The sequence below is a fragment of the Schistosoma mansoni genome (genome assembly GCF_000237925.1).
Source record: "Schistosoma mansoni, WGS project CABG00000000 data, chromosome W unplaced supercontig 0115, strain Puerto Rico, whole genome shotgun sequence".
In the NCBI taxonomy this organism is placed as follows: domain Eukaryota; kingdom Metazoa; phylum Platyhelminthes; class Trematoda; order Strigeidida; family Schistosomatidae; genus Schistosoma; species Schistosoma mansoni.
In genome coordinates this window covers 717,716-789,804 of record NW_017386021.1, presented here as the reverse complement: position 1 = coordinate 789,804, position 72,089 = coordinate 717,716, and the positions used below count along the sequence as shown (strand labels likewise).

At 37.7% G+C, this 72,089-nt stretch overlaps 6 protein-coding genes across 7 annotated transcripts in view; 2 read left to right on the top strand and 4 right to left on the bottom strand.

Annotated features, from left to right (window-relative positions):
• Positions 1-12,338, top strand: part of Smp_137550 (dynein heavy chain, 3' fragment) — a gene marked incomplete at both ends in the record, with an annotated part of 48,595 nt that extends 36,257 nt beyond the window's left edge. The window contains 4 exons of the mRNA XM_018791004.1: positions 571-878; positions 2,888-3,239; positions 8,744-8,920; positions 12,126-12,338. Coding sequence (XP_018645794.1) covers positions 571-878; positions 2,888-3,239; positions 8,744-8,920; positions 12,126-12,338 — 1,050 coding nt within the window. The remainder of the gene's footprint in view (positions 1-570; positions 879-2,887; positions 3,240-8,743; positions 8,921-12,125) is intronic.
• A 1,543-nt stretch (positions 12,339-13,881) lies between these two features.
• On the bottom strand, positions 13,882-14,017 carry Smp_028450 (hypothetical protein; the record flags this gene model as incomplete). Its single annotated transcript, XM_018791003.1, is given in 2 exon segments — positions 13,882-13,953; positions 13,958-14,017. Coding segments are annotated over 2 exon segments (132 nt in total), but the record flags the coding sequence as incomplete, so codon positions are not given.
• A 13,485-nt stretch (positions 14,018-27,502) lies between these two features.
• Positions 27,503-32,782, top strand: Smp_028440.1 (adenosylhomocysteinase,putative; the record flags this gene model as incomplete). 2 transcript variants are annotated; one of them, XM_018791001.1, is made up of 7 exons in its annotated part: positions 27,503-27,539; positions 28,805-28,899; positions 28,942-29,261; positions 29,294-29,506; positions 29,543-29,737; positions 30,841-31,254; positions 32,553-32,782. In XM_018791001.1, the coding sequence occupies exons 2-7, from the start codon at positions 28,875-28,877 to the stop codon at positions 32,682-32,684; spliced, it is 1,299 nt and encodes a 432-aa protein (XP_018645792.1). In that variant the 5' UTR covers positions 27,503-27,539; positions 28,805-28,874. The 2 variants fall into 2 exon arrangements, with proteins under 2 accessions (XP_018645792.1, XP_018645791.1); XM_018791002.1 differs by having other exon boundaries at positions 27,503-27,718; positions 28,942-29,506; positions 32,553-32,684.
• Positions 32,783-34,750: 1,968 nt separating this feature from the next.
• On the bottom strand, positions 34,751-38,735 carry Smp_028430 (Anaphase promoting complex subunit 11 homolog; the record flags this gene model as incomplete). The annotated part of the gene is made up of 2 exons (XM_018791000.1): positions 34,751-34,993; positions 38,670-38,735. 2 exons carry the CDS (start codon positions 38,733-38,735, stop codon positions 34,751-34,753), a joined length of 309 nt encoding a protein of 102 aa, XP_018645790.1.
• A 3,532-nt stretch (positions 38,736-42,267) lies between these two features.
• Smp_137540 (disulfide oxidoreductase, putative) lies at positions 42,268-57,099 on the bottom strand (the record flags this gene model as incomplete). The annotated part of the gene is made up of 7 exons (XM_018790999.1): positions 42,268-43,304; positions 44,526-44,557; positions 44,699-45,027; positions 45,722-45,961; positions 46,169-46,526; positions 54,629-54,864; positions 57,074-57,099. The coding sequence occupies 7 exons, from the start codon at positions 57,097-57,099 to the stop codon at positions 42,450-42,452; spliced, it is 2,076 nt and encodes a 691-aa protein (XP_018645789.1). The 3' UTR covers positions 42,268-42,449.
• A 1,916-nt stretch (positions 57,100-59,015) lies between these two features.
• Positions 59,016-59,799, bottom strand: Smp_028410 (Transmembrane protein 167A). The gene is made up of 5 exons (XM_018790997.1): positions 59,757-59,799; positions 59,600-59,709; positions 59,521-59,555; positions 59,371-59,476; positions 59,016-59,334 (listed from the first exon to the last, which is right to left on the bottom strand). Exons 1-4 carry the CDS (start codon positions 59,757-59,759, stop codon positions 59,406-59,408), a joined length of 219 nt encoding a protein of 72 aa, XP_018645788.1. The 5' UTR covers positions 59,760-59,799; the 3' UTR covers positions 59,016-59,334; positions 59,371-59,405.
• Between the last annotated feature and the right edge of the window lie 12,290 nt (positions 59,800-72,089).

Below are 72,089 nucleotides of genomic sequence, written 5' to 3'. Positions count from 1 at the left end.
AGGACTGCAACTGGTCAGTCTCTAATTGGCATATGTGCATACTGTACGTATTGCCTCGATATAGCCTTAATTCACAAGCATGGTAGGCAGAGATGGATAGTGGCCAGCAGTGGAATCCAGGACGCGCGTTTCGTCCTATTTGGGACTCGTTAGCTGGATGTACCTGCATCTCAGAGTTGATGTTCACTCTGGGACTCGAACCCAGTACCCTCGCTTCTCTATGTTTTAAAGAGACTGCTGGGAAGTCATACAAAACTTAACATTTCACGTAGTTGTATAAGCTTTTTAAGTCAAATATTTGCTAACAATGATATAATATCACAACAAATTACAAGTTGATAATTTGCCTACTGGTTATCAAGCAGAATGAAATAGAATTTTCTTGATGATTTAATAAACACAACCAATATATGGCTTAAATTTGAATTTCCGTGCCTAGTTGAATGTTATTTCTTAAGAAACTTATTGGTTAGAATTTATTACGTATTTATCCTTATTAACTTTCTATCATTTAAATTTTCCACATCCTCATAGTTTTTTTTACTTGATGACTAAAAAATAAAATCATAGGTATACCTTGATTACATTCGAAGTTTACCAATTAATGACCCGCCGGAAATATTTGGATTACATGAAAATGCTAATATTACATTTGCTCAAAATGAAACATTTACACTATTAGGCTATTTATTATTGTTACAACCAAAAACATCCAGTACATCAGGGCATGGAAAACAACGTGAAGAGATTGTTGAAGAAATTAGTCGTTCATTATTAACAACATGTCCACAATTATTTGATTTATCAAGTGTAATTCATAAATATCCAGTTATGTATGAACAGTCAATGAATACAGTCTTAACACAAGAAGTTATCAGGTAAGAATCGATATGTGCGTACATGATAGATGGGTTGATATATATTATGTCTTATAAAGTACCGATATTTCGAAAGTAAACCCAATACTAATTAGCGGTAGTAAATATAATTTACATTCAGGAATTGCCTCTACCTTGGTTGTTTCCTTTTGATGCTACTCTGTACAATAAATTAGAAATAGACAGCTTTTTCAGCCATCATTAGCTGTCCTCGGTGAGGCCTGGTCTATGAAGTAGCGTTTTTAATTGGCATTGAAAAGACTCTCCAAGGTATGTGGTCGGAAAGATCATTTAGCCGATGCTAAGATTTATTGTTCATTTCATCAGAACTTTAGTCAACAGAAATAAAAATGTTAGGTTTGTTACATAACTGTTATGAATTTAAAAATAAAAGACCGTATGCCAATTTTTTATGATTTCATAAAAGAAAGCTGTCTCCAATTTGTTGTTATTTTATGCCCGGCTTTTTATCACGTGAATTATCCACCAATCGGAATACGACTTTTCCAATCTTAACACTGTGCCAAAAATAATTACGTTCGACCGGTATGAGCAGTCTAGCGTCCTTTTTTAGTCTTTTGTCCGCCTAGCCCTTCCAATTGAGTCCAGAACATCAATTACAGCTTCTGCTATACGAATCATTTATTTCAAGCATACTCGGTTTATATACCAGACATACAGACCGCATCATACCATAAAATAGAAAATAATATTTGTACAAGATCAAACCAAATGTGGCTGTGATCATGGGAGACAATAATCAATAAAACTAAACATAATTTAGGAACGGTGATTCGTATAATAATAATCCATAGGTCAAAATGAAGCTTATAATAATATGAATATAGATATACACAATCTAATCACTGAATAGTTATACAATAAGAATATATAGAGAGAGTAATCGTCCATTAATAGATCCCGAAAGTTATCCGTATTTACGTCTTTGCTAGGATATAACAATAACCAGCAACTTTTCCCCATGATTTAATTCTCTAACACACAAGTGACAATAAGGTGTAAGTCACTATGGTAAAATTTTATATTTAAGTCATGATGGGGTTGCCGACCCCAACCCTCCTTCTTTTCCCGGGCTTGGGACCCGACAGTAACTCTAGAAGAGCTACAGGCGGATTTAAGGAAATAAGGTAAGAAAAGATTAATCAATTATTAGTGGAAACCTGTATAAAAACCTAAGACCGACTGGATCCTTTATTCCACAACCATATGGCCTCTCTAAATACAAAACGAAAATATCCTTCCACGTTCTGTACTGGATATGAATAACTCACTATACCGTGCTATTGCTAAATGACTAGTTAAACTGACAAGAACATGAAGTGGGTGACTTTAGTTTAATGAGCAGCACTGGACGGGCGTTCTTTGCAAGTATGGGACACTCAGCAGTGTGCAAGCACTACCCCATAGCCCATAAAACATTGGATCCCAGCCCAGTTATCTAATGACTAAGCGTTTGTGTGCAAAACTAAAGGTCCTGGGCCCAGACCTCAGTTTCAGAGTAATGGATGCTCATTCCCGAGGACGTAACGGTTGTTCAATGCTACCAGGTTTTCAATGGTTATCTAATTTAGATAGGTTCGTGATTTCAATAAAATTATTGAAACTGTCCAATGAACGATGTGTAGATTATTTGGTAAGACTACTGTTTATGGACGACCTTTGAGAGACGCTAAAGTGTCCTTGGGAAAACTCATCTACCTACTAGTGTAAAAAGAGGACTACAAATTGTTGTTGATAATTCTAATTAAGAGTTAGAAGATAAGTTAGGAACTAGAATTTTGACTACAAACATCAGCTATAATGCCAAAGTGATATGCAACTATGCAGACAGATGAATTTTGCGCTAAAATCCTAGACTTGCTGTCTTAAGTTTCATTGATTTGTCCAAAAATTATAATCTCGCCGATGGTTCGATTTCATTCTTATTTATGCTTTAGTTCAAGTAATTGACCTTCTCCGTGTTTCTTTCATTCATTGAAAAAATACAGATACAATAACTTATTATCAACTATACAAACTACACTGAATGATTTAATGAAAGCATTAAAAGGTTTTGTAGTAATGTCAGCTAATTTAGAAGAAATGGCTAGATCATTATTTGATAACCGTGTACCAACCATGTGGGCTAGTAAAGCATATCCAAGTTTAAAACCATTAGCAGCATGGATAGAAGATTTAGTGATGCGTGTGAAATTTATTCAAGAATGGATTGATCATGGTGTGCCTAGTGTATTCTGGATAAGTGGGTTCTTTTTTCCACAAGCATTTTTAACTGGAACATTACAAAATTATGCTAGAAAAAAAGTTATTTCTGTAGATACAATTTCATTTGATTTTAAAGTAAGTAGTGCGTTTGTTGTTTTTTCGACAATGTTTAATGTTCAGTAAATAGATAATTATAAATTTAGGAGTATATACTTGCTTGACCTGTTTATAATCTACTCGGCAAGTAAAAAAAGTCTATTACTGACATACGTCTGTTACCCCTCGTGGAGGAGCACAGATCGCCCACCAGCATTCTCCATCCAACTCTGTCCTGGAGAACCCCTTCCAGTTGTTTTTAGTTAATATTCATCCTTTTCATGTCTACTTCCCATTCCCGACGCAATGTGTCCATTGGCCTTCCTATTTTCCGTTTCCCTTCAGGATTCCAAGTTTACTAACTTGCTTCGTGATGCCGTTTGATGATTTCCTCAATGCGTCCTATTCACTTCCAGCGTATTTTCCTAATTTCTCCTTCATCTGGAAGTTGGTTTTTTCTCTCCCACAGTAGGTTGTTGCTGATGGTATCCGGCCAACGGATATTGAGAATCTTGCGTAGACTATTTATAAATACTTGTACCTTCTTGATGATGGTTGTAGTAGAAAAAGGTCTATTAGCTTGTCATTTTATAAACTGTGGTCAGCTAATCAGTGACAAGAGTATGAAAATAGTACTTAAGCCTAGTATAATTGAGGCAATTAGATTAGTGTTACTACCACGCTTTAAATACTGAGCCAGCATCAACGATAAACAAGGGGAATCTGATGCAGATGTGAAGCTACGGATTAGCAAAGCAAGGGGAACATTTCTACGACTGGAGAATGCCTGAGAGTCGAAAGAACTATCATCTAAAACCGAAATCAGAATTTTTCATGCAAACGTCAAAAGAGTTCTATTATACGGAGCTGAAACTTGAAGAACTACTATGGATATTATCAAAAAGTACAGGCATTTATGAACAGCTGTCTATGCAAGACGTTACACATCCGTTGGCTGGACAACACTAGCAACAACTTACTCTGTCAGAAAACTTCCATTTGAGGGAGAAATTAGGAGAGGACGCTGGAGTTGGACGCGACTCATATTACCCAAACCATCAAACTGCATCACGAGGCAAGCGATAACTTGGAATCCCTAAGGCGTAAGGAGAAGAGGCAAACCAAAGAACACATGACCCCGGGAATAGGATGCAAGCATGAAGGCCACGTGTATCATTTGATAAGGACTAGGAAGAAAAGCCGAGGACAGAATTGCCTAAAGAAACCTGGTTAGTGGACTATGCCCCACTAGGCTTAATAGTAAATAATCTTGAAACCTGAAGTTCGACAGTTCGAACGGATTTTGTGCGTACTTTCTCACCGGGTATCATACTATATACTATTAAACAGTGTTCAGGTCGGAACACCTTGTACAATAGGAGATAATTATATGGGATTTACGCCACTTGGTTTTTCACGACTATTGATATGGTATTCTGACTGTTGTGCAACCCATCGATGTAAAACATTAACAGGTATTAGTCCAAACAAAATTAGTGACAACCTTTTTATATTTTTCGGTTACATTCCTCATAAACAGTTAGATATACACTTTGACTAGATGAAGTCTACTTTAAAGTTTTTTACTCAACATTCACTTATGAAAGATTACTTCTCTCTACGTTCTATCTATTCAGAATACTGAAAGTAAGTTCTATATAATACATTTCTTAGTGCCAGACTGACACAGTAGTTTGACAATATAATAACAAGGAATTGGACAAAAAACTAACTGATTACATATACGATCATTATGTGTATGTGTCAGGTTAATTAACAACCAATTAACCCTTTACAATGAACTTTAGACCAACACTTGGTGAGATGATAAATTTAAAGTTCAAAAGTCAAATCATTAAGGAATTCTACATGTTGTAACTACACAACTATTCAGAACAACCAATCACAACCTTCATTTTACAGGTGAACTACTTAACTGATCTCAGGGAAATTTTGATAAACTGAGCTTATTTTTAGGATTTGTTCATGATATTTTCTTGGATTATAATAAGGACAACACTCAGATTATATCAAGGCCTTCAACGTCACTCAACAAGTATAAGAATAACAATAGGTATGAAAAGTATTTGTAACTGAAACGGAGAGTTCTGCAGATATTCAACTGTCTAAGCTGAATGAAACTAAGGACAAGCGCTAATTTAATGTTTCTATCAGAATAGCATGAATTCATTTTATTTCGTTTGGTTCATGCTTTTACTAATACGCTCTCTACTTTAAACAACACCATAAATTGAGATAGACGTCTTTCCATGTATTACTTTGGACTCAGTCAATTTAGTTCGTGAAAGTTCATAATTTAACCTAATGGTTTAATTTTCTCCCGTTGAACTTTACACTTAAACATTTTACTTCCGATGAACCCAATATATCGAATAGGCTGCTTCATGAGTATGAAATGTAATTATTCAAAATAACGTATATGACGTTCATGAACGCAAAAGGCAAGAAACTGAACTTATATGTCAATCCTGGCGGTACTTCTTAAAAAAGTCCATCTTCAACTCCTAGGGGAAGTAACTCAGCAACGTGTCTCCTTAGTCCATTGAAGAGATAAGTAACCTACTGTAGAAAAATGATAAACTTCTTCATAATAGTCAATAAGATTTTTAATTTAAATTCGGCTAAAAAATACATTTTTAAAGATTATTAAATACTTTTCATTATTTTATTCATGTAAAGGTAATGAAGGAGAACAATGAGAAATTGAATAAATCACCTAACGATGGAAGCTATATTCGTGGTTTGTATCTAGAAGGCGCTGGTTGGGATTCCACACTTAATTTGTTATGTGAATCACGACCAAAAGAATTATTTGTCAATATGCCAGTCATATGGCTTATACCAACAGAAAATCGTAAATCACCAAGTCAAGGAATTTACGAATGTCCAGTATACAAAACTCTAACACGTGCAGGTAATGTCTATTTAGTTATGGTTAAGGAATTTATAATAGTATATGAAATATAAATTTTATGATGAGCTAGTATGCATTAAGTAATTAATAAAAATAAGGAAGCACTGGATAGATGTTTTGTCCCACTTGGGTACTTTTCAGGAATGTAAACCCATTACTATTTACCGTTGAATGCTTGAAACCAGATATGAAATCGACCCCCTGTAGAGTTAGGAGTGCTCACTACTAAGACAACTGTTCTTTTCGCTTTTATTCTCCGACTGGCATCAGTTCATCATATATATATATATATATATATATATATATATATATATATATATATAGGTTTACTAAATCTTTACGTTTTAAGAGGTATGCAGGAATCAAAACAAGAGTTAGTGATCAGATAAAATTTGTCAATGACATTTACGAGACTATTACTTAAGAAGGTATCCCAGTCTGAGAAACTTACCAGGGAGTTCAGGAGGCCCCAGTCAACATGCCTATAGTTTCTGTAGTCATGGACTTTTTGTATGGGTTGATTATAAAAGGGACATAGAGAGCAACAACTACTATTTTATGGTCACTGCTTTCAAATTTATTGTATAGTTGTATAGACAGTCGGATGATATCTCAACAAAATATTAGATCAAGTACACCTAATGATAACGGATGCACATTACAGGATCCGCAAATACTAACACGTCATAGAGGACCAAAGGATGAAGCTACAAAGGACACTAACGTCAGAGCACTTGGAAATCTTGACAACAGCCATCAAAGTATCATGCAAATGACAGAGAATAAAGAAGAAACATCCTAAAGAAGAAAATAATCAAAATCTCAAAACCAACCATGTAAGAAAACATGAACAACTGCATGGTCAACCTGTCAAAACAACCACTAACAAACATACGACACCTACTCCAAAAGAGATTAAACTACAGTACAAGCGACGCCTCAAAACTGGAATTCTTCGCAGCACTAGAGCCATCACTTAAAACTTCCGGAATAAGTGAGGAAACGTAACAAGAAATAAGACAAACTATAGTACCACTAACTCAAGGGATGAAGGACAAGAACCAACTGACTTCACAAGAACAAAAAGCTTTGAAAAAACTAACTAGAAAAGATATTGTCATCGTTCCAGCGGACAAAGGGCGCATCACAGTGACTATGGACGAAGAAGAATACATCAAGAAAGCCGAGGAACTACTCAAGGATAAAAGCACATACAAACCGATGGACATAAAGCCAGTCAAAAAGTTAGACAACCGAATGTCAAAGACTTTAAACAAGCTTGTCAAAGCGGGAGAAATAACAAAGCAAGATCAATGGAGAATGGAATCCAATGGACCAGTGCTCCCTCGATTCTACGGCAGGCCGAAGATAGACAAACTAAACATCCCACTATGTCCAATTGCAGCACTACGCGGAACGCCAACATACAATTTGTCAAGAGAAATTTCACGAATATTGAAACATTTAGTGGATTCATCGAACCATTCCATCAAATCCGCCACACAATTCCTTGGTCAGATTAAGGACATTCAAATCAATGACGACGAGCTGGTGATATCCGTCGATGTAACAGCGCTATTCACCTCAATTGAACCAAGCTTAGCAAAAGAAGCGCTATCCCTACTTCTCATCAACGACGAAAATCCTGCAAAGTACACGAAGCTTCAAAGTCAAAGTCTACTAAAACTCATCGATTTATCCCTAACGACATATTTTCAATTCAACAACAAAAATTCTCGAACAAACAAAAGGGACACCGATGGGATCACCAATATCACGACTTTTCGCAGAAGCAGTGATGCAGAGACTAGAAGCCTCGATCTTACTAATGATCAAGCCAAAAAATTGGATTCGCCATGTAGACGACACATTCCTCATAGTCAAAAAGGAGTAGCTAGAACACACCTACAAGCTGATCAACAACGTCTTCAATGACATCAAGTTCACAATGAAACAGGAGTCAAATGACAAGCTACCATTCTTGGATATATTAATCACCAGAACCAACACAAAGAAACCGGAGACTCAAGTGTACAGGAAGCCGACCCACACTGATCAAATCCTCAACTATAATAGCAATAACTCAAGAGCTCATAAAATCAATTGCGTACAAATCTTGTTCAAGAAGGCGAGAACACACTGCAATACAATTACAGCACGAAAAAAAATGAAGAAAAATACTGGATAACCATCCTTCAAAATAACGGCTACCCAATCTTCGTCCAAAAAAACTAGCCACACCCATCATCAGAAACAAAGTCAAGTACAGAAATCAACAAAAGGATAACCCTACCATACACAAAAGGTATATCAGAAACGACAAGACTGCTGAAAACCTTCGGAATAGGTGTTGCGCACAAACCAACAAAATCCCTTTCATTCAATCCTATGCAAACCAAAAGATGAAATGACAAAAGAAGACAAACCAAACACCATCTACAAAATAAATTGTGCCAACTGCGAAAAACACTACATCGGATAAAGCGGACGCCCTCTTCAACTTCGTCCGCATGAATATCAATTAACAGTCAAACGCCACGACATTTCTTCACTCATATCAATACACGTGGACAACTGTGGACACACATCCGACTGGAAAAATGTGGAGATTTTGGATAAAAGAAATTCCGAAAACACTAGAGAATTTTTAGAAACTTGGCACTCAGGTCAATCAGCAGTAAACAAGAACATTGAAATCAATTCAATTTCTCAACCAATCAGGAAAATTATGCAGAAACATAGAAACAAAAATCAAACAAATGGGAGATACAACCAAAACAAAGAAGTAAACAATGACAGATTTAAGGTCAACAAGAATCAATCAATATCGAGGTGTACAGGACAAGCTGTGAACCACATGTGGAGAAATTCGAACACATCACTTCTACCCGAAGTTTGTGCTGATGTCGTTCAGAAGAATGATGAAAGCTCCACGACAAAACCATCCAGCTCAGAGAACAAAACTCCATTAAAATCATCCACCTGAGCTATACATCTTCACCATCTCAAAGTCTCTGTAGTATCGAGCAATAGGTATTATTAATGTTAGCACTTATCAAACTCAAATTTTTATGTGAATATTTCAATGTTAATCCAGTGATAATCGTGTTTCGTAGGGATGAATAGGAAGTAAGTTTAATAACTTACGAGAAGTCCAGCATGAATGGATGGATAGTGAGAAAGATTATGAATTATACTAAAAATTCTAGTTGTGTAATTAAGTACGTAAAATACCTCAATGATTTAAACGTTTGAAATAATTTATTATTATTATATTTTACTCTAAACTTGCAGGAACTTTATCTACTACTGGTCATTCAACAAATTTTGTATTTTCTATTGAAATTCCAACTGATCAACAACAAAAACACTGGGTCCAACGTGGTGTAGCTTTATTATGTGCATTGAATTATTAAAACAATTAACACATTTGTATTGTTTAAATACAGAAAATACAAATCAGATATGTTTGAGAGGAATGATTACAATATTGTTATTATTATTAACCATACATAGGTATCTATTCTTTGCATTCACTATATTATTTTAATTATAATCATCACATCTTAAAAGAAAAGAATTAACATAAGAGAAATTCAAAAAAAAATTAGATAATGGTGCAATATGTGTGCATGTAACATCGGTTTCCACAAACAGTTCTATTCTCGCATATATAACTGCCGGGAGGCAAGCACTTATAACTCTCGCTTATAATAACTGGATAGAAGTTTATTTAAAGGTTTAGACTAGTTTACTTTCCAAGTACCTGGATTTGAGCCACATAGTATGAGGACTAATGATACTATCTGGTTGCCCAAACCAGAGGTCGAACCTGAGATTCAGCGACTGAAAGTCGAACGTCATAACAAATAAGTCACCGCTTAAGACGTTTATACATATATGTACACATATTATAAAAATAAATCTCTTGTGAGCTTTTGTTGATTGATATGTTTACGTGTGTGATCACCGTTTATCGCCAGAGTGTAAAGATGGGAGAGGAAACTTTCAAAATAATATTACGATGACTGTAGTACATAAAGTCAATTACTACTGATGAGCGGATAGTTCAGCCCAATATAATTGTCCAAAAAGAGCAAGTGTATCAAAAGTAAATAAACTATTAGCATATTCAAAACAAACGTTATATTTACAATAAACTGAAAAATTATAACGAAATACTAACAAATACAGTACAAAAACTGTCAATTATAATAAAAAGAGGCTTTCTTTCCTCTCAATATTACAAAAACAGCCATTGAACAATTAAGTTAATAGTATAATGGAAACAGACATACTGATTATATACAACATTCTCAATGTCCAATAAGTGTGACGTAACCAGAATTTTTAGCTGTTTTTCTGTCCATTAAGTAAATTAAAGTATCGCACTACAGTGTAATTTTTATTGGAGATTTCACTTCCAGCCTTAACATTTTATATGTAAGTGTTTGTCATCTGAGGTTTTAGCCAGCGTTAAACTAGCGTTTTCATTGCATACAACTGGAGATGCTTGAAATGAAATCTTTAGGGAAAACTAAACTTTGATATACAGTATAGAATAATTGAAAAAAGATGGACGGAAATGCTGGATAAAATACACCTTTCATACATTGAAAACGTTGGAGATAACTAGAGCCTGATATTATTCTTAGTTGCTTTACGTTGATATATGTAATACGTAAACAAATTTACGAGATTTCATTTAATGACTTTAATTGTATATCTTTTAAATTACTAACTAATTGAACACGTTGTTCTAATGACCATTGAGGATACCAAAAATAAAATAAACGTATTTGACATTGAAATATATCTGATGAATCCAATTTTTCAACTAATTCTGAACTAATTTGCAAATTCGTATTCATTAAATGTGCTAAGAATGTATCATTCATTTGATGATCAATAGTATTGTTCTGACGAATAGAATCATTATCATGCTCACTGGTATTCATTTCACTTATTATGGATAATGAATCATCAATAGATAAATGATGATCCACTGTTTCAAGACAATTTAATGTAGAAAGAAATAATTCACGTTCACAGTTGTTCCATTCAGAAAACCAATGAAGAACTAAACGTACCGCCTGAATTGAAGGTATTTGTATATTCATTGAAATTACTGAGTTCCAAGAAATTTTGATAAACTGAATGTTTCGAAATTTAAAAGAGGAAAGAAAGTTAAAAGTTTAGTGGTATTCAACAATCACTTCTTATCAATTGAGAACAGACTAAATTTATGAAAAAAATATTCACATGCCGATGGAGTTCAGACAGAAATTCAGTAAGATCACCAGAAATTTAGTGGATATGAAGTAAAAAGCGCTAGAGGATTTAGAATAATTAACGAATATCAAACGCGTTACTTATTTTCCTTTGTAGAGGGGATTAGTATTATTTTTTCCGAAGGGATCTATCTATACAGTAAGAAAACGTGGTAAATCACACTATATCCTGATAAACATACTTAACACCAGATGGTTTCACTTACAAAATTCCTTTGACGACCCACTGACCTTTATTCATCTAGTAAACTTCACCTTAGTTGTGTTGTTTCATCGTTTGTAGATTCATCTCCTTTACTTCACATAGTTAGATTTCCAACATAAAGATCCTCATCAGTCATAACTGCAATATTCACAAACACTAACTGACAGCATCTTACCAGATTTTTTTATCTAATTCTGAAGTTCCCTTTTGAAAATAATCCACTGAAACATGAAAATCTTTTTATAGGTAACTATAGTCTGTATGAAAATGATGATAGGTTTTCAAATACAATTTGACTTCATTTTTTCAACAGAAAATCTTGTTCTTAGCCTTGACTAAACATTATAAAATGAAATGTATAAAGTAACTTCTATTTATTAGACAATAATTGTACTTAATAAAATACACTAGAATATTTTCACTAGTCAAGTGGATACTAATTCAGTAAAAATGTTTGGGTATTCAGAATTACCATATTTGGACATGTAAAATAGTATCCAAGTATTATTGTAGCGCTCACTTCTTGTCTGGTTTTTATGATGAAATTGTTTTCTTCATCTAGTCTGTTATATCGAAGATGTTATCTATTTTCCTTAACGATTTCTAGCAATAACATGAGATCTCACCAAAAGTTTTTATCGATCTCAAACAGAATATGGCTTTTTCTATTAAAGACACGGACAAAACAGTATAGATATTACGAATAATTAAGTCACGGAATTCAAAGGAAACAACACAAAATCTAATTATGTTTATATATATAACTCACCTATAGTCTATTTGTAGTGTTCAAATTGAGTTAGACAGTTATTTGCAACTATGCAAGGATCATGTGATAGTAAAGGGAATTCATCAGTTTCTACGATATCCTGTCAAACTCGATGTTAGCAAATACTAAACCATTACAGTTGAAAGTAATTGAGCTGAGTAGAAAAAAAGAGTATAAAAGAGAACATGAACCAGTGATTTGACACAAAAAAGTTGGATTATTAACAGAATAATGAAATATTGGTATTATCATGTTAGGCCGGTGACGTTGCGTGCCGCAGCAAGGTTACACGTTATGTCTTTTCGAACAATAGACCCAGAAATTGATCACCTTATCACTGATAACATGTTACTTTAATTCCCTCGCTAGTCAGTCATCATTATTCATCTCATCGTCCTCATATTTAATTATAACAACATAAACAGTGTATATTTCTGCCCAAATCTAAACTGATTGACATATTTATGATATTGTATGATAGCATTTGTTATTTTAATGGAAAGTATAGAAAACAAGTAAAAATTTTAATAAGCATATATATAATAGTGTGTATTAAAATGTACTTCTATGGGTGTACTAGTTCAATGCATTCAATTTTAACCAGAACAAGAAGAATAGAGAATACGTACATCAACAATACACTGATAGAAGAAAATAGAAAATCATAACGTAAATAATATTATTAGTAATTCAAAAAAATACAATGAAATAGCTGCATTTCCGCTTCAAGACTAACTTAATATCATAGTATTATGTAGCAAAAAAGAATACCAGAAAAATACAACAACAATAATAATAGATTGATGGCAACCATTGTAGAAAAAATGATGTTAGCGTAATGAGCATAAGGCAATGCGTTAGATAATAAATTCAGTATATAAGCAGTATAATTTTGATCGCGAAAAAATTTAAAGAATAATCAATAAACAAATTAGTCTAGGTCCAAAGAAGTAATAAACAAATTATATAAATTGTTCAAAAAATATATATGTATATCTTCCCCAGAGTCAAAAAAATCCATGGTTTACGAATTTCAAAGGACGACAGGCACTGAATTCATGCAATACACGCATTATTTAAAATGAATAATCGACTATATGCTACTTTCTTTACTTAGAATTTGATCATAACATGCTTGTAATGTAGTCATTAGATAAGGTAATAATCTATGAAGTGATAAACATTACGGTACTAACTTTTCAATAAAAATCCAATTCAGCCCCTAAATACATAATTCCAGCGCGTATTACAACATATTGCATAGTTGGTAATAACTGGTCAAGTCCAGATAAATGAGATAATGTATTATTGAGCTACAGTGTGAGTAACAACAATAGACAAAACATAATAATAAAACACAGCTGAGATAACGCAATCAAATATTAAAGAAAAAAGATCACTTCGATACCAATTTTAGTCCCTGATACTAGAAGTAGCACCATATATCTTATCTGATCTATGAATATAATTGACAGTATCAACTATGATCGTACAAACGATATGCTTTTTTGTAATGTACAACAATTTCTTGTGAACTGACTTATTAATCGTTCCCTATTTTGTCAGAAACGTTAAACAGGATTTTTTAATATTTGCTTCAATCTTGACAGTACCTGTTTTACGATAGACTAACAGTGTAAGGATGTTTAAATGCTACGAGAGAAATTTCAGACTAAAACTTCTCTGGAACCATATCATATTATCAATATTAGTAACATATTTAATTAAGATGGATTGACTATATAAATTAACGACGAACTTTATATTAAGAGATATAAATATTTCAATTTTGGTCCTACAATAGTAACTTATAGATACGTTCCTATACTAAACTTTCTCGTGCATGATATTTACTCCAAAAAGCTAACAAATATGCGGTATCAGAAGCAGATAAACGAAAAGAACGTAAGAATAAAGTAATAACCATCTTATGAATATTATTCATTTTGAATAAGAGATAAAGTCTGGTTGAAATAAATAAAAAAGGAAACACGGAGACACATTTTATATTGAAAAGTTTTATCGTGGAATTATGAATCGTCAAAAGACATAAAAGCTATATGCAGAAGCTTCCTCGTAATACTGTAGGAATGAAAGATCTACATTTTTCGCATCACATTGATAACTATGATGTCTAAATAACTTTTAAAAGGGTTTCTTTAATTATAATCAAAGGGTGAGTACTTGAATTGTTTAATATATCACCTAGCTTTAGTATGAAATGCCATGTGAGAGCATTACGAGAGGGAGAGCTGACTCTCCCGACTCTTGGCCGTATCAGGGCATTTGAGGACGTCTTGAGAAAAGAAAGACTAGAATGATATAATTTGTTAGACTCATATATTGTGTAAATGTTGACCCGATAATTGTTTATTATGTATCTAGTTTTTTTTGTTTGTATACAATGCCGTTCAGTATTATGAATTAAATCGGTTGTGTTTGATTAGTGATTAGTGAAGCGATCCATTATCATGTAATTAATATTATTCATTTACAAAAAGCAATTATATTAGAATGATCCCCTAAGACAATGCGTTCAATTTTCTGGTGAAGTTTTGCTCTCTGAGCCGGGTGGTTTGATCGTGGAGCTTTCATCATTGACAAATAACAAACGCATCAAAATCGATTCAATTTATCGACCGGTCAGAAAAAATCATGGACAAACGTAGAACCGGGAATCGTATCAAAGGGTAATATAATGAAAATAAAGAGGTAGACAATGACAGGTTAAAAGTCGTTATTAACCAACCAAGATTGAGATTGACAGGGCAAGCTGTGAGTCATATGTGGAGAAATTTGATTACTTCACTTTTACCTCAAGTTTGCGCTGATGTTGTTCAGGAAAACAATGAAAGCTCTACGACCAAATCACCCGACCCAGAGAATGAAAATCTACTAAAATAATTCACCCGAGCTCCATGTCTTCTCCACCATTTCACAATGTATACTTTTCCTTGTTTACTTCACAGCTTGTTTCTTTTTTGGCTCATTCTGCATATAAATTACTGGATGCCTACTCAGCGGTTAGCAGTTTATGCGTTCATGTCTGAAGCTGTATGTCCTTGGTTCGAACTCTTTTGTCTATCGATGCGTATTACTTTGTCCGACGCTTTAACCGGGTTGGTGGACACAGAGTCTACCTAGGGGAGTTGGAAAACCCTGATTCCAAACCAATGGTGCACATGGGCTCCAGTATCCTGAAGTAACAAATAGTGTATGAACCAACTATTGGTCACCGGCTACCATGGGACTGTATCTCCTGACGTTGCTCCACTGCCTTGTGGATCAAACCTTTACTTCAAAGGCTTCGGGTGTACTCCCCCCCCACGAAAATCACCTGCTTCAGTCTGTGCACCAGGGCAGTATCCCAGCCCTCACACAAATCGAATGATTTGTGTGGCGCATATCCATTTGGTGCCTCCTTGTACTAATGTTTATATGTTTAAATAAACAGATAATTCGCAAGACATTAAATATTAATTAATATGTATGGAACATTTTAATAAGCACACACAATACCATTGGCAGCAAATACCCCGGTCACACAAACTCCGAAGGATTGACACATTATTTCATGACCATATGTAGAGTTTTTGAGCCATTGACCAGTACACACATTATCTGTGTTAAAAAAAATAAACTGAATAAAAGTGAAGATGCATAATCTGTAAGGATAAAAAAACCCGCATCACGGACCGAATTTAGAAAACCTGAAAAGCAGAAAGTACTGAACAGCCTTTTAGTTCTAGTACAGGAATTTTCGACAGTAAGAACCTACGATGCCTTTGGGAATCGAAAGTGAGACCTAAGAGCCTTGAGGCAATGGTAGCTTAGTGGTCTGAGGGTTAGGCGCTCGATGTGAAACTCGAAAATCCTAGGTTTGGTACCAAGTGGAGTAGTGCGTATGTACTGCTGAGAATTCCTATGCTAGAACAAAACATCTCCCTAATACTTCCCAAGTTATAGTGGTATCCCAACTAAGGTCAATCAGTAATAAATACAACCTGGAAGTTAGAACCAACCTCCATTGAATCCCCGTCAACTAGACCAAATTATTGTTCTCTAAAAAAAAGACCAATGTCAAAGAAGCATTATTTCAACCACTTAGCAATTCATTGGTAGGATCTGTTAAAGTAGTAGGAGGGGATAATTGGTAAAATAAACACGTTTTACCGCTGTAATCAGATAGCCTTAAAAAGCTAAAATAGATTTCAATAATTGTCTAGCTTAGATCGATTTGTCATTTTTATAACATTCAGTAATTTCTACAAACCGATACTGAATATTATCAGGTGATCACTAGCAACCAGCTTCGAGGAAATTTCCACAGTTCTGGTAAGAAGCAGAGATCAGTTAAGTCCAGTAGCGTAAGGTCCCAATCTCCCAAAACTGGGGACAATTTTACCCGTTTTGGGGAAGCCGCTATAGAGAATCTTGAGGAATCTGTGCCATTTCCCAAAGTCGAGAGATTGGGACCCTACGCGACTGGACTCAACTGATCGCTGCTTCTTACCAGAACTGTGGAAATTCCCTCGAAGCTAGTTGCCAGTGATCACCTGATAATAGATGATTGGGGTGTCAGGAATGTGCACACAGAAGACAATGAAATGCCGCACAACATGGCTGGTTGGGGTTGAACTTGCATACCATAGGATCCCGGCTTCGTGGTCTGAAGATTAAGACATTACACACAAAACGGAAGGACTTGGGTCTGACGCTCGAGTTTGATGTGGTGGATGAGAACTGTTGACGATTCACGTACTGGACGAGGCGTGTATTTAATGCTGTCATATTTTCAATGGTTGATCGACGTGGATCGTTTTGTGATCTTAATAAGCTTCAACAGTCTCTACTCGAGTAGAGACTGATAGACTACTTTAAAACAGGAATGTTTGAGTGAAACAGGAGAGCAGTAACGATTCACTAAGTTTTTTACTGATTTTCATCAAATATCTACCATATAAAACCTTAAAACAATATGATTACTACCTAAATTACTGGAAATGTAGTGAGACTGTAATTTACGGACGACCTTTAGGCAACGCTGAGATGACCTTGGAAATGATAAAGGTTAATAGCAGTGTGAGGAATTATAATTGTGGTTGGCAGTTGATGGTTAGGGTTAGGAATTTGATTTATGGTTTTCATCACGAACTGACATTAGCTATAATGCCGAAATAGTATTTAGACAGGTGAGCGGATGAATTTCGCGCCAATACCCAAACAACCAATAAAGGGGAAATAAAGGCGAACAAAGGGGAAATAAAGCGGAAAATGCATTGGAAAATAAGTCGTAAATAAAGGGGAAATGCACCGAAATGTCTGCTTTTTCGCCTGTCCGGGGGAAATAAAGCGGAATTTCCCCTTTCTGTCGCTCTGGTTTTCAAATGTCGCTAAATTTCCGATTTTTCCCCTAAATATCCGACGAATAGCCGATTTTTCCCCTAAATATCCGACGAATAGTCGACTTTTCCCTTAAATATCCGACGAATAGCCGACTTTTCCCCTAAATATCCGACGAATAGCCGACTTTTCCCCTAAATATCCGACGAATAGCCGACTTTTCCCCTAAATATCCGACGAATAGCCGACTTTTCCCCCAAATATCGGACGAATTTCCGACTTCTACCTTCAATATCCGCTACATTCACTGCTTTTCCACTACATACACACTAATGCATTTACCGCAACCGCCTCCTGTGTTCGCTTTCATTCCCACAACACAGCACACGAATAATGTAAAGTACGTAAAATATGGTATAATTTCCAAATTTTTATTGAAAACAAAAAGTTCTTCAATGTACAAAGTAATGAGCAGTCGGCAGATGGTACAGTATCAAGGCTCCATATGTAATTGTCATTGTCACGGACCAGGCATTTCACGTATTCTTTATTTCCACCAGGCCTGTTGGACTATGGAAAGTCAAACAATTCTTGTGAATTCTAAAATGTGATAAAGAAAAACGTTATTGAATCTAGGAAACTTGTTTTGCACAACAAGGTACTTGAAGCTGGACTTACGGTAATATACTTGAACACGGAAGACTGTTCCTATAGATAATGCAAAAACAGTAATCACTTTAAAGCCGTACATACGTGTTCTTTGTTACGTCGATGACGCTTCTGGACTTTGTCTCTCATGTCGTGGAAATAACTTTGCGTAGCCATGTCATAGAGTTTCGCAAGGGCTTTCTCGTTGATAGATGACGACAGGAAACGATTAGTCAGTGCACCTGAAGTTTAAAAACCTTATATATCTTACTTCGTACGCAGCCGTAAAACCTGCACTTCTGAATCGCTCGTTTTGATGAAGTACCCAGCAATGTGAAATTAATGGCGACTTCCGGTTTCATGATGTAGGACAGAATATATCTCATAGAGGTTTTAGGATCATCATCCATTAGACGTGTCAACATAGCCATCTGTAATAGGAATGAATGATAAAAATCATGTTGTGTGCTTACAAATCTGTCCCTCACGTCTTTTTGCTCTAGACAAGCGTCCAAAGTTCCCAGTTCCTCTTCTGATGACAAAGGGAACTGTTGACTGGATAGTCCACAGTCAAATTGACGCGGATCTTGGCGGTCAGTGAACCTTGAGAGTACAAGCTTCATATTTGGCCTATGTTATAGCATAGGCCGTGGGCCTTCTGTCCGGCACGGTAAAAAAGTCAGAGCCTTTCAAAGGCACACACCGTTTGACAACTCTTACGGAGTAGAAGTTGTGTCAACAGTCTGTTCTGCTATGTTGGGTATCCAGTTTCTGGGTGTTACCTGTTAGGTTAGTGTTGTGATTAAGCTTAAGAAAATGTTTAAGGGGATGACCGGAAGTATTAAGGATACTGTAAGTCATAAGAAGGTCACCTCTAAGACGCTTGTACTCTAACGGGTAGAGGTTAAGTGCAACATGTCGCAGATGAACTACTCTACACTTTGAAGCGTTGAAGGTAAGTACGTTGTCGTCTGCCCAACTTTGAAGTCGAGTCAGATCCCCCTGAAGTGCTTGTATATCCTTTTGGTCACGTATCTCTCTCCAAAGTTTCACATCATCAGCAAAAAGCAATAAGTCAGATGAAACTAGTTGAGGAAGATCGGTAATGTAAATCAAGAAGAGAAGAGGTCCTAGTATTGAGCCCTGGGAGACCCCACTAAGACATTCCTTAGCCTGAGAGAGAGTGAGGTTAACCCTGACTTTAGAATGTCAATTTTCTAGATATGAAACGAGCCAGTCAATCAGAGGGGTTTTGATACCCAACCTTCCCCTTGCGATCAAGGATGGTTGTCCATCTATCCACCTCAGTCAGCAGGTTGTTCATACAAGAATGACCCTTTCTGAAACCATGCTGTTGGGGTGAGAAGAACTCTAACGGTAATAAGTATTCGTGTATGCCGTCGTATATTAGGGACTCCATAACTTTAGAAGGTATGGAGAGTAAGACCACTGGTCGGTAGCTTGAGGGTTCACTGCGTCGATCTCCTTTGAAAATTGGTGTGTGTGAGCCAGCTTCCAAATCTCCAGGAGTTTGTCTCGGCTTAGCGAGTGTGAAAACATCACGCTAAGTGGTGATGCCAGGATTGAAGCTGCTTCCCTCAGTATAGCAGAATGAACCATATCCGGACTGGGAGAAGTGTCTTTTCTTAGGTGCTGCAGTTTACGGAGCACCAGGTCAGCACTCAGGTCCACTTCGGAAAGTCCTGTACAGATGCAGGTGAAGTTTTCGTCAGTATAGTTGATGTGGGTCAGCTGGAATGTCTGGGAGTATTGTTCAACCAAAAGGTTAGCGGCATCACCGTCGTTAATGGTCGGGCCATTAGGACCTAGCAGTTGGGAAACTCCAGTTTTGCCTTGTCGAAGAGAAGCTGCGTAACTGAATAAGCTCTTCGGATTGGAGACAAATTTATCGATAAGCTTGGTCTGGTACTGAAGCCTGTCTCCTGTTATTGCCTTTGTGCATATGTTTCTTATATGTTTGTATTGCCTGTACACTCCGTTGTTGTCAGTTCGTTTATATTCGGCCCTACAGTGCCTTTTGCGGCTTAGCAAACGACGAGTGCGGTTCTTAATGAATGGAGGTTGTTTGTAGCTTTTTGGGACCATCTGAGGAACTGAATGCTCAGTAGCGCATAAGATCATGTGCAGTGAGAAATCCCAATGAGCATCCACTTCATGTTGAGGTTACCATTCCCAATCCACCTGTTGTAGATAGTCATGTAAAGCTAATACATCCAACCGTTTGAAATTCCAGCGTCTGTTGTTAGTGGGGTATCTTAGATCCGTTTCGCTGACAAAACTGAAGGATAGGACGGCGTGATCACTTTTCCCCAGGGGAGCCAGTATTGAGAGGTCATCGACTAGGAATTCTTCATTTGTGAATACCCAGTCTAAGCGCGACTGCGTCTGACTGTTTCTCCAAGGATTTGTCGACTTCACATTTTCGAATAATCCCAGATCATCGATGAGGTTGAAGAACCGAGCTTCAGTGGATTTGTCACCTCCAATGTAGGTATGTTCCGCGAAATTAATTCTAGGAAGATTGAAGTCCCCTTGAATTAGGATACGAGAGAATCCAAGACGCTTAGAGCGGATTAATCCTTCCAGCAAACGATTGTCATACTCAATGTCGGCAGTGGGCTTCCTGTAGATGACCCCGACTAGACACTTCGAGGTGGTAGACAATCTTACTGAGCACCATACTGATTCATCAAGATTGAGAAACTCTTGGTTGTGAAGTTGGTGCGCCTCCAGGCAAGACAGTATTTATAATGCTACCCCGCCCCCCATTCCAATTTTTCTGTCGTTGCGAAATAAAGACATTCCAGGTATTGCTAACTCCTGATCCGTAAACTGAGACGTTATCTAACTTTCGGATTTTCCTATCAGGTGAGCATCATTAGCGTTGCTAAGTTCACGTAGCTCATCCATTTTGTTTGGCAAACTCGCGGCGTTCGTGTATAAGCAGTTTATGCTTTCAATTTGGAACGCGTGAACTTCTTCCTGTGTGCCTACATGAGCCTCGCGTGAGTGGACAGGTAACCTACCTATACAATGTTTCCGAGTTGGTAGTCCCTGTCCTTTACGTTTTTTATGATCAAGACAATCCACGAGTGGAATTGTCAGCTCCAGCTTGCGTTTGAGCTTGATCCTGCTGTCGTGTGACCTATCCGGATGCATATGGATGCCAGTTGGCAACCGACGTCTGTTGGCACGAAATGCTTCCAGAGTTGCAGCCACCATGTGGGAGGAGGGGAAGGTTATCTTCAATAGCTGGGGTCTAGAGTCTCCGTCTTTCTTGGCTAGTCGCATCACCTGTTGGGTCAGTATGTTTTTGAGTTTCAAGGAATGCTTAATGAATTTCCATTCCCGAATATCAGAGTTTGTTTGAGCCGGGTCCATATTTCCCGGTACACCTTGCACAATGATATTTCTTCCACGGAAAAACGCTTCGCAAGATTCCTTAGGGATGTTCCGGATGAGATTTCGTTCAGAATACGGTATGTCGGGCAGTATTCTTACGTTCCCATCGCATTTCAGTAAGTGACTCGCTAGCAGGACGTCCTCTACGTCGGAAGCATTCTTAAGTGTAACGCGAAGCAGCCTCGAGTGGTTTTGGTGGTTAGAGTCCTTCCCCCGAGTGATCCGTGTGACCGTAAAATACGTTCTGTTAGATGTCCGTTGGGCTGTACGAATAGCAGGTTTTCTCATATTTGAGTCATGTTTTGCTGCAGTAAATTCGCGAAATAAATACGAAAAGCGTTAATTTAGCTTCCCCTGTTTTGTAGTGTACAATTTGGCTCTCTTGTTGCTTCGTAGCTTGACCTGGGATATCAGCTACTCTACTGAACCACACTGCCCTGGTTCAAAACTTGTTGGGGTCCACAAAACAGCGTATTGAGAATAACTTGACGGTCAAAGATGCTCGGAGTTTGTGTAAATAGTTGTTTTTCGCAAGAATTAAGACGAAATCTCGAGTATATACTAGAGATTTACCGGTTATAACCGGTAAATCTTAAATGTTTGTAGTACTCTCTTCAGTTATTAGAGTATTATCGCCAGAAATAGCTTTTTAAATAAGTAATAAGTGATGTTCATAGTAATTCATGTTCAAGAGACGTTCCAGTGAAATTAAGCGAGGCGTTTCAACGATTATTACTGAACAGGCTGAAGATACTGTAGACCATCAACGTTGATAGTCTATGTCGAATGATCGGAGGCCTACTCGAGTTAGACGGGGGCGGTGTAACGAATAAGCTAACTTCGAAGTCACACCTCGCGACCAGCACCTTACGTGGATTGAACCATCGACGTATCAAGGGGTCATGGATACTCTGAAGACTGTACAACACAAAGGACGTTATTACAAGAATATAATAGTTAAGGTAGATACAAGCGAAAGTACAACCACTGCCGCGTGGGCCAGTCCATGGCGTATGATTGACTGATGAGCATTGACTGTCCTTGACCTTGACAGGGGTCGATGATCTATTCCATATTCAGTGACCCAACTGCCGGATGATTTGGCCAGCATTCGGTGACATTTCACTGGCCCTACAATACCTACAATGGTATATCGTCGGGTCCTGCTGCTTTCCCATCCTGATTTCTTCGATCGTTGGTGGAGTGACACCTATAGGAAGGACTGTAGGTGCTGATTCGATATCCGGTTGATTCAATGGGACTGGTCTATTCAAGAGCTCCTTAAAGTGTTCTACCCATCCGTTTCTCTGTTCCTGAATCTCAGTGATTTGCTCTCCATTTTTGTCCTTGATCAGTCTCTCTGGTTTACCGTATCTCCTGTGACTAAACTTGCTCTGCTCGTGGTCGACTGTTGTTAGTTGCTGTCTTCTTATTCTCCCTTTCTACAATCTTGTTCACGGATTCAAGAGAGACCCATTCTTTATGAAATTGCTTCTTGAGGCCTGGAACCTCATGACACATTGAAGTTAATGCTTCTTTGATCCACTTCCAGTTGTCCCCCATAGGAGTTTCTTTTCCCCTCAGTAGGTCTTTTAAGGCTTCGAACTTGTTGTTGAGAGTTATCTTGAATTTGTTGAGTTTGTTACTATCTTGAAAGAAGGATGTATTGAACCTTTGTAATATAGTGACATTTATATCTAGTGATTTTTTGTAACAACAAAATTAAAGATCACATATTTTTCCTAGTTGTCACACTTTATATGTAACCACACTTATATTCGATATCTATTGTTTTTCTGTATCAATGGTAAAGAAACGAATACTTTTGTTTGGTTATATATAATACTTCTTCATTACCGCGATTCTTAAAATATAAACGTTGTATCCGCCGTCTATTCTTCTGCTTTAACGGCCACGGCCTTTGATTGAAGATTATAATAGTATTATAACATCCTTTTAGGCCATTCCACACTACGTTGGAGCTTTGGCCCGGATCATTACTGAATAATACTACTGGATCTAATCTTCTTCATTTTGCTGTTGGTGCCATCACGTGCAGAGGAACCTTTGTTAACCAAGTGAACTTATTTGTGGTTGTTATCTCATAATGCAGCTTACAAGTAACATTCATTTCATAACACTGTTATTATTTTGTTGCTCAATATACCTTTTTATAATTTAACTGTTTGTAGTGTTAATTCTTTTGGTATATTGTTGGTAACTTTGCGTATTGTTATATTTTAACTAAGCTCTTTCTCTGAGGTCCACCACAGTAATGCTGTTTGTCCATTTGTTCAGTGTCTCTTAAGCTTCAGTTTCATCTTGACAACCACCAGGTAGTGATTTGGAGCTACATCAGATCCTCTCCTAGTTCTCACGTCTTCCATCGTCCTTCTGAACTTTCTATTGTTGAAAATATAATATTTCTGGTTCTCCGTGGTGTGGTCCGGTGAGATCCATGTAGCTTTGTGTATGCGTTTGTGTGGAAACATTGTGCCGCCTATAACCGATTTGTTGGATGCACATATATTTGCAAATCTCTCCCCATTTCCGTTTCTTCCTCCTAGCCCATGTCGTCCCATAATATCTTCATATTCGGTGTTGTCCATTCCCACTTTGGCGTTTAGATCTTCCACGAGAATTATCAGGTCCCTTCTTGGGCACTTCGCTATGATCGATTGCAGCCTCCCGTAAAACTGATCTTTGTCGTTGTCATTGCTATCATTGGTCGGTGCATAACATTCATTATGATTCCCTTCCTTGTTTTGAATGATGCTTTGATGAATCTGGATCCGTGAGATTCCCATCCGATAAGTGCACTTCGTGCTTCTCTGGGCAGCATTAGAGCAACTCCTTGAGCGTGTGGAGCATCTTCCTCTTCGTGATCGGAGTACAGAAGCACCTGTCCTGTATCCAGCCTTTGTTGTCCAGCTTGAGTCAAATGAACTTGGCTGATCGCGAGCACCTCCCATATTGTTCAGACGTTCCGTGTACCTATAAAAAATGTTGTTCAGGTTGTTAAAAAATTCGTCAGCTTCGTGAATTCCGAAGAATCTCAGCTTTCATCATGAAGCGTCAAAGTTCTTCCCTCAGCTTTTAGGGTGAAGTTTAAGTGGTTTAATTTGTTTGATGTTGTTGGCGTTTTTTAGCAAGATTTTTTTCTGCGCGATGGGGTTGTCATGCCCCGACTCAACCATCCTTCTTTTCTCGGGCCCAGGACCGTCATTAAACCTAGAACTCGTAGACGCAGAGTTCAACAGAACTACGGCACCATTTAACATGTACAGAGGTCAGCTCTAATAACACATTGTGTAAGTTTTCTAAAGAATCAAGCTCGACGTTGAATTCAGTCTCACAATCACTTTCACTATTTTGAGTTACTTCTTTTGCCCTTTATTTTGAAACAATTACAATGACTGCAGCTTAACATTAACAATATGAAAGTTGTAAATGGAAATCTGGTTTAAGTGTTTGTTTGATATTCTTTCGTTATTGAAACTATTCCTGAATAAATTTTTAAATTTGATTCCAATTTTATTTATCAAGGTACTCGTCGTAAGAAATCTATGGAATGCCTCTTCTAGTTCACAAGTAATAATTAACACTTAGGAGTAATATAGCACACATTTTTGTTGCCTTCTTGAAGAACCTACGAACCCGGATCCGTGTATGCATTATCAAAGGAAACAAATCGTTTCACCCCTAGCATTCTAAAAATTTATTTCAGCCATCATGGCGCAACATGGTGGTCAGAGGATAAAAATGTATAATGTATATATCATAGTTGCTTACTCGAATGCCTTATGATATACAAGCAATGATTCCAATACAGTGATTGAATACTAGTAACGAAAGGCATAGTACACCTGCTTGCTCGCTTCTTAGTGAACATACGACTACGGTTTCATAAACATGTCACGAACCCCCTTATCGTCTTCATAAGTAATACGTATATATTTACTGAATGTAATAGTTTTATTTTTCAAAGGCATTATCCTTGGCAGTTGAAACTTGGAGTAAAAAGGTAGTATACGGCAGTTGCATTTGGGCACGACTCGTCTTCATCGATTACAGAATAAGGATATTTATTGGCTTAGCAGGTGCATCAATTGCAACTGCAATGTCGATTTTGAAAGAATAAGTGGACTTACTATATGAGAAATAGTCCTAGTCTTACGGTGAATGTTGTCGAAATCGAGTGTCCTAGGACTTACGAACCATACAAACTGCAAGAAGGTTATCCAAAAATAATAAGAATAGGAATACTGAAGTCTGCAGGTTGTTACATTATTTCGGCACTGAGCAGATATAATGTATAAGGCAGACACCTATTGCGTATCACTTCATCGACCATACATGATGACAGTTGTTTACCCATTTGCTTGTTGACCATCGTACTCTGGCTAACTTTCATGGCTAAAACATCGCACATACACCACGTACTGGTAGCGGATTCCCGGCTACCTAATAATAAGCTTGCTTTCACGCACGACGCATTGCGTTCAAGTCATCTAATAATGTCATATGGCGTTTTTTTGGTAAAAATGTGGAATAAATCGATGGCACTTCCGTCTTGATCCCAAGTTTTAAGGTCAGTGGGTCTTATAATGCTTTCGAGGAAATCACTGGTATCCACAACAAGTCAACATGACTCATAACACCTGACCCAAATACTGGACAGAATGAGTAATTGGAGGTTTATTTCTTTACTGATCTCGATAATATCATAAATGAATGTAAGAAACGAACATGTGGACAGCTAGAAAATCCCAGGTAGCTCTAACTTTCGTTTTAGCGAAAAAAGACGCTTACTCTGGAGTCTGATATCTACAAAATAATACTCAAAACAAAACGGATTAACATCTTTTCATATACAAACGTAAACACACCCGAAAGAATGCACTGACCCGAGCAACAGTAAAAAAAACTGGGGAAACAAAAATGACTCAAAAAGTTAGCGCCAACACTTAGTATCACATAAATTGCGGAAATTCAACACTCTAAAATATTAGATTATGCAGCAACATCAAAACCCAGAGGAAAAAAGCACAGAATAAAGCAAGCTGCCCACCATTGCCGACAAAGATGGCTAGAATGACATTTTCGGCATCATTGTGATTGGTCTCTAAGTAGACTGTCAAAAGTACGAACCGGATTTGTAATCATTTTAAGGTGGTTAGCCAGCTGAGCGATGGCTGCAAGATTTTTCTGGTGTCTACTCTTATCAGTACATTTCCGTGACAACGTCGTTCTTGTTGTACGGTTATGTAGCCTATGTACATGGATACGACGAAAGGATAATCCATGTTAGATACTAACCATGATGTATGACTTCCCCAATCAATTCGACACAGGCCATCTACGCTAGTTGTCGACGCTAGTTCCACAAAATACGTTTACGGTGATCCTTGAGCTTGTCTGAGTATCAATATTTTATATACAACAAGTATTCAACAGCTCTTTCGAATACCATTTAACAACGTCTAACAACATAAAAAAATTTGTATACACTGCACTAAGGTCAGGTGAAAACTAAGGGGAATAGCGATGTATTCAGGGGGTACAATTGAAGTGCAGTCACGACTCGTTGGTTATTGAAAAGGAAAGGCTCAAGAGAATGTTGTTATTGAATTTAGTAAGAGATGCGTTACACGTGCTGAGAGGCCGAAAAAGGCGCAAGGTTTGACCGCAATTAGTCACGCGCACACTGCTAATCAGCACGTTGGTTCGTTTAGATTTGTATGGTACACCAGAAGTTCACTTTTTTCTTATTACGGACTCATTTCACAAGAAGAAAAATAGCATCTGATGTGTTTTATGTCATGTTATAACGTGTGGTTAGATCTAATGCGACATGCCCTTTGAAATGATTATTGGCGGTACTCTGTAAGATTTCTCCTTACTGTACGTTTAGCATTTATTACCAAAATAGCTGTTTATTGAAATGAAAAACTCTTGATCTGCTATCAAATTTTTATTCAATACCAGTCATTTTTCAGTAACAAGTAAATAGGTTGGTGGACCTGGGCTTATCAATGCAGCATATTTACCAGTGGAAATACAGCTTTTCCTTAATAGTGTCCATTGGTTGGGCTGGTACCAATTATTAGGGTTAGGCCTATCAGTCATCTGACCACCCAGTGAGAAAAACTCAACCCCGTCCTGAGTATATTAGATCAGTTTTTGAATCTTCTTGCTATTGCATCGTCAATAATTTGTTCTGAAGGGTGAGAAAGATCCCAATCACTAGTAATATAGGATGGCAATATAAGGTCACCTCGAGTTCTACGATAAGCGAAAAAACTGCTAAAGTTTTGAGCTTTTTATCATGGGATTTTGGGAAGACCGATTTATAACATTGTTCTCAAACACTGAACACGCTTAAGTGTGTCAGCATCCTGTACTACAACGGTATTTTTACGTAAGTAAGTTGTAAATACGTAAGATCTCGTCAGAAAAATTGAGCGTTCAGACAAGTAACCATAATGCTTAATAACCTTGGTGGCTGCAGTGCCCAGACGCGGGTTCTGTCAATAATAATACTTCGTTGGAATTTTCCCTGAGCGATAAGCCACGATCTGTATGTATTTTGAGCTAATATTAGTACCCGCATTTCTCTTTCCTCAAACCATGTTCATTTGTCGTTTGTATCTGCAAACTCATTTACTTCGTTCGATGTTCAAGGTAATACTAATACTCCATAGGAATAATACATGGCCTCACAAAACTGGAATTGTTTAAGAATGTGAGGTCAGCAACTCGGGAGATAGGTCGACAGTTACCACCATGCTTTGATTAGATCACGACTGGAGAGCTTTCTCTTGTGGCTCCTTCAAACTGTATGAGGGTTTAGGTAAGTAGTGTCCTTGCTCATCACATTATTTAACTTTCAAGTGGTTTTTTTGTATCACAATATATTTACGTCTTTCTTACATTCTATGCTCGTTTCATTCTACATACACTAAATCTGGTTATCGTTTTCTTTTCTAGGGGTTTGACAGTCCTATATTCATTTGCCAAAAGTAGTTGTTCAGGCGAATCGTAGACCTATACTTCAAACATGCCGAAACCCCCGTTTAAAGTTGGTAGGTTATGAGAGCTATAGCTTGAATATAACCCATTTTCAGCCGACATCAGTTTAGCAGATTGGGGTAGAAAGGAAATCAAGTTAGCAGAGAATGAAATGCCAGGGCTTATTATGATGAGGCAAATGTATGGCAAAGAAAAGCCACTCACTGGAGCTAGAATTGCTGGATGTCTTCATATGACTGTTCAGACTGCAGTTTTAATTGAAACTTTAGTCGAACTGGGAGCATCGGTTCAATGGTCATCCTGCAACATTTTTAGCACACAAGATCATGCTGCTGCAGCCATTGCAAAGACAGGCGTTCCAGTTTACGCGTGGAAAGGTGAAACCGAGGAGGAGTACACTTGGTGTATAGAGCAAGTATATGACCTATACCATAAATATAATCTAAGACTTTAATATTTCCCGATGGTTTACCTTTAAACATGGTGTTAGACGATGGAGGTGATCTCACAGCTCTTGTTCATGAAAAACATCCTGAATATCTTGAAGGCATAAAAGGCGTTACAGAAGAAACTACAACTGGTGTTCGGAATCTTTATAAGATGTTTTCCAGTGGTCGACTGAAATGTCCTGCCATCAACGTTAATGACTCTGTTACTAAGGTAAGATGTTGCTTATATTTTGAAGTCATCTAAAAGAGTAAATTCGACAATCTCTATGGTTGCCGTGAATCGTTGGTGGATGGATTAAAAAGAGCCACTGACATCATGCTTGCAGGAAAAGTAGCATTAGTTGCAGGTTATGGAGATGTTGGTAAAGGATGTTCCCAAGCTCTTCGTTCTTATGGTGCGCGTGTACTTATTACGGAAGCCGATCCAATCAATGCTTTACAGGTAAACATTTCAGAATACTGGAACTACGCTGACGTGTATTTATGTCATAATTGTTAAGGAAATGTAAAATAGTCAGTATTTCATAGGTCATTTCCTCAAAAATAATTTCTAATTGGCTTTTAGTTATGGTCAGTATTTTTCCACTTTATGTCGCGTTTCTCGTAATAAAAAATGAGAAAAATTCATAAATCAGGCTAAGTACTCAAGAATGAGACAAAACTGGGGTAATTAACTACATGGAATAAACCTGTGAGTAAGTAATTTTGTGGGTAAACGCCAATAAAAGTTACATGTTTTATTTTAAATTTCAAATATGGTTCTTTTAATCGATGCACTAAGCTGTCGTTTATGGTCGTATATATTGGCGTGAAGCATAACTTGTCATTTCCACAAAAATGAAATTATCTAGTGGTCGTCAACAATGAAACTGTCTATTCATTTGCAAAGAATTAAAGTCGCTCGTTTAGTGGAATTCTTACAATTTTATCCAAAAAGACATCAAAAATAACAGGATTTCATGTATGGAGTTATTAATCTAAATTATGCCTATGTGTACTGTCAAAATTTAGCCTAAAATTCATTGTTTATTACTAATCAATATTTCATCCGAATAATCCTACAACTTCTAGGTAGATGCTAAAAACACAAAAGTGTGACTCATGTTGTTAACAGTGACACTTGTTTCACCCGTCATAAGAGATAATGTTGCCCAGATACTCTACTATCACATATTGACAATGAAACCGAGAAACGTTTTTATTTGTATACAGGCTAATTAGTAGTTCTGTTTTCTAGACAAAATTTCAGAGTACAGAGACGCTTTAAATCTTTTATTTACTATCGTCAGGGCGTAGAATGAAGGAAACTTCAAAAACGTAGTTAAGGAGTTGGACGTTAACATCTGTGACTAATTTTCGTTCTGGAGAATTCGCGCTGTTCTTACAACTGTATTATATAAATACTAAATTCTGGACTGCCTTGTGACCTTTGATATTCTGTGCATAGTTGATCAAGCGCTAATTAATTTCAAAGACTCATTATTCTCTATTCATCACTTTTGCGATGACTCATTGCAGCTTCATTCTGACTCATGGTTTTTGTAGGCTGTTATGGAAGGTTACGAAGTAACCACAATGGAAGATGGTGCGAAAAGAGCGAAGATATTTGTTACTGCCACTGGTTGTGTGGATATCATTACTGGTGAGCATTTCTCAGAAATGATGGACGATGCGATTGTCTGTAATATTGGCCACTTTGATACTGAAGTCGATGTTAAGTGGCTCAATGAGAATTGTGTCAGTATAGAATCAATCAAACCTCAAGTTGATCGTTACACATTAAAAAATGGAAGACATATTATTCTACTTGCAGAAGGTCGCCTAGTAAATCTAGGCTGTGCTCATGGCCATCCTAGTTTCGTAATGTCAAACTCTTTCACAAATCAGGTACTAGCACAAATTGAGCTATGGACAAAACCCGATCAGTATCCAGTTGGCGTCCATTTCCTCCCTAAAAAGGTCAGTTCTCTTTTATTTTATAAATAAAAGTGTTAGGAGTGTTTTCATAGCTCAGATACTGTAAACTACATTTTCTAGTTGTAAGGCCTGTTTTATTTAGCATATGAATTAAATTGAGAGTTAAAGTTGCCTTGTGTTGACTAAAGTCGAAGTTATGCTTGCTCAAGTTTCACATGATCTTCGGAAAGACACGTCACTCATTTCGGGTTAAAACAATAAACATTTTTGGCACTTTAAATTGGTCTCATAAACATGTATTATTGAGATGGTGGTTGGAGGTAGTCGACAGGAAACCCTGGACCTAGGTTTCGTGCTATTTGGCACTCGTCAGTACGGTGTACCTATAATCTTAAGAGAATTAATGCTCCCTAACAGATTCGATCCCGTGTCACACAGCTTCACAGTCAGAGACGTTACCGTTGAGCTATCTGGGCCATGACAGATGTATTTACAACTGATCGATCGCTACCTAGTGACAAATCAATCATCAATACATGTATCATTCCTTGTTTGAAAAATTTTTATGGGTGTGTTATAAGACAACATATACTAGTTTGTGTTTACTGGGGGATATAATAGGTACCTAGCCAGTCATCAATGTACAGCCTGACATAGATGTGCGCTGGCTAAAGCTGCCTTAATACATTAGCACGTTGAGATGAAATTAACAAGATTTAGCGAAGGAGATCAGAATAACATCGCAATGTTAGTGAAAAGGACTAGATATTGAGAATATGGTTTGGTAGAACAAAATGAATGTGATGGAATCTAAGATTGAGAGGGAGAAGAGAAATAAATTCATCTAGGCTACTATGAACGATTCTGAGCCATTTCACCCACAGTCTCCAACCAGTGACTGCAGTTATCGCGCAGATCCCAACCAAATGAACTGCACCTACGTGCATAGCATAGACCAATCAAAGGTTGATACCAGGTCTTTATTTGACCGCTCTTAGCTTTCTTCCGATCTACTTCTGTATCGGCAACTATCGCCTGTCAAGGCACTCCTAAATTAGGCATATGTAGCACATGTTTTGACCACCTCCGTTGATGAAGACCCATGATCTCATCAACTGCATAGCCATTTTCACCTGCGACCTTTTGCCTAACACCAGCAATGTTCACTCAGTCGCTAAAAACTGTGTATACACAAGTTTTTTGTTTCGAATGGTTTGTGTAGACTGCTTCACTACTTGGACTATTAATTTTTTTAAACTTATTTCTGACATACCTGTCAGTATCAACCTGTTCACACTCATCATATGCTCCTATTAATAATTAGATTGTTTTCCTTATAGCTGGATGAGGCTGTTGCTGCCGCTCACTTGGAACAGTTAGGTGTCAAACTAACGAAATTAACCAAAAAACAAGCTGATTATCTGGGTGTACCAGTTGAAGGACCATTCAAGGCGGAACATTATAGATATTAAATTTAAGCTACTTAATTTGTAAAATACTATACCAATCTATATGAATCATAATCTAATGAACTGTTATTACTCAAAAATAAAGATGCTTTGAGAAAAATGTCACTTGTCTAAAATAGTTTGTGCATGAAGTCTCATTTAGTATTTGGAACTGCATATCAGTAATATGAGTATCTGACTTATATATCTAGTAACTGCTTTGTAAGTTTTGCTACACCTATTTTATTACAAACCACATGATGATATCTGTTGTCTTTCAACACGCTTTCAATAGGTATTCACCGACTATATTGTATTAACTTGAACTGTAGAATCAATTTTCTGTATCTAGTGATCATCTGTTAACAGGAATCTCAGACTAATTTTATTTTTGGGAACAGAATATCTATCATTAATTAAATATGGGACCCAACATGTTCTATCGATTGGCTGCAGACTCCAATGGTCTTAAACATTGAATCTAATCATTGGTAGTCAAGAACACATGACGGGTAGATATGGTGGTCGCACGAAATTTTAAATGAACATGATGAATTTATTATCGGCTTTCGGCACAAGTCAGGACACTAACATACACTGGTTCAGCAGTGTCAGAGATTATGTAGAACTGTCATCTGATTTTGCAACCTCAAGTGGTGTCCGACAAGGCTGTCCACTATTCCTACTTTTGTTCAAATCCATTACAGACCTATTGCTGGAAATAATCTTCTACTTAAAATACACAAGTGACATAGTCCTGTTTAGCGAGGACGCTGATAAATGCAGTCTTTTGGAGGCCCTGGGAAACAATGTCACGATGCCTTTCTCCCCATCTAAATGCAAGTTGTTGCTTCAGGAATTGGCCTGCGTCAACACATGAACTAAGGATAGGGAGTGAAGTTGTCGAACGCATCGACAACACTTATCTTGGAAGTCTCATCAGCCCTAATGATTTGGCAACCGACGAAACCTCTACGTGGATTCAGAAAGCTCGTTTAGCTTTTGCCGACTTATGTCACCTATGGCGAGGGCGAAATATCCGTCTATCAATTAAGGGAAGAGTATACTGTGCAGCAGCTCGTTTTGTTCTACTTTACGGCTGCGAAACGTGGTCATTGGGAGTAGAAGATACTCATAAGCTACTAGTATTTGATCACGGATATCTTAGAAATATTGCCAGCATTTGCTGGGATCATCTTGTAAGTAATAGTGAGGTTAGACACAAGGTATTAGGGAATGATAGCAAATCAGTTGGTGTGGTTGTAAATCTTCACCGACTGAGATGGTTAGGCCACGTGTTACGTATACCTGAACACCGATTACCACGACGCACAATTCTGACAAGTGTTGGGGATGGTTGGAAGAAAGTTAGGGGCGGCTAAAGCAAAACGTGTCATCAGAGCTTGAAGTCACTAACTTCTAGTCTGAGCCATGTTGGTAGATGCAGATTACTTGATTGGGGTCCGCATGACTATCGTAACCGATGGTTAGAGACTCTGGGTGACATAGCTCAGAATCGATCACAATGGCTACAAAACTTTGAAAGACGATTAACGATGTTTGAAAAACAAACGTTTCATGACCATATTAGAATACGAAAGTACGGTAGTGCTTTGACTAAACCCGGTAATGAGATATCAATGTTCAGATGCTACTAATAATCTTACTTATCAAAAATAGTAATAGTTATATGAAATTCAATTGTCGGGAAGAAAACGACGAAATCGTATCACACTATTCTAAAATAGTTTAATCAACGTCGATATCCGGACCACCAACTGAATGCCATTAAGCTTAGAAAACTTTGCTACTACTTAACTAACGAACGTTTATTAGTAATATTAGTGTCCTTGAATAACCTTAGAAAAATAGGAATTTTACTGAACTACGCTTTGTACAAACAACTGTATTTAAAGATGATGTTTCAGTGTCTAAGATAATTACAGTATAAACAAAAATAGTTGACTAATAAACGCTACTGAACTTGTCATAAATACTAGATGTTGATTTAGAATCAGATAAAGGCTGTTCTGCAATTCATATATTAAAAAAAAATAACAAAAATCAGAAAATTACAGAAATTAAGATGCTTATTCTCTGAACCGCCAATCTTGTCTGCACAAAGGACAATGTTGAGCCGTTTGTTGACTATTTAACCATTTTATAATGCAGTGCATATGAAAACAATGGTTACATTGACCCCAAACAAGAGGACAATCGTCACCTGGGAGTTTACAATCTGCACAACATGTTTCGAAGGCGTTCCGACAAATACCACAGTCATCATCGTTAGTACACCACTTCCATGCCGAAACTGCAAACCAATGATTAATCTGAAAGTTTGGAGTGATAGAAAGATAAATTATAATTTACACATTTGAATAATCCCAGATCATTTTGACACAAGCAATAAAACTGTTAAAATTCTTTAGTTTTGTAGTATTACGGTTGAAAGAACGGAGAAATAAATACCGAGGCAAACATTTTTAATATGGGGATATATGACATAAACAAGCACGTTGTACCTACATTTTTAACTAAATGATAGAGTTTCGAGAATTCAGTTTGAGAAAAATATATATGAAACTATTAGCACTATGATCATACATAAATTTACTTTGTTTCAATCAATAAATACCTTCATATCAAAACGACGATAACAAAACATGTTTTACCATTATTATATTGTCTCATAAGTATAGTTTCGTACGGCGCTAGCATCGAAAAGTAACCGTATTAATATTCCTACATAGAATAAAATATCAATAATCCGCTCAAGGAAAACGAAATCACTGATTGACGACATGAATAAGGTAAAAAAAAAATACTCTCTGATGAACCATCAATGCTTCATTCCCAACCGTGGTGGTCGCGCTTGCCTATCTTGATGACCCAACAGAGCTATATTGGTTGGAACATATGTTTCTGTAGGTCCTATTATGCCAGGCAGGTCGATTGGAGAACGGTAAAACTAAAAACAGCTACTCAAGGTCTGAGGAAGAAGTCGTACTGTTGACTTTAGAGGGCTGTGACAGCAGTAAAGTGTTTCCCTCGGACAACCAGCATCTGCAGCGATGCTGCCTTCTCACAAGAAAGAAAGGGGTTAGGAAAGGTCGACTCTAAAAATGTCACACTTTACCTCACGGATTTCGGTCTCCGGCGGTAAGGTCCTATGAAGAACGAAGCTAACACGTCAAAAACCTCCCACAATATAGCCGTGCGCAACCGGCCTCAAGCAGGTGTCCCCTGGACTCTGCAGTCACGCTCCCAGGTCGTTAACACCAACATTAATCCAACTTCATTTTCAGGTCCCTCAAGAAATACCCTTCCACGATGTGTGCAGCCCTCATACCCGTAACAACACACGAGACCAAGTTGGTCACATTCAAATCCTTCCTACACATCCTAATAACTCTATCTCCACGACGAACCCTTCTCACACTATTTTATAACCTCGCAACGCTAGGGCAAACGAATCGAGTTCACGGAACGTTATTCCTGGTCCCCTGAAACCACGCTCTAAACTACATATAGGAACTTTCAACGTCCGAACATTGTGCCAAATAGGACAACAGGCTTCCTTAGCTAGGACTTTAGAATCTCGCACCATCAATGTGTGCTGCGTCTCCGAAACGCGCATACACGATCCGAGTAGCGTCATTCATTTGACCTCATCACGTCAAAATAAAGAACCAACTCGATTCACGCTTTGTGTATCTGGAAGCCCTGATGTTCCTTCCCGTGGCCTCGCTGGCGTAGGCATAGCATTAATTAATAGGGCAAAACTAGCTCTTTTGGACTGGATCCCAGTAGACTGTCGTCTGTGCGCTGTCTGACTAAACGAAACAGTAATGACACTCGTCATTGGCTCTTCGTCGTCTAGGCCTACTCTCCAACTGACTGCAGCTCAGATGATGTAAAAGATGAGTTCTACAGAAAGCTTTCTGACCTTCTCCGAAAAGCTAGGCGCTCTGATGCGGTAATAGCGGCTGGTGCTCAAGTAGGTAAACTAAGCGAAAGATACCTGGGCGGATCTTATGGAGTCGTGGTCCAAAGAACAGATAACGGCGACCGTCTGTTGCAGCTATGCTCAGATAACCTCCTGTATCTAGTAAATAATAACTAGTTGTTTGCGCAAAAGATTTCCTTTCTAGTCGAACCACTCAGTAGGTGTAACTATTATCAGGAGTAGAATATTAAACAATGATTTTTAAGGATGGTGGTCCAGTACTAGCAGCGAAATTGACTGAGGTCTTAGGTAGAATCTGGGAACTGGACGTAATTCCATCTGACTGGTCCCAATCAATGATTATGCCAGTCTGTAAGAAAGGACAAAAGTCCTCTTGTGACAATCACAGAGGGATCAGTTTGACTAATATAGTGTCTGAAATACTAGCTTCAATAATACTGAGACGCCTAACCAAAGCTCGTGAAGAGCAGACTAGAGAATACCTATCCGGTTTTCGACCTGGACGTGGTTATATGGACCAGATATTCAATATACGTCAGGTCCTAGAACATAGGCACACATTTCTCGACCTTAGGTGGCATTTGACTCCGTTGATCGTGAGGTACTGTGGCAGTGTTTACCACTGAAAGGAGTACCAAAGAAGTACATTAACTTCATAAAGGCTCTCTACTCGAACACAACTGGTCGAGTTAGAGCCTATGGCGAACTGTCATCAGAATTGATTACCTCAGGTGGTGTTCGTCAGGGCTGTCCTGTCTCCTCATTCTTGTTTAACTTTATCGTTGACATGCTTTTAGAGATAATACTCTCATCATCTAAATTTCCAGGAGTTGAACTTTTACCGGGAGACTCACTTGTTGACTTAGAATACGCCGACGACATAGTTTTATTTGGTGAAGACGCTGACAAAATGCAGTCTTGGGTTGCATCGGCACCTGAACTAATGATAGGGAGTGTAGTTGAGCGTTTTGACTGCTTCACTTATCTTGGGAGTCTCATCAGCCCTTGTGGTCTGGTGTGTGACGAAATCTTAGCACGGATACAGAAGGCTCGTCTAGCTTTCGCCAACTAGCGTCATTTATGGCGTAGGCGAGATATCCGTCTAGCAACCAAAGGACGGGTATACTGTGCAGCAGTTCGTTCAGTCCCGCTTAATGGCAGTGAAACATGGCCAGTAAGAGTAGAAGACATTCGTAGGCTACTAGTTTTCGATCATAGGTGTCTTCGACGCATTGCTCGTATAAACTGTGACCATCGAGCAAGTAATGCAGTTGTTAGGAAACGGGTACTAGGTAAGGATGGCAAACCGAATGATGAAGTAGTGAAACTTCATCAGTTGAGATGGCTGGGACACGTGTTACGTATGCCCAACCACCGACTGCCACGACGTGAAATGTTTTATGGTGTAGAAGTGGGTTGAAAGAAAGCTAGGGGCGGCCAGACCAAAACGTGGCACAAATCCATGAAGTCACTGACAATTGGACTGAGCCATGTTGGTAGGTGTAGACTACCTGGTTGGGATTCGTGGGATGATAGCAATCGATGGTTAGAGACCTTGAATGACATGGCTCAAAATCGTTTGCAGTGGCGAAGGTGCATCCACTCTTTATGTTTTGCCAAATTCTAATCTTCTGAATTCCTCATGTCCCTATTTTTTTCTCTTTCCAAATTTATGTCACAGAATCATACTCCCTGAATAACATCTTCAAACCCTAATCTTTAACATAATGCTTATACTCTTACTACTTCTACCACTATGGGATTTGAATCGACAACTGCATCTCTGTGCTAATGTGGTATGGCAACTCGAACTGATGTACGTACGTACGAAGTTCTATGTTGTGACTGACTGGATCACTGCTTCATATTTAAAGTGTTTAGTTGGTTGATACTGTTTTTATCATGAAGAAGCCATACACATCAAGTTAAACAACTCTATATGAATTATACGTGCATATAAATAACACATATAACTTACTCCTCTAAATTTCTGACGTATAGTACTGATTAGGACACACTAGGGAAAAAAGTCGACAAACCTTTAAGCTAAGAGGTGACGGAGAGTCGGTTGAAATTTTCGAAACTTCTGCTTGTAGGTCAGACATAGGTGCTATAAAAAAGAATCACGAGAAAAAAACAGATATGCTACATCACTAACAATCGTATATACATACATATATATAAGGGCGTTTTTTTTATCAATTTATACAGATCTCAGTTTCTTTGACGTATGTAAGTTATTTAGTTTGCTACACGAACATGTATTTGATAAAATATACTGCTAGGTTTTTCGGAGAGAATGAATTTTATCTGGAGTAAAATTGCTGTTTAATTCAATCCCACTAATTGCTTCATAAATTTCAAACAATGAGGTGTCTTACTCGAAATTAAAATAAACGTTCGTCAGAGACTACAATGTCGATTGGGAATTTAAAATGAAATTTCACTACACAACAACATACAAAAATACTGAGAACAAACTGATAATATCATTTGTTAATAGGTGTATTGTTAGATAAAGACGGGTAAGTGAAAAAGTTGTAATTTTGTGGTCTATTATTGTGTATTTTTATCATGGGTTGACCGAATATTTTGTTTATGGTATTTTTAAATTATTTTATTTGTTAGCATTGACTTAACATATATTTTATCGTCCATAGATTACAGTCACTTAATTATGGATCAGTTACTCGGTTTGTACTCCAAATGACCCGTTCAGTTTGAAATTATGATTTATTATTATTTATTGTGCATTTTAGTCCTGTTAATTGATGTACATCATCAAATGAGTTTTGAGTTATAAAAGAAATGCACTTAATTAGCTGAGTTCTGTTTCTTGTGTTTTCATTAGGAGGGTCAAGCTGCAGGAAGTCGTCGTAACCGATCAGCATCAGCATACTTAGTGTGGACAACAAGTAAAGAGAGGATAATTAGAAGTTAAAAACATGCCATCTATAAAGCAGGTGGCAACAACTAGTAAACACTTATGTATTGCAATTCATGATTGAAAAATGATACAAATTATCAGGCTAGTTGGGGATTTGAATCCGGTTTTAATCTTGGAATTGTTCTTTATCATTATAAATATTGATCGGATGACAGTGTAAAATAGTACCGGTAATTATTAATAAATGTTACGTACTATATGCAATAGCAGCCGGTTCGTGTAAATATACATCTAGTTATAAGTACTTATGTACGCTAAAATAGATCGCATACATTTGTAAACTGTAAATTTATAGAAATTATCCTGCTTCATACAATTCAATATGGAGATAACGACAATACATTACGGGTCGATTTCGAAAAAAATTCCATATTAGGCCATAAAAATACTTACTTATGTTTTTCTAATTTACTTTAGTAAACAATGTTTGTAGGGTCTGTATCGTTTACAGATGTATTTCAACCTTCAACAATTATCCCTTGGAATGATAAAACTGAAAATTGACAACAATATGTTGGTTTGAAACAAATGCTTGTTCAATGAGTGAAAACTATTTTAAAATGAGATCTTAGATAAAACAACAGTATTTTACAGAGGAACATGAAATGCGACCAAGTGTTGTAAATAAATATTTAGAATAAGTTTATTCATTTTAACTCTGATATCAAAAGTCCTTTACAAGTGAGTGAACTAAAACCTCATCGTGAAATCCCAATACGTAGCAAGACATGAAGAAAACAAAATACTTTATTTTGTTAGGAAAACTGTTAAGGTTTTGGAATGCTAATACATGGTGATGGGAAATTTTTTAATTTGGTAGATGTTACGTCTTTGATATGTCTGCCAAAACAATATACAGAAAAGAACTTTCCTCGATCTACGTTAAGGACTTTTCACGATAGGCTAAATAGTTCAATCTTGAGGCAGAGAGACGTAAACTTTGCAATCGTAATAAACGGAAACACAGATAGAGACAACCAGTGTATTTTAACACAAATTACAGAGTTCTTTGGTAAAATGTGAAAACCATTCGTTTAATACTTCATTTTCAAATTCTCCATCAATTGTCTCAAACTTTATTACCATAACAATCACTCTGTTCACGTTCTCTTCGATCCGATCTTCTTAACCTTCTGCTGTCAGGTATTTCATTTATGATCGGTGTCATATACTACATATATCGACAAAAGTAGCATACACCACACTATCACTTGACTGGTTGACAAGCTCGCGCGAGTAACAAGACGAGTGTCAACTGAAACATCACTCGATCTATTACCGATTCGAAATAGTGTAAAAAATTAAGTGAAATAATGTTCCCAAAAATAGTTTCCGCTATTGGTCAAGGCTTCTTTATTTCTCTATTCACATCAATAGAAAAAGTGCTTGGTTCAGTAGTCTTGAAATACAGAAATTAAAATGAAGAAAGATGTCATAAGTAAACATGAAACAGACCGATATTACGTAATAAGATAGAATTGAGTACATTCACATCACTATGAATGTGAAACTGAAGAACTAAAACCTAGAAATTTGAACATTTCATTAACGTAAATTATCAGACAGACCGAGAATGACTACCGACAACTTTATAAACTAGTGTAATGTCCTGGTATAACTGTTGATGAGTTGAGTGAAGGTAAAACATCCTTTAATATCAGATATCTAACTCACACCTCGATGAACTTAGTTGAACTACACTGATTAATTAGCTCTAAAATATAGTGAACGACAGTGTTTATAGAACAATTGTATCACTCAGGTTCGCTAATTTGAAACACACTGAATATAATCAACCAAACAACAGTTTTAATATGCTTCAAAGATTTAGTAATGACCGAATTTGATCTGTTAAATGATTTAATCAAACTACTAAGCTGAGTGAAAAGATACTGGAAGTTATTCAATATTAGATGATTAAAGACAATGGAAAATACCATTGAATCATTATAACTACAATATTAGAAGTATGTTATTAAATAAAGTTTTGAGAACAAAGCCGTACTATACTGGAGTGTTTTCCGTTGAAAAAATCTCCCAAACAATGCCGACACTAGACAACCGATGGAATTTAGAGAAGGCTCCTAGTAAGAGCTATTCGCTTTTCTATCCCATACGACTTCCCGATCTCGAAGATGAACTACGGAAAATAAAGAACTAATAAACGAAAACTACCAAGGAGAAGGTCATGGATAGCCGAGCTGTCCCTCAGAGTATACGTTCACCTCCCAGGTTCATTCTCAAGCATAATATGATAAAATATTATCGCACTTTGTGAGCAACCAGAAACTAACATCCGCTTACAAACCTCTAATTGGTCACTATTTGACGTTTGATGCCAGACTTAAAGGATCACAGAATAATCACATTTCGCGAGCTATAAGTATCAAACATAGTATAAGTAAATCCATTAGTACATTCTGTACGTATTCATTAGGTAAGCTTTCGTATGTCATCATCACTTGACCTATCTTAACATCAAATGTGAAATAACCGAGTAAGGCTACTACGTAACATAGTATGAGAAGGCGTGCAATCTCTTCTATTCAGTTGTTTTAATCAGTCAGGCATAGAGAAAGGTGACGCATTCTTTGAAATATTCGGCAGATCAAAACATTATATCAGCAACATGATTTACTCTACAAGACGCAACAACAACAATCAAACAGAAAAAAAAATATAAAGAATGTCAATCTAATCAGTTTCTATTTGATAAACAATAAGCGAAAAAGCTTGAACTTTACAAAATCCGTAAGAAATTAGAAGTAACAAAAAACAACGAATTTTCTCCTCATTGGTTGCTCATTCTTAAATGCCACAACACTAATGAGTACATGATTAGTTACTGTCGTTGCTATATTCTTTGAAAATACTACTTATCAGGTTTATTATCTACAGAACTAAATGTTGAATTATCATTATTATTATTATCTTCATCTAATTTCTTCCTTCTTATATATTCTTGTAAATGTGCATAATCTTCAGCAATCTCTCCATACAGATCAAATTGACTGGCTATTTGACGTAAATTATTGCTTTTTGGGTTTTCTAAGTTGTTTTCTGTGGAGTTGTCAAGATCAATGATAAGTTTTTGAGCTAATAAGCTACGGGCTAGATTAAGCCGACTAGGTGCAGGATAATTTGTATCTGTATAAATTTCATCAGGCATATTCCATAGTAGTATACCAACTAATCTTTTATCTTTTGGAGTAAGATAGAAAACAACACCTTTGGTAAGTCTACCTATACTAGAATCAGGTATGTGGGAAAAAGATCGAGCAGTGGAATTCTTTTCTTTAGATGACTTATGTTCAATATCATTATCATCATCACCGGTAGTAGCGGAAGAAGCAAAAAAAGCACGTGTTAAAAGTAGGCGTGAATCAATCAATCCAACTGCATCCCACGATATTTCTTGACCAAGTGTAGACCATATAGATGATTGGTGTTGATAGTGTGATGATGACATCCCAGTTGAAGATTTATTATTACCGAATAATGAAGCAACCATATTTTTTCCAGCTAATGATCCAGCTTCTTCAGCGAAATTTAGATGCTCAACACGTCGTCGACAACCAACAACTGGATCCCAATAAGATGCAGCATCGCCTGCCACAAAGACACCTTGTCTTGCTTCCAATTCGGCATTCGCTAGAAATCCACCATTATTAGGATCTACTTCAAGGGATGCATCTGAAGAAAGCTCCGTGTTCGGTTCTATACCAATCTATCGAAAACAAATGAAAATAAAAATATTTCATAATATGTAAGTACGTTACAATCATGAAATATAATTACCATGTGGACATTGGAATACAATATCCCAAAAGTAGATGAAGTTCCAGTGTTATGTCCTAGGTCCCATCAAATATCACGTGATAAGATCGACAATCAGGACATTGGCTTATACGACCTTGACAGTGTGTCCAACCAATGCCATGTTAGCCAGTACGAGCAGTCTAGAGTCAACTAAGAATCCTTACAGGTTCCTCTTCACATTGCCATGCCCTGCCCTATCTGTCGAGTCCAGAACACAATCTCAGCTTCCCCTGTATGAATCGTATATTTCAGACATACTTGATTTATACAAAAGTAGACTAGACCACATCAAACCATCAAATCAAAAATAATTATTATACAACATCAAGCCAGAAGTGGCTGTGAGTGTGAAAGACTAACTAGTCAATTGGGAATAACTTGAGAATAGTAAATCGTATAATAGTAGTCAATAGGACAAATGGAAGCTTATAATAAAAGGAATATGAATATACATATCACATAGTTACTAAATAGTTATACAATAAATAAATAAATAAATAAATAAATAAATATATATATATATATATATATATATATATATATATATATATATATAGCTCAGAATCGATCACAATGGTGTCGGTGTATACACTCTTTGTCTTCCCTTAAACCGTCAGATAAAAATTACTTTATACCCTTCTTTCTACAAACTAATTCTTTCTCTCCGTATCATATCCTCATACACAATCTTTCTTTTATATATTACTACCGTTAAAGTAACTACTTCTATGAACTTGGTGTTCATCTTGTTATGCTAATGAGGTAGGTGTCGCAACTTGGACCGATGCATATATGTGTCTGGTCCTATGTTGTAGCTGACTGACCCAACAACTTTGAAGTTAGTAAGCACATTAATTCGCCCATTTGAATTCAATATGATAACCTATGTTTCAATAAAAAAATGCTAGATGACCAAGAATAAACTTAGGTAATTTTACAACACATTGATGAATAACAAATTTTCAGGATGATATGGAGGTTAGACCATGCACTAGAAATAAAAGAACCGTCCTAAGTAAACTCTTCTTTTCAAAGATTCTTCATGTAATGTCATTATATAATCGGAAGTAACTTCTTCAACAGACATTTATTGTAAATTATATTGAACGATAAAAACGAAGAAACTTACAGCAAAAACTACATGATCAACATCTATTTCTTCTACTCTTTCAATGCCAGATATTGTACGTCTAATACGTAGGCGAACACGCCCAGTATTAGTACTGGCTATTCCATTTTCCGATGGTAAAAGTTTTTGTGATTCATTTACAATTGTAGTAGTAGTAGTAGTAGCATGAGTACTAGTGTCCACATTTGTATTAGGAATAAGTGATAAGCTGACAACATCTGATGAACTCCACAATTCAATACCTTTACTTGATTCAAAACGTCCAACAGCTGAAGCTAAACATGGTGGCAATACACTGCCCATTGGAACTGTTTCACGAAATGCATGCATTATAGTTAATTTTGATTGAGTTTTTGAATCAGGATTATCATTCTTGCTGTCTGTAGATTTTGGTTGTTTTAATAAACTAACAGATAATTCACTTCCGAGAAAACCACCACCAATGACAGCAATCCTGCCACCACTAGCTCGACGGAGTTTATCGGCAAGATCTCGAAGATGTCTAGAAAATGTCATAAATCAAGTGTCATATATTTGATAAAATAAAAATGTGTAAAAAAATAACAATAAATTCAACTTTCGATAATGTAATAAAAAGACGAAGATTATCAGAACTATGTGATATATTAGCGCAATACATTTCGAATAATCTGATCACACATATACTTGTTAAGAACATTTATATATAAAAATAAAAGGTCAACTAGACTGGAAATGGAAGGTAAGGGCAGACAAAGATAATAAAGAAAATAATATGAAAAACAACTTGAAGCTTCATCACGCTGGGTAATAAGCTAATATTACCAGGGCAGGTTTAACATGTGAACAAACCGTTTTTGAATACATAAAGGATGTTTGAATTTTCGTATGGCTAAGGCTTCAATAAACCTTAGTATACGCCCTTTTAAGCTATTTTACAACACCACAAGAGCCGTGTTAAGTTCAATCCCATGGCCTGTTTCAACTATGTGTTTGGCAATAGAGAATGACGGACGTTTAACATCTACGCTTATGGGGTCATTTAATTCTATTTGTTTTTACAAACATTCAGGTACACTTTCAGACATCCTAATTTACAAACCACAATTTCTCCTCCCTATGTATGAGAGGTCATACATAATATGATTAATATATTCATTGAGATACCCAAAAATTAGAAACATAACAGACTCATAAACATTACAGAGCACACCTACCTGTAATCTGCTATGTTACGAAAATAAGAAACATGTCCTGTATCAGTTAGATTTATACCGGTTCGACTACACGTTTCTAAATGTTTATAGCGTCTAGGCGAACCACCTGTAGCTAAAAGACAACGATCATAGGTTATCTGTCTACCAGATGCTAGAAAAATGGTACGTTTATCAGGATCCAGACGAACCACAGGATCACCTCGCATTAATGCTACTCCACCATATTGGACAGAACTTAAACTAAAAATATATTAAGAATCAAACAACAAAAAAGTGAATTCGTTAATTCATTATCAGAACTTAAAGCATAACAGTAACAAAATGTATAACCAAAATAATTATTCTTGGGTACAGCTTAACCCTATAAAAAATTGCACGTAGTCCTCAAATCATAGTTAACAATGTTTAACTTCATCAAAGAATCTAACTGTGTATATGAAAACTTACGTTTCTGGTTTTAAAAAGAAGCTATCTGGTTCATAATATAGCCATGAATGTCGACGAATATCTCCATCGCTTCGAAGTAACTTTTTCTCTTTATCAAGACTTCGATTCCATAATTCTTTACTTAAAGGTGGTCTCAAGTAAGGTGGCGGTTCAACAAATGAAGTTTCTTCAATACCTGGTTCAGCTATTGTACTTGATTCCCTACCACCAGAAATTAATAAAATTCTAGATGTTGGGTCTGAGGCACGTATTGAACGGGCTGCTGACATTCCAGCCGCTCCAGCACCAACAATAATGTATGGTACATGTGAAGGAAATATTTCATCTTCTGGTTTAATGTACACAAGTGATTCCGGTACTATTAATAAGGAATAATAAACAAACAGAGACTATGGTGAAACCCAATTGTCATAAAAAAGGATAGTTAGTTTGCCACATAGAACGATTAAATGATATATGTAATGAGTTCTCAAGTATATATTTTGGTGATTTGAAATGCTAAAAGATCCAACTTTTGAAGTTAAGAATATCAAAACTATACTAACACTGACATATTCGGAAAAATAAAGTTCTTAAACAACTTCATTTCAGATAGCTACCTTGATGGAGTTGAAGTAATGTATAAATTAATAAAGAACAGGGTGATCAAAAGACTCATGATCTTCGTCATATTGTAATAAAAACGTAATAACAGTGATGTAACTTTTAATTTCATCTATTACAGATACCTTACTGAACTCATTTAATTAGTCGATTTATTACTGTTTTACAAATGTTAAGTAATTTCCTTAAAGTATTTAAGAAAGGTCAGTCAGTCAAAAGCGGCATAGAATCTAGTATATATATATGTCAGTTCAAGTTGTCATACAGGACTATCACGGCGAGATAAAACTGTCAGGGTGTCCCAGAATAGTAGAGGTAATAACAACATCAGTGGTGGTAGAACAGATTATTCATTGAAGATACAACTTGAGAACAAATATAAGTCATTGAAAAAATATGGGAAGTTTGGAAGCTTATGATTTAATGGAAGACAAAGAGTGAATAGACACGTGCTATTGTGAGCGATTTTGAGCCATGTCATTCACAGTCTCTAGCCATTGACTATAATAATCACGCGGACCCCGACATATTAGCATGGCTTACTCCAATTAATAATGACGTCTTGGTTTAGCCGTTTCTAGCTTTCTTTAAACTTTAAACTTACTACTACTACACCAGCTATCGTCGCACCGCGAAGGAGGAAGTGGGCAAGCATACATAACACGTTCCAACCACCTTAGTTGGTGAGGATTTAATACTTTCAATCGATTCGCCATCTTTACCTAGAACCCTATCCCTAACCTAATAAAAATAGAAATCTTATCCAAATCAAAGATGATCATGGGACCGCCTATATCCTCATTAACATAAAGTGTTCCTATTTTCTATTAGGGATTATCTACTATTCTAAAGTATAAATGTGAACAACTGACAGATTAAAAATCAATTTAAATCTAGTGCTTATTAACACTATTATATTCATAGATATTTTGATAAAAATGCCCAGTTTTACGAAACGAAAATATGTAACACTTGGACATTGCTGAAAGTATACAATGGAATAGAATTCCATAAACAGGTTAAGCGAAGTTTGAACAAAAAAAACATTTTAGTGAAATCTAAATATGACCCGTTAGTTCTTGGAATTTACCGTCAATTATTGTTAATCAAGTACAAAAAACACTGTGGAGCATGAAGCAGACTTATTACATTTTGTCTGCTCTTAATCACATTCACTCTGCTTTGCAGAGGCTATTACGACCTGACCTTTGCATACCGAAAGTGTGGTAAGGAATTAAAAAACAAAAATCAACAATTCTCAATAATTCATTAGGTTAGTAATTTTCTAAATCCCACTTAAAGTCCTCTAAACGGTAGAAGTAAAAGCCGTTCGGATTAAAAAACTGGAACTACGTGTGCAAAAGAAATATGTTCAACTCATTCTCTTACCTTGACTAACCTCACGGCCAATAGATCAGTAGTGAACTTAATCATAAAATAATCTAAACTGACTAATATAAAAAATTTTCACAGTCAAATACTGTCATCAGTATTTTTATTCACATATCTTTATTATTATCATTGGTTTAATATCACTAGTGATCTTCCGAACGCATCAGTAGTTTAGGTAGCACTCACTTCAATGCATTGTTATTTCTTATTGAATTCATATATCATCTCCCAATAAGCACTTAATTGAATCTACAATTATTTTATGTTATCCATACTTCTTCTTGATTATTAATCTCAAAATCACATTTAATATTAGATATTAGTCATTTTAAAATAAAAAATGTTATAGTTGAATTCATGAGCCAATTAAAGCTAGATCACCATGGAAAACCTGGAAGCATTGAACGGCCGTTTCGTCCTGGTATAGGATTCCTCAGCAGTGAGCATCCACAATACCGCTCGAGGGATTCGAAACCAGCTCAAAGAGCATAACTTAGATAAGCAGATCTTAATAAGTTATCTTTAATTGCATTTATTTATTTACCTACAATTATAGGACAACACAACTCCGCCTGTAGCTTTTCTAGGGCTACTGCTGGTTCCAAGCGCGAGTATAGGAGAAGTGTTTGGCATGGGATTGGCAACCCCTCCCCGTTGAAGAAAATCGTGCTAAGAAACGCTAACCAGATTAAACAAATTAGACCATTTAAACTCTGCTCTCGGATTCGAAGGAAGAATTATGACGCCTAATGTTGGAAACCAAGATTCTTCGGAAGTCACGAGGCCGATGCTTCTTCTAACAACTAGAGCATCAATTTGATAGGTATATGGAACGTCCGGACAATGTCGGAGACCGGAAGTACCAATCAAATAGCAATGGAAATGAGGGGATACAACTGGGAGGTACTCGGAATCAGCGAAACCCATTGGGCACAACCTGGACAGCAAAGGCTAGATACGGAAGAGATGCTTTTGTACTGCGGTCACGAAGAGGAAAATGCTCCACACACTCAGGGAGTTGCTCTAATGCTGTCCAGAGAAGCACGAAATGCATTTGTAGGATGGGAACCTCACGGATCCAGAATCATCAAGGCACCCTTCAAGACAAATTAGGAGGGAATCTCGATGAATGTTATCCAGTGTTATGCACCCACCAATGATAGTAACAACGACGTTAAAGATCAGTTTTACGAGAGGCTGCAATCGGTCATAGCGAAGTACCCAGGAAAGGACCTGACAATTCTGATAGGAGATCTGAACGCTAAAGTCGGAATGGACAACACCGAATATGAAGATATTATGAGACGACATGAACTGGGAGGAAGAAACGGAAATGGGGAGAGATTTGCAAATATATGTGCATCCAACAAATCGGTTATAGGCGGCACAATGTTTCCACACAAACGCATACACAAAGCTACATGGATCTCACCGGACCACACCACGGAGAACCAGAAATATTATATTTTCAACAATAGAAAGTTCAGAAGGACGATGGAAGACGTGAGAACTAGGAGAGGAACTGATGTAGCTCCAAATCACTACCTGGTGGTTGTCAAGATGAAACTGAAGCTAAAGAAGCCTTGGAAAACTGGACAAACAACACCATAAATGTTCAATACAGCCTTCCTACAAAGTATGTAGTAATCCCATTCAACTATTGTATTATTTGTCTACTCACTGTAAATTAAACATTTAAACCACTATGTAAAATTATGTGTAAGTCTAATTGAGCGCATGCCTGCACACCAATATTAAGTCTATTCTCTCATTGGTTGTAACACACAGACAATCAATGATTTATCCACAACCAATTAACACTCATAAATATATATAGATTTTCAACTCACTTATTTCCCTGTGTGCCTATTTCCTGCACGCTTGCGGATTTTACCGATCTTAAACAATAAACTATTTATATAAATGGTATTCAGGCTTTTGAATAATCTCGAGTAAATCCATAACTCAACAAGGAGATTTAGCCTGTGTTAAAAACTCAGTTAATGGGATACTATTTATTGGAGTCAGATATAGAGGATATTAACCTCGACAAGTACTGTAGTGAACAAGAACGCAGGTGGAGACAATCGAATGTATTTGACACAAAGTTACAGACTAGCTCACTAAAATCTAATAACCATACAGTAAACAGTTAATTTGCAAAATAACAATCAATTGTCGCAATATTGACTGTTCCTTCTGCAAATATCAGTACATCTTCTCTGATTTCATTGTTCATGCATTTTCATACCGCTTGCGCTTCGTTCCTGTTCTTTCCCTACCGATCTTCTGCCAAAATACATTTTATGCCTGACCATCACCATATACTACTTATGTGGATATATGTAAACCACACCACAGTACTAATAAACACAACAAAATCAAGGTAACTCTTAACAACAAGTTCCACTCAAATAAGAAACTACTATGGAGAACAACTGGAAACGCATCAAAGAAGCATTAACTTCAACTGGCCAGGAGGTACTGAGCCGAAACAAGCATCATCATCAGGAATGGATCTCTATCGAAACTTTGGACAAGATTCAAGAGAAGAAGAACAAGACAGCAATTCTAACAACAGTCGAACAAGAACAGAGAAAGTCAAGCCACAAGCTGAATACACAGAAGCGAACAAGCAAATAAAGAGCATTAGATCTGACAAGCAGAAGTATATGAAAGGACTAGCAACGACAGTGGGAAAAGCTGCGAGAAAGGGAAATATGAAACAACAATGTGACACGACGAAGAAACTGGCAGGGAAATATACTAAACCAGAGAAACTGGTCAAGGACAAGGAAGGTAAGCTAATCACTGGAATTCAAGGACACAGGATCAGATCGATGGAACACTGAGGAACTCTTGAATAGGCTAAATCCACTGAACTCATCGGACATCGAAGCAACACACACAAACCTTCCTATAGATGTCGCCCCACCAACGATCGAAGAAATCAGGATGGCCATCAGACAAATCAAGAATGGGAAGGCAGCAGGACCTGACAGTATACCACCTGAAGCTCTGAATTCAGACACACAAGTAACTGCAAGATGTTCTATGTTCCATTCAGAAAAATGTGGGAGGAAGAACAAGTGCCACTGGCAAACTGGGAAAAAGGACAACTCATCAAGATACCAAAGAAGAGATACTTGAAAAAATGTGTGAACTAGAAGCATCGCACTACTGTCAGTACCAGGAAGTATTTTCAACAGAGTGTTGCTGAAACGGATTAAAGATTCAGTAGACGTCCAGCTTCGAGACCAACAGTCCGGATTCCGTAAGGATCGGTCGTACACAGACCGAACTGCGACACTATTGTGTTGTTGAACAATCAGTTGAGTGGAACTCGTCACTATACATCAACCTCATTGATTATGAGAAGACGTTTAACAGTGTGGACAAGAGAACATTATGGAAACTTCTTCGACACTATGTATTTCCTGAGAAGATTGTTAACATCATCCAAAACTCATACGACGGACTACAGTGCAAAGTGGTGCATGGAGGACAGTTGACAGATACATTTCCAGCAAGGACCGGAGTCAGACAAGGCTGTCTACTCTCCCCCTTCCTCCTTCTTCTGGTGATTGATTGGATTATGAAGACCTCGACCTCCGTGGGAAAGTATGGAATACGATGTACATCTCGGAACCAATTAAAAGATTTGGACCTTGCAGATGACCTGATCCTTCTATCCCACACACATCAACAAATGCAGGTCAAGATAAACAGTGTAGTACCAGCATCTGCATCAGTAGGCCTCAAAATACACAAGGGGAAAACCAACATCATCATATACAACACTGTGAACACCAAGTCAATTAAACCTGATGGAGATGCTCTGGAAGAGGTGGAAATATTCACGTACCTGGGAAGCATAATAGATGGACAGGGAGGATCCGATGCAGACGTAAAGGCGATGATTGGCAAAGCAAGGGCAGCATTCCTACAGGTGAAGAACATCTGGAACCCAAAAAAACAATGTCAACTAATATCAAAGTGAGAATCTTGAATACGAACGTCAAGACAGTTTTACTGTATGAAGCTGAAATGTGGAGAACTACCACAACCGTCATCAAAAAGGTACACGCCTTTATAAACAATTGTCTACGTAAGAAGCTGAATGTCCGTTGGCCAGATTCCATCAGCAACAGCCTGCTGTAGGAGAGAAAAAACCAACTTCCAGATGAAGGAGAAATTAGGAAAATACGCTGGAAGTGAATAGGACACATTGAGGAAATCATCAAACGGCATCACGAGGTGAGCGCTAACTTGGAATCCTGAAGGGAAACGAAAAAGAGGAAGGCCAAAGAACATAATGCGTCGGGAATGGGAAACAGACATGAAAAGAATGAATAGCAACTGGAAAGATATGCCCAGGACAGAGTTGGATAGAGAATGTTAGTGAGTAAGTAAAATAGTAGGACAACACGTTTATTGGGAAGAACAAAAACGGTATTATTTGAAAATATCTCCAAACACTTGCCAAAAGAAATATAACAGTGAATGACTGACTCCAAAATACTTAGCAGTTGAATGTGAAGACTTATAGCTTCTGCATTTATTTATCCATGATGTGTTCTTCCATAGATATGTAGAAGAACAACAGGAAGCCAAGAAGTACAAATGACTAAGTTTATTCTAGCCAGCTGTCAAACTTTTGGATCAATGTAATACTGATTTCGTGGAATTTTACGAGTATTTTAAAATCTATTTCCGAGTTATGAACACTAGATTCAGTCAGAGCTAAACACATATATTCAAAACTATGGAAACAAACACAAATTTGGCCATAAACATTTATTCCTATATTTGAACAGTCAAATAACACCTGCCGCATATCGAATCTTGATATGTGTCTACAGATTTCAGAGGTTATAATAAATCAACAAATACATTTACTGCCAAATATATCATAGGAACGTATGAGATGTCTGGTAATTCCTTAAATTGAACCTATAACTAAACTTATAAAATAACGTGTAGTCGTAACTCACAAACATCAATAAAAGTTATTAGTGAAAGATGGTTTCTGTCTGACACTAACTTTTCCAACGTGGCCTTTAAAGCTTTTATACGGCCACACGGTAATTTATACTCAACTGAAAAGCGGCAGGATAACATTTGTAAAACCTTTCATTTATTTATATAAATCAGTATGTGGAAGATTAAGAGCACACGAAATAAAATGAACTCACCTTATCTAAATGTTAGTTGTTCTTAGTTTACAAAAGTTTAGTAAACGAACTAATTGTATGAAATTACATCCATTCAATAAATCATAGGATTCCAAGAGCTAGCTTAGATTTAATCAGTTAAGTAGTGTTAGTAACTGTTACCTTACTAGGTATAGTTTATAACGTAGAACACAAACCTTTACTTGACTGATGAGTTAACATACTTTAAAACTTTGTTGAAAGTCTCATATAATTTTCTTTAATTTAAATAAAATAAAAAACAATAGGGATTCATTCCGACGGTTCTCTCCAGCTTCTTCCAATCAATAAATAAATGGATCTATATAGTTAGGTTATTCTCATTACTCTTGCTTTATTCCCAAAGAGTGGAAACCACTGGTTCTTTAGACATAAGTTGAACTAAATATTATTGATAATAGTCGGAAACTTTCAGAGATAGACTAGGTAGTTATGAATCAAATAAAAGCATAACTCACATCAGCGGGCAGGGTACTGCTAGGCAAAGATAGGAAACCAGTTGATGAGGGTGTGAATCTTTTCGACTGAGGTAGTTGAAGTGTGAATTATATTTGCCCTACTGCAGCCCAATTTGAAATGAGACGATAGTTAATGCAGGGGTAGGTCGGAAGGAAGCTAATGGCAACCAAACCAAGACGTGAGATCAGTCCATGAAGTCACTGACTATTGGGTTGAGTCGTTGGATTGGTCAGAATCCACCTGATTATCGTAGCCAATGGTTGGAGACATTTAACGACATGATTCAGAATTCTTCAAAATAGTCTAGATTGGTTCACTGTGTATTCCCTTAATTCTTGAGTTTGAAATCATCTAATAACTTTGATTTCGCGAACCCATTATTTTTCCTCTTGAATTATATTATCTATGCCTAATCTCTTCTATCACCACTGATACTGTTTTTATTTCTATTACACTAGCATTTGTTATGATAATTTCATCTCTTTGCGCTGATGCACTATGTCAACTTGAATAAATGCAGATTTGTGCCAGGTTCAACTTTACCTATGATTGAATTATTTAGCAATCTCGAACCCTAGATCACTCAATTCTCTTGGAGGCACAGTATAAGTTCAAGTATATTGCACACTGTCTCTATCAAATACGCAGTAAAGTGAGTCACAATATCAAGTTATTAAAACAACTGCATAATTTAGACCGAAGACAGATGGAATTAGATAAACAATGAACATTTTGAAAACAGTTGATAATATAACATGTAACTTTTCGACAAAATATACAGATGGTTACCTACTTTCATCATGAAAATCTGAATTTGTAACTTCTTTCACTGAATCTGTAAAAGATTCAGTGACCTGGGAATCGACAGAATCCGAAGTATCCAACTGTTGTTGCTCAACAATAACAGGTGAATGATCACTTGAATTCCTAGTTTCATGTTGAATTGGAGATGTATTCAAAACTGACTCAGAGCCATGTGTCACAGGTATTTCCAACGCATTTGACGCTGAAGATACTTCAGGTTCCAGCCTTGATAAATATAAGACAAGAACAGTAATCAGTTTTCTTCTTGAATAAAAAATGAGAATAATAAGAAAATTATTTCTTTGACCATTACTTTGTCAAACAAATGCTTCCAGTATTCATATTCAGTTTTATACTAACAGTACACGTGGTATAGCTTTTAGAATTATGTAACTTCAAGCAATATCTTTAGGTAATTACAATATTTAGTGAAAGCAAAATGGAAATTTAACGCAGACAAATTGAAAACTATTAATGAGATTATTTTTATGAACTAAAAAAATTACGTAGAATGGGATAACTTGAATATGTCTAATATTACTTAGATGACCCAACTTGCCTGTAATAAGGAATATGATAGAAGAAATCTTAAGATGATTTTATAACAGTTTAAGCTGTATATTATTCGCTATAAATATGTAGGAAAATGTCAGTCATTCATCGTTAAAATGAAGCGTGATTTGGATGTGTGACGGCTCAAGTTTCTGTAGGCGATTAGTAGGAGACGAAAATAACAAGATGAACACCAACATAGAACGAAATAATGAAGTAATAGTGGTAATGGGAAATACTGGATATAAGAAATACGGTTCAAAAGGAAAAAGTGGAGAGGAATAAATGAAATACCAGGACTCAAGATGAGTGAATGCATTTTCGCCCTTGTAAACGAATATGAACCATATCACTCATTCTCCAACTAATGGTCGCATAGACACCAACCAAATAGTCTGTATCAATTAATACGTCACAATTTAAAAGTCAATGACTGTGGACTGATGCCACGTCTTGATATGGCCGTCCATGGCTTTTTTGCATTCGGCAAACATTGCCCTGTAGAGGTAGATGGTGACTTGTAGTTCTGACCGCTTCAGGTTTATAATCGAACCAACCAGTTCCTCATTTTATCTGGTGCCCTCTAGCCTTAACACTAACCACTTTTTTCTGGTTGACCATTGGGCAATATACACGATAATTGTTGAGCACGTTTAGTAACTAGTTCAACGTTTGATTCAGGACTGTGACAATAGTGGAGGGAGAACTAAACCATATCTGGAAACAATGAATGGTAGTAGAAAACCACAAAAAATGACAAGAATCACATTTAAAAAGTAGTAGAATGTGATCGTTACAAAATATCTTAATGATTTGCAGTATTATTGAAGAGGGAAGCAACCAATAAATAGTGCATCAAGTTTACGGGGGTTGCTGAGTTTTGCGGGTTACACAACGGACTGACTTTAGATAGCCAGTGGAAACAAGCAAGAACTGGACAGTTGTTTCGAAGTTCCCATCCAAAGCCGCACCGAGAAATTTCTGATCTCGTGGTGAGCGGTCGGTCTTCATTTTATTTTGTAGTTTTTGAGCATTTATACTTAAGCCCTTATGATATTGTACATGTTTCATTTAAAGCCGGTTTCACTGACTCTTTATAAGCATAATTATCGAGGATACTATCAACTTCCAACTGGTTAGTAGTGTGAATATGCAAGTTACAATAAAGGTGAAACATGAACAGTATTTTTTTAATAACATTCAGATGTGCTTAGACAGGAATTGTCTTTCGCTGCTTCTCGTAATGCGCATAAATTAACCCTTAGATAACGTAATAAACGTAGTCTATTCTAACTTAGTACATGATTAGTAGAAAGTTGTATTTTAAATACTTCACCATTGGCCACGGGAAACTGGAAAATACTAACTAAATAGCGACTTGAAGTTTAACTTCGAGAATATAGTGCAATTTTATTTAAAGCACATTTATTCGGGTAAAATAGTGTCGAAATTTGCACAGTACATATAGTGAAAATACAAACCGAGGAAGGGTAGTACAATCAATAAAAAATGAGCAATAGCATTCAGCAAGAAATACAGATCGGTTAAAAGAATATTCACGAAAGAATTCAAGTTATGGAAGTTCATCTCACTTTCATGAATAATATAATAGAAAACTGCAGCAGAATAATCAGTGGCTCTTATTTTTAACCACATCTGATGTTTCAGGCTATTGAGTTGCACGCCCTCTAGGATCCTAGCTAGGAAGTTGCGATGGACCAATAGGTGCTAGTTTATACAACGGCGCTGTCATAAATTGACTACCGCCTTATTTTATCAACGTCGGCAAATAATGAGCGGTAGGGAAGTTTCTTAGATAGCATCCGGAGAACACCTTCAAACCACAAATGCACTGCATACCTGACGTTTTACAGAGACTTACATTACGACAGCGTTAATATGACCCATACTGGCATCAGTGCTTGAAGTCACTAACTTCTAGTCTGAGCCGTGTTGGTAGATGCAGACTACTTGGTTGGGGTCTGCGCGACTATCGTAACCAATGGTTGGAAACTCTAGGTGACATGGCTCAGAATCGATCACAATGACGCAAGTGTATACACTCTTTATCTTCCCTTAAACCGTGAGATTAAAATTGTTTCATATCTGTCTTTCTTCCTGTGCTTTATCCTTATATACAACCTTTCTTTTATATATTTCCATCACTATATTAACTGCTCCTATGAGTTTGGTGTTGTGCTAATGAGTGAGGTATGGCAACTTGGACCGATGTATATGTGTGCCTGGTCCTACGTTGTAGCTGACTGACTGACTTGTACAAGAAGCAATGACTTTCAGTAAACGTAGATTGATCTTACATGTTATGCCACCACTAGCATTTACAAAACTACCCACACACACCAACTTTTCGACTACTTCTAATGATTCGCTGCAAAACGTCCATGCAGTCACCGACTACTCCCAGTATTGTACTGGTGCAAAGTACATGCAGTACTTATGAACACCAATTTCCAAGTGATTTACTGCGATTTCTGTAGCTTGCGTAATCATCGCACAGTAAGACAACTTAATCAACATACTCAAGGTTGGGAAATCTTTCTCCAGAAAACAGACCCACACTACCACCACGCACACCTTTTAGACCTGTTTACAAAATGTCATCGATGGTAGAGTTGAACAATGATGAGAATGGACAATATTGTAGAAGTCAGTTGTTTGGTAAGAACAAGAGAGGGGTGGTTGTATGTCTACACTGTGCCTGCACCGTTTGTGAAATCTTCAGGATATTAATAAACCTATCACATATACCCTTCTTTAACAGGAAGTTACCGAGCGTAATCCTGTTCAGTGAATCGAAAGCGGTCCTGGTGTCAAGAAACACTACCACTACTAGCCTCTAAAAGATGTCATGATAATCCAGAATATGATGAGGGTGAAAACGTGATTTACACTTCCACGACTTGAACAAACCGACCTGTTCTTGCAACTCAGATTTTTTGTGTTTTGGACAATTAACAATGAAGTGAAAACTGTGTGAAGATTTTTTGAATTAAGCGATCTTGGTGAGTGCTATGATACTGATACGGATACCCTGGCTTTAATCTACACCTATTCAACCGAACGAGCATGATTCACATGAATGGAAAAACTGAAATAGAATATGGTACAAATTATACGTTTAGTAAGTATACTTTAGTCAGTTGCTGGATAATCAACTGTACCCTCTGAACATCAATAAGTAGATGAGTAATAAATATCAAAAACCATTCATCATATTTTCGTTAAACGTAAACAGGGAGAAGATATTGCGCCATTTCAGGGACTTGGTATTTTGTACAAACTTATGACATCACGATGCAGATAAATGATAAAGACTAATCATAATGGTAAAGAAAAAGCGTATAAATACTAACCCTGACTTCTCTGGGTTTTTCTTTTCAGTAATGCTGTAGTCACGTAGACGATTTACATACCAGCGAAAAGCTAAGCAACTGCCAAGAAATGCTCCGGTTATTGCAATGGATATAAATGTATCACTGAAGAAACTACTATTACCTCCACTGGAGCTTCCTGACTCCTTAGACAAACGATTGGAGAGATACCTTGATTGTCTGAATAAAAGGGTATCTTTTAGATGATGAAGCTCATATTTGAGCTTTACACTGGTAGGGATATAATAATGACGATGAGAAGTACAAATAATTGCAGATCGGGTTTTGGTGCAAAGTACCGTATTACTAATAAAACAACTTCTTAGGTAAGATGAGGCTTTTTGCCCCAACATTAAATTTATCATCTCTATAAAACATAAAAAAGGTTATAATAAATCAAGATACATTTCGTGAAATGATAGAACACGTAAAAAATGATAAGTATTATATATTTAGTCTACATTACATGTATTATAATTTTTACGAAGATATATCAGTTTGTCATTTTCAACGTCGAGGTTTTTGATCTATATCATAGGCTTTGTCGTGAATAATCCATAACATCGGTAAAACAAAAACAGTAAATGTAATATACCCAACAGGATTGGTTTGCGTTCTAAGCGGGTTACGGTAAGGATTGGGCATTTGTGAAGAACTTCTACATGAGTGTTTCAACAACTGGTTGATCATCTTGGAAGAAACTGACGAAAGCATATCAAATAATCTAGAAAGAATAGTAATAATTATGCATCTAAGCATAGTATGGTAAAAAAAAAAAAATTTCAACCTTGCAAGTTATTTATTTTTTTAAATATATTACAATTACGAACTGAAAAGTACTGAGCCTGCCATTAAAATGCAACAGACAGCAACATAAGGACTTTTGCGTTCACCTGTAAACAATTCACAGTAAAATAAAGTAATAAATTAAACTGACCAATTCTTGCACATTTCCAGAACAGTCCTAGAAGTCTTGATTAATAAATAGAGATTATATACACAAATATCCAGCATACCCATGTTTTCGTGAATCCAATAAGGTAGGGGAGAAGTGTCTAATGTAAGCGCAAGTGCATATAAGCAACAAAATGACACTCAGCAGGCTTTGAAAGTTAAATAATGCTGACTGTAGAAATATTCAGCATGACATATTGTAAGCGTATATCTATTTACCATGAGGAAGACTACAATCTCCGTCAAACACTCCAAAAAAAATGAAACCCTAAAGTTTAGAATTAAAACAAAAGACCTCGAAAGTGCCAATAAAGATATTAAAGCTATGAAGAACATATTGACTTATTTCTTGTCAGTGCAACTGTTTACATTGTAATGACGCAAATAATTCCTTGACTATGATATTTGATACATTCACTACCCCTTGGTAGACTGCTTATTTACAAAATGACATTAGCGAGTTTCAGCAAAAAACATGTATAAGGGGCAGAAAATACTTTCAGTGCGATAGTTTTAATTTTTCAGCATATTTTCTCTTCGGAATCCCAAAAGAAACTAAGTCACACAGGAATAATGAATATAAGCAGCCCTTGTATAACCCCACTGATAATTTGGCGCAATTAAGACTTATCACTACATTATCGCTTTACTTTAGGAACTCTATTGAATTGGATTCATTTATCATGCAAAATGACAAGCTTTTTATAATATGGAATCAGAGCATGAAACAGAAAAACGACATTGTGGAAAAGTAGAAGACAAAGACAAAATAAACGACAATAGTGTGTGTAAAACAATACAGTTCAGGCAAGAACATGACCGAGATCAGTACCGTTTATTGAGTATACACATTAAGCTCTCTATTAAAGACCGAAGCAGGATCATTGCCCACATAGCTACTTTAGATTGTGAAATGTTTCATTTAAAAGACCCATTGAATACACATGATTAGTTTAACCTTGTAGATATGGTGATTGTATAACTTCACTTTAGTTTTTAAGATGTTAGCAAACTTTTTGTATATACTTTTAATCTCAGAGTATAGTAATGCCTGGGAGACAGATGACTGTTGTAGCGAAACATGAAAAATAATTTCCAAACGACAGAACGACGGAGAAGATATGATCATTACAGTTGCATCATGGACGAAGTAGTCGATTTCAAAAAGCTAGATGCCAGTGAGTAAAACGCCTATGGACATACCTAGACATTGACTTTCTACTACTAACGACGTAATTAAAAGATAACTTGCGCGAACCTGAAAAGACGTTTACATTTTCAACTTAGAAAAATGAACGCTTAGTCTACGATACGACCGCTGTGCCTATTACATGACACTATTAATCTTACATATTTAAGTTCCACAACGTTGGTCCTGCACTTATCAAACTGGATTACCAGTACTAAGAAGCATTGATACAGCAGGATGCACTACATCCAGGGTTTACCATTTTAAACCACTCCTTTTGTTTATGAAAGGGCATCAATTTTAGATTTCCTTGTTATCCATTATCACGCGGACCTAACCAGATAGTCTACACCTGCTGAAATGGCTCAATCTAATTGTCGTTGACTTCATGGATTGGTCTCATATCTTGGTTTGGCCGCCTCTAGCTTCCTTTCAGCATAATCCTATACCAAAAACGACATGTCGAGGTAGAGGGTGGTTAGGCAAAGGTATCACATGTCCCAGCCACCTCAGTTGAAGATTTACTAATTTATCAATCGACTTCCCATTTTTTTACCTAGTGCTCTATTTCTAATCTAGGCGTTAATTACTCGTTGGTCCTAAAGTACATGAACATATCTGTCTTTCTTCCTATGCTTTATCCTTATATACAACCTTTCTTTTATATATTACCACCACTAAATTAACTGCTTCTATGAGTTCGGTGTTGTGCTAATGAGTGAGGTATGGCAACTTGGGCCGATGCATATATGTGCCTGGTCCTATGTTGTAGCTGAATGAATGACCGACGTGCAATGTCTCATAGTGTGGGAGAAGGCCTCTGCCAGGGAAGTCCTACTCACTGCCTTCTCGTGGCACTACTGTTGTTTACGAAAGTGAGAGGACGAAAAGCGAATGTCCGGCGCTTTAACCGGGTTGGTAGACACGGAGGGTCCACCTAGGGGAGTTGGAAAACCCTGATTCCAAACCAATGGTGCACATGGGCTCCAGTATCCTGATGGAACGAATGGCGAATGAACCTGCTGTTGGTCACCGGCTACCATGGGACTGCATCTCCTCACGATGCTCCACTGCCTTGTGGATCAGACCTTTAGGTCAAAGGCTCGGGGTGTGGCCCCCTAAGGAAACCACCTGCTTCGGTTTGGGCACCCGGGCAGTATCACAGCCCACACACAAATAAATGAAATGATGAATTCTATTGACGATACTATTCTCGCTCACACTAGAAGCAAGACAATTTACACTATTATTATTTCCATTATTACTATTATTATTATTATTACTATTATTTACTACGTCGCTTTTTCACTCCCTTTATTCCCAAATTGTGTATCCTTCCTTTCCAACTTATGCAGTAGCTCGCCCATGGTGGAAACTCTGTCCTATCTAGACGATCTCCAGTCACTGTCTGGTTGAAAGTGAATGCTTCCACCGATTACGAATACTGAAGCAGTCTTTCTGAAACCACGTACGCCGTTCAAGCTGGCTTCCTTCAACGTTCGCACACTAATGCAGATCGGACAACAGATGGGGCTGGCTATGTCTTTAGAAAGTCTTAATGTTGATGTTTGCTGTCTATCCGAGACCCGTATTCAAGACTCTAGTGAAGTACTACAAATCCGCTCTCCATCTGTCGCCTCGAAAAGCTTGTTTCACGTGCGTTTATCCGGGGACTCTGTGGCATCTTCGTCTGGTCTTGCAGGCGTTGGTGTTGCACTAAGCGCTAGGGCTGAGGCAGCATTAATCGATTGGATCCCCATTAACAGTCGGTTATGTGCTGTTAGATTAGAAAGTTCCATCAAAGTGAGAAGAAACCGGCGTGAGAAACGGTATCTTTTCGTCATCTCCGCCTATGCCCCGACAGATTGCAGCCCGGATGTAATTAAGGATGAGTTTTACCACCAGTTAACAGTTCTTCTCCAGAAAGCGCGTTCGACAGATATTGTAGTATTAGCCGGAGACTTGAATGCTCAGGTCGGGCGTCTAGGCACAGAAGAGAGTCGTTTAGGTGGCCGATGGGGACTTGTTGGTCGCAGGACAGATAACGGGGACCGTTTGCTGCAACTGTGCACAGACCACAACCTGTTTCTGGCTAGCACTAACTTCCGGCACAGTCATCGCCGGTGTGCCATCTGGCGTCCTCCCTCTGCATCTCAAGCTTGGACTCAGATTGATCACATCGCGATCAGCTACCGCTGGAGTAGTTGTGTACGAGACTGCCGCTCCTTTTGGAGTATCTATCTGGACTCTGATCATGCCCTGGTCTGCGCCAATCTCACCTTACTTTTCAGTGGCCGAAGGATTGACCACCACCAACGGACCGATGTTAGTAAACTGGCTGCAACTTCTGTTGCAAGTAAGTATCGAGCGGAGCTAGCCTCTAGGCTAGCTACCATCCCACCGAAAAGTATAGATGAGCATTGGTTGCATCTTCACGACGCCATGAAAATGGCGAGTAAAGCCGCTTGCGGCTTCGTGAAACGTCCCGCTTACAAGCACTGGGTTTCTTCTGGCTCCTTACAACTGATCGAAGCCCGTCGGTCTACTCCGGGTGACCGTGAGTTTGACCACAAACGAGGGCTGTTACGTAATGAAATCGGGCAAAGCTTGAGTAAGGACCGAGAAGCCTGGTGGTCGGAGCGTGCTAATGAGATGGAAGCAGCAGCTGCATCTGGTAACTGCAGGAAGCTCTTCCAACTCATCCGAGCCACTGGCAGCAAGAAGTCTGGTGTGAGTGAAACAATCTACGAGGATGACGGGATGCCAATCACTAACATCTCTCGACGTCTTGGACGATGGGCGGAATTTTTCGAAGGGCAGTTCAACTGGCCTGCTGCTCCGGCAGCATCAACCAGTTTGTCCTGCCCCCCATGGCCGGTGACGACTGATCCACCAAACGAGGCGGAAGTCCGCAAGGAACTCCAACTCTTGAAGCGCTACAAATCACCTGGCCCAGATGACTTACCTCCGGCTCTTTTTAAAGATGGTGGTGACTTTCTGGCTAAGGAACTGACAGTGTTGTTTGCAAGGTTTGGGAGCAAGAAAGTGTTTCAACATCATGGAATGAGTCAATAGTCGTCCCTATCTTTAAAAAGGGTTCACGTTGTTCCTGTAACAACTAACGGGGGATAAGTCTACTTCCGATTGCGTCCAAACTATTGGCTTCTGTCATTCTTCGTAGGTTGTTTAAAACCCGAGAACGATTGACTCGCGAGGAGCAGGCTGGTTTTCGTTCTGGTCGAGGATGCATTGATCACATCTTCACCCTCCGCCAAATGTTAGAACACCGTCATACTTATCGTAGTGTTTCTTGATATCAGGGCTGCCTTCGATTCGTTGGACAGGACTGTTCTCTGGGATTGCCTGTTGAAGATGGGTGTGCCTGAGAAGTTCATTAACATCTTAAAGGCCCTGTATACGAACACCTCAGGCAGAGTGAGGGCATACAACCACCTTTCTCCCTTGTTTCATTCGAGCAGTGGGGTTAGGCAGGGTTGCCCGATCTCACCATTCCTCTTCAACTTTGCCATCGATGACATCCTGGAAACAGCTCTGATGGATGTAAGTAATGGCGGTGTGGATATGTTGCCTGGAGAACGACTTCTCGACCTCGAGTATGCGGATGATATTGTCTTACTGTGCGATAATTCCCAAGGCATGCAATCCGCACTTAATCAGTTGGCAATCAGTGTCCGCAGGTACGGAATGTGCTTTGCACCCTCCAAGTGCAAAGTACTCCTACAAGACTGGCAGGATCCTCATCCTGTACTCACCCTGGATGGTGAGCAGATTGAAGTAGTTGAGAAGTTCGTGTATCTAAGTAGCTACATAAGTGCTGATGGTGGCATGGATGATAAGATCAATTCATGTATAGTGAAACCCAGAGCGGCTTATGCCAATCTGGGCCATCTTTGATGCCTTCGTGATGTTAGTCTGGCTGTAAAAGGTCGGATCTACAACGCGTCGGTGAGAGCAGTTTTGCTCTATGCTTGTGAAACCTGGCCTCTCCGAGTTGAGGATGTTAGACGACTCTGTGTTCGATCATCGTTGTCTCCGAAGGATTGCTGACATACAGTGGCAACACCATGTTAGTAATGCAGAGGTTTGGCATCGTGTGTTCGGGCGCAGAGACGACAATTCAATCGGTGTCACCATCTTGAAACACCGACTTCGGTGGCTTGGACATGTTTTATGAATGTCGTCCCAGAGACTTCCACGTCGTGCATTATTTGCCGACTCTGGGACTGGTTGGAAAAAGCGGAGAGGAGGTCAGTGTATGACATGGTGTCGTGGCATGAAAGAAAGCTGCAAAGGGCTGGCTTCTCTTGGTCCTTCACGACTCCCTGGCTGGGGTCCGAGAGATGGTGCAACACAGTGGCTAGAGACGTTATCAGATATGGCTCAGAATAGAAGCCAGTGGCGATCCTGCTGCAACCTTCTTTTACTTTCTACATAAAGAGTGGTTCTAACTTTCTTAACTGAAAGAGTTTTCTGGTTGTACATTTCAGTCCGCCTTATCTTTTCATCCCTTCTCTTCCTACTTTCATTATTTTGTGTGGCGCATATGTATCTGGTGCCCTTTTGTACCAATATATGTGTTTAAATAAAATAAAATAAAATAAAACCTAGGGGAGTTGGAAAACCCTGATTATAAACCAATGTCGCACATGGGCTTCAGTATCCTGAGGGAACAAATGGCGTATGAATCAACCGTTGGTCACCGGCTACCATGGGACTGCATCTCCTTACGATGCTCCACTGCCTTGCGGATCAGACTTTTAGGTCAAAGGCTCCGGGTATGGCCCCCGAAGAAAAAACCATCTGCTTCAGTTTGAGCACCTGGGCAGTACTACAGCTCTCACACAGATCAAATGAGATTTGTGCGGCGCATACGTATCTGGTGCATCCTTGTACCAATATTTATGTGTTTAAATAAATAAAAAGGAGTAGGTTGGAAGAAAGCTGGGGTAGGGCAAGACCAAAACGTGGCACAAATCCACAAAGTCACTGACAAATGGACCGAGCCAAGGTGGTAGGTGTAGACTACTCGGTTGGGATCAGCGAATTGATAACAACCGATGGTTAGAGACCTTGAATAACACGGCTCAAAATTCTTTGCAATGCCGTAGGTGCATCCAATCTTTGTGTTTTGCCAAATTCTAATCTGAATTTTTAATGTCCCCATCTTTATTTTCTCTTTTCAAATTTATTTCGCTGGATTATACTTTTTGAATAACATCTTCAAACCCTGATCTTTAGAATTACTGCTCATACTCTTACTACTTTTACCACTGCGATCTAAGTCGACAGCTGCATCTCTTTGCTGATGTGATATGGCAACTCGAACTGATGTACGTACGTACGAAGTCCTATACTGTGACCGAATTAGTCATCAGGTAATTACGGAGTAATGAGATTTGGGAGGGTACATAGTTTTAGCATGACTAGTGGCCGTTTAGGTGCTGAACTGATTACCACAGTAAACGAAAAAAGGTTAAGTGCACGCCTGTGCGCATTTTGTAATCATTTTTTAACAGAAATTAGTTGAGAACTTATGCACCCGCAATTTTGAGAAAATAACGGTGATCAAAAAATCATTTCGCACCGGATGACTTCGTGAAATGTACGCAAATAACCTGCAAAGCTGAGTATAAGAGATAACAACTTGGGGACGAACCAACTGGATTTAAGATAGCAAGCCCTGAATCTTGGAGGGGAATTCATTCATCTATATTGCTAACTAGCATTATTCATAGTGAAAAACCTAACGTCCAACTCTAAATCCTTATCACAATTCCTCATTCTTAACCCCAGCAAGTAAGTGAATATAATTAATGTCACATAAGAACCATTCAAAGGTCACTCAAAAATAATAATAGCCTCCGCGCCATGTTATAAATGCAAACTATACACTTCGTGCACAAGATAAAAAACATCAAGCTTTTTTAAAGATCACAAAATCCGAGAAAGCTATCTTAAGTAAATTGACAACAAATCCTAGTCTGAAAACAATGGAAAACATAGGGTTTACACCAACCGACGAGAGTACTGGACGAACTAAATAACCCGCTTACAAGAGTGCGATGCCCAAAGTATCCGCTTCAATGTCTATTACCTTAATGAAAACTAACATAAGCCCTTTCCTTGACTCTAAACAGCGGTATAACACTTTTGATAGAGGTATTTCTAGTCATTGCCCTGCGTTGATCTGCGGCAGATGAAACTTGAAGTTTTCTTTTTTAACTCTTTTCTCTGACAAAATGGCTGTTTTTGCCACAACTAATAATTCTAACTTTGTCAGTTATTGGTTTATCCGATAGCATCGATTGAAAATGATGTAGTGTGATGTGTGAAAAATAGATAGAGAGGTTCAAACACAAGCCTTGGTAGCTCAATCACAAGTTTGAGGCTCACCAAAACAATTTAGCGCGCAGACATACTTTCCACTCTAAGATGGTAGCGAATTAGTACTTAACGAACGTACGCCATCTAGTGTACCTTCAGATATCAATAGTTACTGGTACAGCGTTCATCCATGACTTCACCAAGCATCAAACCCAAAGTTTTAAGGCTTAAAGGAAAGTGTTTACTCCTTAAACCATTAAGTCCCAGTAAATGCTAACTATTCACTGTCACCAGTGATATTTGACTGATGATCAGCATGTCTCAACTCCATGGATCATGATACCTGACTAGAACTCCATGAATTACATCTACAAAGTCTGATGAGCTACAGTCCAATCCCCAGTAGATATTTTCAAGAGAAACCCAGGAGTTTCTTGAGCACTCAGAATCAAGCCTCATTCAATAATTCTATTCCTCCTCGTAAAAAGAAGTTCATCATGGAGACGTCAGGATTCAATTACTAATAGACATTTGAGAGGGTGAATAAATCCTTGAAATAAATATTTCCGTAAGTCCTGTGATGTTTCAATGAACCAATGATTCCCTTGTATTGATGACTGCTTGATTTTGAATTGCAAATACAATGCATTCGTTCGTGTTCATCTAATACTTCTTGATTAAATTGCATTGTTTCTGGGATTACTAGTTTATACTATAATTTAAATACTTCAAATCATCATAGTCCTTAACATTGATTCTAATCTCACTATATTCATCGGTCACATACAACCGAAGGCACGTGGTCACTCACTTGCATCGGATCACAAGTGGACAGTCCGTACCACACACCTTTTGCAAATGTTAGACAACTTAGAATGAAGGTTCCTGAAATAGCGATAAGCCTTCAAATATATAACTGAAACTCTTCAATTCTGACTTCGGATTTGACATACATTATAAGGGTTTTACGTGTAAAGGCGTCATCGAACTCCGAAAACTTGTGTCATCTTTAGTGATAAGCTAAACGTGATCTGGTATATTAATTCGAAAACTGTGGGTCTGTTCCTTTTTGGAACATTATATTTCATTTTTAATCTTTATTTCTACACATATGAGGTTGTTTTTATTTTTCCGGATACTTTTTTCATCATAATGGAACAAACTCCTAAGTTATTTAGAATTAAAGCTCTTTCACCTCCCTCATTCCAGTTAACGTCGTTCTGGCCCGATAACATACACTTTTCGTTCTGCTTCTCAGAAGCGATGTTTCGGAACCGTACGACAAATTGAAGAACACTATTCTTAAATGTGGGAGCCAAAATGACCGGCGAAGTTTAGATCATTTTGTCCACATTATCGAGGCGCAATATGGTACTACAATAGAAACTTCGCTAAGCATGCAAGAGGTTATTAGTCAACGGACTTTCGACAACTCCTGTTTAGATAGCTCTTCTTGTCTAAGCTTCTCCACAGGTACAGGTAGTGCTCGTCTTATTCCGAAATAACTAACTGACTGCATCTGACGATCGGATTCTGGGGGTCAACGAAAACCAAAGAGCTGAGGTCTGTTTTATTAGAGGTAAGCCTCAAACGACACAAAATGACGTTAGAAACCTCCTCCATACTCTGGCTCGGCTTCTTACTATTCATCGTAATTGTGGACGGACCCAAAATTCTTGAAGAAGCTCGTCACGAAAGAGACCTGGCTGAGGAGTGAGAGAGGCAGATATTCGTGATTGGTGCTGGTAGCATAATATGCATGGTGAGTCTCCTAAAAACATCAGAAAACACTTCAATCTCTGAATCTCCAAACAGTTCGATGCAAGAAACTTGTAGAAACTACCCAGCCGGCACACTTTAACGGCTACTGTAGCTGGCGAACATAGCCGTCTTATATATATCACTGAATCCAGTCTACCCATAACCTTGGTTGTAAGGATCCTACACTTAGTTCATCTAACGACAGTTCGAACACAAAATTACTGACCAAGATTTCGTTCCATAATAGACGATTCATTTCATTCTAGATAATCATCCAACAATTATCGGGAGATAAAGTTCCTATACATATCCTGTGACTTTTATAAAACGTATGCTTGTAATTATTGTTACCACTGTAAAAACACCAGTGAGTGGAAAATTTTAATAGATTGAATTAGTGAAGCATCTGAATGGTTTTTGTACAACTATCCACCACCGGCGAATAATTGATTCTAAGGCAAAACTGGAGTTTCCCAACTGCTTGGTCCTAATGGCCCGACCAATAACGACAGTAATGCCGCTAACCTTTTGGCTGAACAATACTCCCGGACATTCCAGCTGACCCACATCAATCATACTGACGAAAGCTTCACCTGCACCTCTACAGGACTTTCCGAAGTGGACCTGAGTGCTGACCTGGTGCTCCGTAAACTGCAGCACCTAGGAAAAGACACTTCTCCTGGTCCGGACATGGTTCATCCCGCTGTTTTGAGGGAAGCAGCTTCAATCCTGGCGACACCACTTAGCGTGATGTTTGCACACTCGCTAAGCAGAGGCAAACTACCGGAAATATGGAAGCTGGCCCACATCACACCAATTTTCAAAGGAGATCGACGCAGTGAACCCTCAAGCTACCGACCAGTGGCCCTTCTCTCCATACCTTCCAAAATTATGGAATCCCTAGTATTCGACAGCATACTAGAACACTTATCATCCTCAAAGTTCTTCTCGCCTCAACAGCATGGTTTCAGAAAAGGTCATTCTTGCATGACCAACCTGCTGACTGCGGTGGATCGATGGACAACCATCCTTGATCGCAAGGGGAAGGTTGACGTCATCTGCCTGGATTTCTCAAAAGTTCTTGATAGGGTCAACCATGCATGTCTTATCAAGAAGCTTGGACGATTGGGTATAAAACCCCCTTTGATTGATTGGCTCTCTTCATATTTAGAAAACCGACACTTTAAGGTCAGGGTTAACTTCACTCTCTCTCAGGTTATGGAATGTCCTAGTGGGGTCCCCCAGGGTTCAATACTAGGACCTCTTCTCTTCTTGATTTATATTAACGATCTTCCTCAACAAGTTTCATCTGACTTATTGCTTTTTGCTGATGATGTGAAACTTTGGAGAGAGATACGTAATCATAATGATATACTAGTTCTTCAGAAGGATCTGACTCGACTTCAAAGTTGAGCAGACGACAACGGACTTACCTTCAACACTTCAAAGTGCAAAGTAGTCCATCTGAGACACGTTGCAGACTATAGTTATAACTTAGGTAACTCCCCTCTAGAAGTTTCCCAAGTCGAAAAAGATTTAGGAGTGTTGGTACCCTACGACCTGAAATCGTATGCGAACTGTGACAAAAACGCCTCTCAAGCAAACCTTGCACTGGTAACATTGAAGCGCATTTTTGGCCAGCTTGACGGTAGAACCTTCCATATAATCTTCAACAGTTTTATTCGTCCCCATTTAGAGTACGGAAACATAGTATTTCCTCCCTCCCTCCACAAGGATAAGGACACTCTGTAACGTATACAACGTCGAGCCACGAAATCAGTTCGGGGTCTCAAATTCAAACCTTATGAAGAGCGCCTCCAATCACTTAACCTTTACCCGTTAGAGTACAGGCGTCTTAGAGGTGATCTTCTTATGACTTATAGTATCCTTAATACTTCTGGTCATCCCCTTAAACATCTTCTTAAGCTTAGTCGTAACACTAACCTAAGAGGTAACACCCAGAAATTGGAGACCCTACATAGCAGAACAGACTGCAGACACAACTTCTTCTCCGTTAGAGTTGTCAAGTGCTGGAATTCGCTGCCGACTGAGCTAGTCCAAGCGACCTCCCAGGAGTCCTTTAAGAGGAAACTTGACTTATTCTTAAGGACTAAGGATAACATATTATTATGATTTACCAAATTCTTTTTTTCCTCTATTATCGTTCATATACCTAGGTTCTTACCTGGAGGTATTGGTGATCCACTGCTACCAGACACGGAAGCCCGTTAAGCGAAAGCTTTTTCTATCCCGTCCTCAACCATTTGAACCATTTGAACTTTATGTGACATCTTCGAGACTTATTCCTCTTGGACTTCTGCAGCTAGTAAACTACATATACCTTCAAGAATTAGGTTGATTAACTGCCAATTTGTCGTAAAGAAACTTCAATGAATCTATAAAAGGACTTTGTGTCCACTCATTCTGGAGAGTGTGTAGTGGCATTGGACCATAACCATAAGACCTTCCAAGCCGAACGTATAGTTATAAAATACATCCTTTTCAATAATAGACACAAAGAGAATGTAAATAATGAAGAACGTGGAAAAATCGATTCAATTCATTAGTTGGCATAGCTCAGCCTTGCATGGGTGGTCATCCTTGTGTAAATTATCTTTCTTATTCATAATAAATATATTGTTCTATCTAGAGCCTAAATGTGTTCTCCATCACATATTGGTGATATTACGATAGGATGAGTCAGTGCAGACAACAATGTGATTTCCGTATACGTTCTTACAGATTAGGTAGTCACGTCATGACACATCTACAATTTTGGGATTCGATCTATTATTAGAGAAGTGTTAATAAGGTAGTAGACCATAAATGTACATGTATATTAAATATCTAGAGCTTGATCAGGGAATAGTAATCAGAAAAGGTACTTGTATCCGGAAATAAATTCTGTTCACTTAATCTGACAGCATTGAACTCAAAGCCTGTGTAATATAGAGGAAAAATAATGCAATTTCACGAATAATTATATTTCTCAAAGTCCTTCTTGTCCTGACTGATCAAACCTATATATGATTACTGAACACAACCCAAAATGACACCACAAAATTAATTAAAATAAAAAGACGACGGATCATTGAAAAAGTAAAATTGAATTATCTCAGTTATACAAATTAATGGCCAACAACACAAGAGGCCTGCGGAAGCCAGCCATACGATAACTAGCTCGTGAATATATTGTGTTCTTTTTAAAACAATCCACTCAATGTCCTGACATCCATTGGCCAAGCCTTTCTAGTTCA

Bases quoted from the DNA above. Each gene is read 5' to 3' on its own strand.
- Smp_028410 (XM_018790997.1), bottom strand. The intron at 59,556-59,599 runs GTATGCTGGATA...TTATTAATCAAG, and splicing joins TTGGATTCACGAAAACATGG to ACTTCTAGGACTGTTCTGGA. The intron at 59,477-59,520 runs GTCAGTTTAATT...AATTGTTTACAG, and splicing joins CTGGAAATGTGCAAGAATTG to GTGAACGCAAAAGTCCTTAT.